Genomic DNA, 72,089 nt, shown 5'->3' with positions numbered 1-72,089 from the left:
GTTTCCACCCAAAGTCCAAAGACAATTCCAGCTTAATTGGTCATAGTAAATTTTCCCGTGATTAGGTTAGGGTTAAGTTAGGGTGGTGAGGTTCCAAGGGCCGGAAACGTCTATTCCCCCATGGATAAAATAAATAAATAAACTTATTGAACACCATGATCAATGGGGAGACGGAGACTGAGAGGCCACGGATTATACCTTGCCTTAAAAGCTAGAACCATGTGGTCACATTTGGCCCATATCGTTCTAAACCTTTTGTATCGAAGTTTCTGTCCAAGTACCTTTTAAACATTGTTAATCTATCTGCGTCAACAAGCTCATTCCAGAAACTGACCACCCTCTGGGGGAAATCCTTGCCCACCAAGTTCTTATCACATCCCTGCCCTCTCACCTTAAACCTATGTCCTCTAGTTCTTGATTCCCCAACCCTGGGAAAAATTCTGTGCATATTGGCCCTATCTATGACCTTCATGATTTTATTGTGTGATCGATCACCCATCATTCTCCTAGGTTCCGATGAAAAATGTCTCAACATGTTCAACCTCAGTCCGTAATGCAGTCCCTCGAGTTCTGGCAACATTCTCTTAAATCTCCTCTGCAATTTTCCTAGCTTAATGGCATCTTTCATACAGCAGGGTGAGCAAAGCTGAACACAATATTGCTAATGCATCCTCTCCAAAACAGTGTAACTGCGTCATGACAACCCAGCATCTGTACTCAATGTACCCAGCATCTGCATCATGACAACCCAGCATGCCTGACTGATGAAGGTCAAAGGCCTTCTTTCCAACACTGCCTATCTGTGATGCCATACACTTACATGCTTAGGTCTCTCCATCCTACACTGTTCACTGTGTAATTCCTATCCATATTTTTCTTCCCAAAATGCAACACCTTGTACGTATCTGAATTAAACTCCATTTTCCATCCCTCGGCCCACTTACGCAGCAAATCAGAATCCCTCTGTGAATCTGCATAGTCACCTTCACTGTCTTTAACCACTTATTTTGCTTTAGCCCTGCACTGCCTTAGGGTTAAGTTCACTTGTTTAATTAACCAAATGGAAATTTCCCAATTGTAGCATTCAAATCTGGAACATCTGAACCATGAATATCCATGCATCAGGATGATCTTCATTGACTACAGTTCAGCATTCCACACATTCAACCCTTGTGAAACCAATCAATAAGCTCCAAAGCCTAGGCCTCGATATCTCCTTGTGCAACTGGATCCTTGACATGCAAACCCCAGTTGGCAGCAACACCTGCACAATCACCTTCGGCACAGTGCACCACAAGGCTGTGTGTTTAGCCCCCCTGCTCCGCTCACTTTACACTTACGGCTGTGAGGCTAAGTACAGTTCCAGCACCATATTTTGCTTTGCTAACGACAGCACTGTTGTAGGCCGAATCAAAAGTGGTGATGAATTGTCCTATAGGATGGTTAATCTATAACCTATAATCTGGTTTAATGGTGCCACAACAACAACCTCTCACTCACTTTTGAGGACTCTAAAACTAATGTTCTAATTATTTATTAATTATTATTATTTCCACAATTTGTTTTCTTTTGCACATTGGTCGGTTGTCAGTCTTTGTGTGTAGTTTTTCATTGTATTTCTTGTTCTACTGTGAATGCCTGCAAGAAAACAATCTCAGGGTGGTATGTGGTGACATTCACGTGCTCTGATGATCAAGCTGTTTTGAACTTTTGAACTTGACATCTTTCAAGGGACCCTGGATTTCTGGTTCAGCATAATAGCCAAAATGCCAGTGTGATTCCTCCTCAGAATACAGCAAACCAGATCAGCAAGCAGAAGGGACATGTTGGTACTGGTAATTGGTTCATTGTTGATACGTGGATCAAAGTACAGTAAACAGTCCATACGGTTATTTCATCACACTAGTACATTGGGGTAATGCCAAGAGAAAACTAGAACAGAATTCAGAATAAAGTGTTACAGTTACAGAGAAAGTGCAGTGCAGGTAACCAATAGGGTGCAAGGCCACAAAAAGATAGTGAGCTGAACAGTCATTCACTCCAGGAGGATGTAAGATTGTTGGACCTGTATGTAGATTGTAAGGACATTAGCAGTTCTTGAAGTTTTAGAGTTTATATTTAAAAGAGTAAATTGGTTATACTAGTAGTTCTGCAGAGAGCAACTCGCAGCAAATGGCCTCTGTTGAATCAATATCTGTGCTTGCAGGGTCAGTGCTTTCTCTGTGATGCATAAAACTCAACTCGAGCTACAGCAGGGAGATTTCATTGGAACCCAGTGTTTCCCAGAGTGCTTCAAGTTCAAGGAATGCCATACTAGATCTAGTATTAGGTAACGAACCAGGTCAGGTCACAGATCTGTCAGTGGGTGAGCATCTGAGGGACAGTGACCACCGCTCCCTGGCCTTTAGCATTATCATGGAAAAGGATAGAATCAGAGAGGACAGGAAAATTTTTAATTGGGGAAGGGCAATTATGAGGCTATAAGGCTAGAATGGGGTGAATTGGGATGATGTTTTTGCAGGGCAATGTACTATGGACATGGGGTCGATGTTTAGGGATCTCTTGCAGGATGTTAGGGATAAATTTGTCCCGGTGAGGAAGATGAAGAATGGTAGGGTGAAGGAACCATGGGTGACAAGTGAGGCAGAGAATCTAGTCAGAAGGAAGAAGGCAGCATACGTAAGGTTTAGGAAGCAAGGATCAGGTGGGTCTATTGAGGAATATAGGGTAGCAAGAAAGGAGCTTAAGAAGGGGCTGAGAAGAGCAAGAAGGGGGTATGAGAAGGCCTTGGCAAGTAGGGTAAAGGAAAACCCAAAGGCATTCTTCAATTATGAGAAGAACAAAAGGTTGACAGGAGTGAAGATAGGACCAATTAGAGATAAGGGTGGGAAGATGTGCCTGGAGGCTGTGGAAGTGAGTGAGGTCCTCAATGAATATTTCTCTTCGGTATTCACTGAAGAGAGGGAACGATGATGGTGAGGACAATATGAGTGAGGTTGATGTTCTGGAGCATGTTGATATTATGGGAGAAGAGGTGTTCGAGTTGTTAAAATACATTAGGACAGTTAAATCCCCGGGGCCTGATGGAATATTCCCCAGGCTGCTCCACAAGGTGAGGGAAAAGATTGCTGAGCCTCTGGCTAGGATCTTTATGTCCTCGTTGCCCACAGGAATGGTACTGGAGGATTGGAGGGAGGCGAATGTTGTCCCCTTGTTCAAAAAAGGTAGTAGGGATAGTCCGGGTAATTATAGACCAGTGAGCCTTACATCTGTGGTGGGAAAGCTGTTGGAAAAGATTCTTAGAGATAAAATCTATGGGCATTTAGAGAATCATGGTCTGATCAGGGACAGTCCGCATGGCTTTGTGAAGGGCAGATCGTGTCTAACAAGCTTGATAGAGTTCTTTGAGGTGGTGACCAGGCATATAGATGAGGGTAGTGCAGTGGGTGTGATCTACATGGATTTTAGTAAAGCATTTGACAAGGTACCATACAGTAGGCTTATTCAGAAAGTCAGAAGGCATGAGATCCAGGGAAGTTTGGCCAGGTGGATTCAGAATTGGCTTGCCTGCAAAAAGCAGAGGGTTGTGGTAGAGGGAGTACATTCAGATTGGAGGGCTGTGACTAGTGGTGTCCCACAAGGGTCGGTTCTGGGACCTCTACTTTTCGTGATTTTTATTAACGACCTGGATGTGGGGTAGAAGGGTGGGTTGGCAAGTTTGCAGATGACACAAAGGTTGGTGGTGTTGTGGATAGTGTAGAAGATTGTCGAAGATTGCAGAGAGACATTGATAGGATGCAGAAGTGGGCTGAGAAGTGGCAGATGGAATTCAACCCGGAGAAGTGTGAAGTGGTACACTTTGGAAGGACAAACTCCAAGACAGAGTACAAAGTAAATGGCAGGATACTTGGTAGTGTGGAGGAGCAGAGGGATCTGGGGGTACATGTCCACAGGTCCCTGAAAGTTACCTCACAGGTAGATAGGGTAGATAAGAAAGCTTATGGAGTGTTAACTTTCATAAGTCGAAGGATGGAGTTTAAGAGTCGCGGGGTAATGATGCAGCTCTATTAAACTCTGGTTAGGGCACACTTGGAGTTCTGTGTCCAGTTCTGGTTGCCTCAGTATAGGAAGTATGTGGAAGCATTGGAAAGGGTACAGAGGAGATTTACCAGGATGCTGCCTGGTTTAGAGAGTATGCATTATGATCAGAGATTAAGGGAGCTAGGGCTTTACTCTCTGGAGAGAAGGAGGATGAGAGGAGACATGATAGAGGTGTACAAGATATTAAGAGGAATAGACAGAGTGGACAGCCAGCGCCTCTTCCCCAGGGCACCACTGCTCAATACAAGAGGACATGGCTTTAAGGTAAGGGGAGGGAAGTTCAAGGGGGATATTAGTGGAAGGTTTTTCACTCAGAGAGTGGTTGGTGCGTGGAATGCACTGCCTGAGTCAGTGGTGGAGACAGATATACCAGTGAAGTTTAAGAGACTACTAGACAGGTATATTGAGGAAATTAAGTTGGGGGGTTATATGGGGGCAGGGTTTAAGGGTCAGCACAACATTGTGGACCGAATGGCCTGTACTGTGCTGTATTGTTCTTTGTGTTTTGTTCTTTGAATTGACAGCCAGTCATTCTCAGCTAGAGAACATTATCAATCACATCTAATATCGCCTCATAACGTGCCCTTCTTCACAGGTGTAAGAAAATGTTGTTGCTGAATGGAGCTTTTTTATCTAATTTATGTACATATCTGACATTTTTCTATGTTTCTGTTCTGACAAATAACTAATGTTAAGGCCTAATGCAGCAAAAGTTTCTCAATTATATTGTGTGCCTACTGCAAAGAGTAAAATCAATATCAGGGAAGAAGCAATTGCTCTTTGTCTTTAAGTTTACTACTTTATGGGATCTGGAAATCACAGACAAAGCAAATGTTTAACATTCATCAGCAATTCTCCACTAGAAGGTGGGAGTGAGCGGCCTTCTTGAACTGCTGTCTCTTCTGGTGAAGAGTCAAGTTGTCAGTTTGGGAACTTTATTCGATTTAGTCTCACTGGAAATTTCCATTTTGTTTTGGCCCAAGTCTTCATTAACCTCATCCAGTTCCACCTGCCTGTATTGGGATCCAGGTTTCAGTAATGACTTTATTTTTATTGTGGGTGGACAGTTGGTGTGTAGCTCTGTTGAAGTACATTTCCACATCAGGATGATATGTAATGTGGTCGTCTTCCTTTGTGCCTGCTGCCTTTGTCCTTGGTGACAGAGGTCACGAGCTTGGTGTTACAGTCAGGTCAGCATAGGAGAATAAATAATTCAAGCATCTTGTAGCCTTAGCAGCTACTGTGTGCCTGAATATTTAAGATGCCCGTCAAGTCTGGCAACTTTATCCAGGCAAATGGACAGCATTCCATCACACACCTGACTTGGGCCACCTGCAAGATACATGGTATTTGAACAGGCAAGTACCAAATGACAAATTACCCAGCTTTTGAACTTGTGTTGTCAATCCAATTAAGATATCCAGTAACTGGATATTGACAGTGGGCAATTTCATGTAAGGTGGACAACTCTCATCACAGATGGTCATTAGGTGGCATGTCAGCTAAATGCCATCTATCAGCCCATGTCTGAATGCTGCCTCAGTCTTGCCACATGCACTTAAAGGCTGTTTTTTTGTGGTGAGGTCTTGGATAAAACTGAACCGAAATTTCACCCTGATGATTATACATTGCAAATTTAAGGTGAGAGGATGAAACCTGAAAGATCTGCAGCATGAATTCCCACAAAGTCTGAGACCTGAGACCTCGGGGAAGCTCCTAGGAAAACACAGAGAAACACCAGGGGTACCCATCACCGACAAAAGTTTGGCTCCAGGGATGACTTTCAGTAGATCGCAGCGAGGTAGCTGCTCTGCTACTTACGAAACCCTGAGCCCGAATTAGGTCGTCTGCGAATATTTTAGTACCATGTCCCCCACAAACATTCGGTGTGCTAAACAGGTTTAGAGGCGGCGCCCATCTGTCTGCACTCCAGGCCAGTAGCAACGGCACTTCTCGCCGGCTGCGCGAGGCGGCCGGTTACCCGAGGCCAACCAGTGATCCCTGACACGAGGGTATCACTGCGTTTAGGCGACTGATGACCTTGCATGCGTTCAAGTTCAACAGCGGCCGTGACAGGGAATGAGGAAAGGTGCAGCTGACTCATATCGTTTCCTCGTGGCCCGGTGGTTGGGGACCACTGAAGTTCACTGTGTAGTGCGTGGCGGGGGAGCTACACGCATGTGCATTGGGCAGAAAGAACGGAACTAAAACCCCACAACCCAGAAACAATCTCTCAACAGTATTTGTGTATTTATTTTTCATTTTTTTCGGGATCTACTGGAAAAGTCTCAAAGATCGACCAGTCGATCGTGATCGACGGGTTGGCGACCACTACTAGATGATGGGGTTCCTTAATAATGGACATCTCCTTTCTGAGGTAGGGCTCCTTTAAGATGTCTTGAATACTACAGAGGCTAATACCCTAGATGGAGTTGATCGATTTTACAACTTTCTGTAGCCTCTTTCGATCCTGTGCAGTTGCCACCACTCCGCCCCCACCCCCAAATCAGACAGTGATGCAGCTGGTGAGAGCACTCCTTTCATTTCAAACAGGCTCATCAAATTGACTTCTGCCTAACTCCCCCAAAACTCCCCCCAGTCTTAATCATTTTCCATCACTATCCTAAAACAAATAGAATGATTGCCACTAGAATTAAAATGCTCCATGACTACCAATTACTTAGTATTGCAATTTAAAAGTCTTCCAATTGGTCATTGTTCAGCCTTTACGAGGGGTGATTGATAAGTTTGTGGCCTACGGTACATAAAGGAGTCAGTTTTAGAAAACCTAGCACATTTATTTTTCACTGTCTCCTAGTGTTGCCACCATGTCTTGGTGGACCTACTTGGGTGAGAAGCCCTTGAGAACGAGGTAGCGGTTGACTGCACGAAGGCCGATGTTGCCCATATTCTCAGACAATGCTTACTTGCAGTTTTCAATTATCTGAAACAGAAATGCCACAAAAGTTATTAACTTCAAACTTTCTGCATAATCACTCTAAGAGTTGAACTGCATGTGCATGTAACGAGAGCTGTATAACTCATCTCCTTCTACCTTAGGCCACAAACTTATCAATCACCCCTGTTGTGGACTACTTTCTGGAAGTCCAAGACACTGACTTCTACAAAAAAGGGATCCGTATGCTCCATGACCGCGGGACTAAGTGTGTAAATGTAGGAGGGGACTATGTTGAAAAATAAATGTGCTAGGTTTTCTAAAATTGACTCCTTCTACCTTAGGCCTTGAACTTACCAATTACCCCTCATATTTCCAAGTCAGGATGGTGTGAGCCTTGAAGAGGAACCTGCTGGCAGTAGTGTTCCCAGCCATGTTCTGCCCTTGTCTTTCTTGGTGCAGGAGATGTCTAGGGTTGAAAAGCATAATGGTTCATCCTTAACTCTCTCCCTAAACCTCTAGATCAGAACCTTCCAAAACCAGAATTCCTGGCTTATTGGAACAATGGTGCTGGGTTTCTACACATGTCAGAAAAAATTGATTAAAGGAATCTCTAATCTTCATCAGAAGGAGCCTTTCAACCAGAGAATATTGCTCATTTCTCAACATGACTTTGATTTCACAAGCCCTGTTGACTAAGTGTGGAATTGAGTCTTTGAGATCATGAAAACTCAAAATCTGGTGTATCAGCTAAGCAAAGTTAATGAAGCTGAGCTGTGAGGATAATCAGAAGGATAGGCAGAGGTCATGAAAAGCAGTGAGTCTCCCACTTCAGGTTTGGTCATGGTGCACTGACTTCACTGCTTTTTAGATCCAATAATATCCAAGATAAAATCTATTCCTGATAATTCAATGATTAAATGAGCTAAAAGATACAAAGTTCACAGAGGGTGATTGATGCACCCCATTGATGAGTCAATGCCTTTTTTGAAAAAAAGGGAAGGAGAGAACAGGATGTGTATAGAAAGGGTGGAGAGGAGATTTATAAGGATGTTGCCTGGATTGGGGAGCATGCCTTATGAGAATAGGTTGAGTGAACTTGGCCTTTTCTCCTTGGAGCGACGGAGGATGAGAGGTGATCTGATAGAGATGTATAAGATGATGAGGGGCATTGATTGTGTGGATAGTCAGAGGCTGAAATGGCTAGCATGAGAGGGCACAGTTTTAAGGTGCTTGGAAGTAGGTACAGAGGAGATGTCGCAGCTAAGTTTTTTTATGCAGAGAGTGGTGAGTGCGTGGAATGGGCTGCCGGCGATGGTGGTGGAGAAGGATATGATAGGGTCTTTTAAGAGGTTCCTGGTACATGGAGCTTGGAAAAATAGAGGGCTATGGGTAAGCCTAAGTAATTTCTAAAGTAAGCGCAGGTTCAGCACAGCTTTGTGGGCCAAAGGGCCTCTATTGCGCTGTAGGCTTTCTATGTTTCTAAGAATGCAGGTGATGTAAATCCGGTGACTTACCCTGGAACATAATGTTATTAAGGTCATGTTCCAGTGTAAGTCACTGGCTTTAAATGCTGGACATTGCAACCCCAACAACAATACAAGCAACGTAGTGACAGACTAATTGTATTTTTCCAAACAAGTCAATAAGTATCTGTGCATTAGATGCACTAACTCTGTCAATTTGTAATTTGTTTAATTTCACTTGTAATATTCTGCCAATTGTAAGTTCATTCTTTTTCTAAGATTCAATTTAACTTAACTCAAGAGATCTATTTGCGACCACAACAAACCATATTGTGTACGGGTTATGCTTATAACCAATTCATTGAGCTGCATTCATTACGAAGAATTACTAGAGATAAAGACAGAGTCACAGTGTGATCCTTAGACTCCCAACAGTTTCTTTCTCTCTTCCCCTCCTGCTGTTCTGTTTCTTCATCCTGGTGCCTCCCCCTCTCACTTTTATATGTATTTCTCTTTAATTTAGTATGGTGACTAATAAGCTCCTGTGCTGTCTCAGCCCTAGTCATTTGTTATCCTACGTTGTATGACCTCCCACATATTAGCATATGTGATTTCACATGGCCAGTCCTACATCCTGGAACCAAGGTGTTTTTTCACTCCACTCCATACCACTTTCTTGCAGATTTTTCAACTCTGCTGCTCACGTCCTCAACGGCCATCCCTCACTTTTATTGATTTAATTAATGTTATGTTTTGAGAATCATGGCTCATTAGTGCATCCCTTGCAGCTTTAGTTATGGCTTGTTTCTGGTTATTAGTCTGTTTGCGTCATCCTGCAGTTTGTTTCCTGACCTTTAACGTTCATGATCCTACTCCAACTAATGCTATGCTGTTAGCATACATTTGAGCTAAATGATCCCATGATTTGTTTCCTTGCCTCATGCCATGTTAACAGTGAATGCTTTTGACACAGTGTGTATAACAGTAATAGAACAACATGGGCCCTTCAGCCTAATGAGTCTTGCTGACAACCATGACCATCTAGCTAGTCTCCATTTCCATCTAAGCCACACCCCTTCATGTAGCAATGCAAGTGCTTCTTAAGTGGTACCATTGTATCTAGCTCAATAACTTCTTCTGGCAGTTTATTCAATACGCTCATCATCCAGTTGATAAAACGTTACCCCTCAGGACCCTTTCAAATCTTTCCCTCTCACCCAAAATCTATAGCCTCTAGTTTTGGACGCCATAATAAGACGGTGATCTTTCATCCAATCTATGCCCCTTATGAGATTATACACCTCTTTAAGGGCATCCCTCATTCGCCTATGTTCCAAGGAATAAAGACATAAACCAGCCTACCATCACCTATAACTCTGGCCCTCTAAAAGACCTTCCAGTAAGATGGCGGTGTGCTTGGACGCAGCAACCATTCTGGGCCCAATCAAAGGTGCTTTTTTTTTCATTTTGTATGTCTTTTTTCTGATTGCAAGTCACTGCTGGGTACTAAGGAGATCAAGTACTGCAGGCTTGGGTGAGGTATGTAACTGGCAAGTTTCTTCATCTTTATTACTCACCTGTAACTGTACGGTTACAGCAGTGAGGATGACTCCAGGAGCTGTGCTGTGTTCTATGCATGAGATGTGGGAATTCTGGGAGACCTCCAGCCTCCCGGATAGCCACATCTGCAGTAGGTGCAGCTCCTCAGATAAGGTATTAAGGAACTGGAGTTCCAGCTCGATGATCTTTGGCTAATACAGGATACTGAGGAGATGATAGATAAGAAACAAGAGAAAATCTGCAGATGCTGGAAATCCAAGCAACACACACAAAATGCTGGAGGAACTCAGCAGGCTGGGCAGCATCTATAGAAAGAAGCACTATTGACATTTTGGGCCAAGACCCTTCAACAGGACTGGAGATAAAAAGATGAGGACATTTAAAAGGTAGGGAAGGGAGAGAGAAACACAAGGTGATGGGTGAAACCATGAGGGGGAGGGATGAAGTAAAGAGTTACAAAGTTGATTGGTGAAAGAGTTACAGGGTTAGAGAAGGGGCAATCCAATAGGAGAGAACAGAAAGTAATGGAAGAAAGAAAAGGGGGAAGGAGCTCCAGAGAAAAGCAATGGGTGGGCAAGGAGATTAGGTGAGAAAGGAGAAAAACAAATAGGGAATGGTGAAGGAAGAGGGGGGACCATTACCAGAAGTTTGCGAAATCAATAGTCATGCCATCAGGTCGGAGGCTACCCAGTTGGAATATAATGTGTTGCTCCTCCAACCTGAGTGTGGCCTCATCACGACAGTAGAGGAGGCCATGGATTGACATATCAGAATGGGAATGGGAAGTGGAATTAAAATGGGTGGACACAGGGAGATCCCGCTTCTTCTAGCAGACAGAGCATAAATGCTCAGTTAAGCAGTCTGGCTGCTATACAGGAGGCCACACCGGGAGCACCAGGCACAGTATATGACCACATGAGACTCAGAGGAGTCTGCAGCTGATGGAAGGTAGTCATTTCTAAGTTGCAGGAGGCAGGCATCTGAGGGACTGTCAGGAAAGGAAAGGGAAATGGGCAGCCAGCTCAGAATACCCCTGTGGCCATCCCCCTCAATAGTAAGTATACCATTTTGGATTTTGTTGAGAGGGACAACCAACCTGGGGAGCAGCAGTAATGGGATCATTCTAAAGGGGGAGGAGCAACCAGAGGACCTGGTATGTGTTGGCACCAAAGACATAAGTAGGAAATCTGAGGATTTCCTTTCAGGGAGCTAGGAAAGCAGGACCTCAAGGGTAGTAATCTCTGGATTACTGTCCTTGCCATATGTCAGTGTGGGTAAAAATAGGATGTTTTGACAGGTGAATGCATGGCTGAGAAACTGGTGCAGGGAGCAGAGGTTCAGATTTCTGGATCATTGGGATCTCTTCTAGAGCAGGTATAACCTGTACAAAAGGGGTGGATTACATCTGAAACTGAGGGGACCAATATCCTTGCAGGTTGGTTTGCTAGAGCTGTTGCAGAGGGTTTAAATTAACTTGATAGTGGGGGTGGGAACCAAAATAATAGGGCTGCAGATAGGGCTATTGGTTTACAAGGAGAGGCAGACAGGGCAAGGTTACAGTCAGTAGGATGAGTTGCAATGTAAAAGGGAGACAGCATCAAAAGGGGTACAGATACAGGATTGAAGGTGTTATATTTGAATGTGTGCAGTATACAGAATAAGGTGGATAATCTTGTAGCACAGTTAGAGAATGGCAGGTATGACTTTGTGGCCATCACTGAGTTGTGGCTGAATGAAGATTATAGTTGGAAACTGAACATCCAAATATATGGAGTGTATTGCAAGGACAAAGGAGGTGGCATGGTAAAAGTAAAATCAAAACGTAGGATTGGAAGATGTGGAACCCTTGTGGGTAGAATTAAGAAACTGAAAATATAAAAAGTCCTGATGAGAGTTATATAGAGGCCTCCAAAGAATATCCAGATGTGGGCTAAAAATTACAATGAGAGATAGGAAAGGCATGTCAAAATGGCAATGCTACAATTATCACAGCGGATTTCAACATGCAGATAAATTGGGAAAACTAGGTTGGCATTGAATCCCAAGAGAGAGAATATGTAGGATGCCTACAGGATTAGTTTTTAGAGGAGCTTCTGGTTGAGTCCACTCTGTAGTAATCAGCTATTCTGGAGTGGGTGCAATGTAATGATTAGGGAGCTTAAGGTAAAGAAACCTTTAGGAGGCAGTGATCATAATATGAAAGAATTCACCTTGCATTTTGAGAGGGAGAAGATACAGTCAGTTGTATCGGTATTACAGTGGAGTAAAGGGAATTATGTAGGTATGAGAGAGGAGTTTGGCCAAAGTTAATTGGACTAGCAGAGATGATAACAGAGTTTATGATGGAGTTTATGGGAGCAATTCAAAAGACACAGTAAAGCTACATCATTAAGAAGTATTCTAAAGGCTGGATGGCACAAGTGTGTCTGACAAGGGAAGTCAAGGCCAACATAAAATCAACAGAGAGGGCATATAATAGAGCAAAAATTATTGGGAAGTTAGAGAATTGAGAAATGTTTTAAAAACCAATAGAAGGCAACTAAAAGCCATAAGGAGGGAAAAGATAAAAATATAAAGGTAAGCTGGACAATAGCATCAAAGAGGATACGAAAAGTTTCTTCAGATATATAAAGAGTAAAAGACAGGCAAGAGTAGATATTGGACCACTGGAAAACGGCACTGGAGAGGTAGTTATGGGAGACAAGGAAATGGTGGATGAACTGAATAAGTATTTTGCCTCAGTCTTCACTGTGGAAGACACGAGCAATGCGCCAGAAGTTTGAGAATGTCAGTGGGGGGGGGGGGGGGGGAAGTAAGTGTGGTGGTTCAGTCCGAAGTCCGTGGTCTGGCCCGCGGACTCCGGACTCCAGGTTTTCCGGCGGTCCCTTGCTGCAGTTGGACTTAACTAGAAACACCTGAGGCTCATATTGGAACTGGGAATATAAGTGGCCCTGGTATTGAGTGTGGTTGGGGTGTGGGTGTCTTGTCAAGATACTCATGGCTAGAACAGATTCTTGCTGACCTTGGGGCTGTCTTGGAGAACCATGGCTTCTGGGAGCCTTGCTGGTAGTAGTCAGGGTGGTTATTGTGGTATGGATTCAGCTGTTTCCTGGGCCAGCTGGGTGGCTGTCAGCCACTCTGAGCTAGGTAGGGATCTGGTTGCTTCTGTAGCCAGCCAAGGCTGCTGGCTATAATGGCTACTTGGAGCTACCCTGATGCAGAGGTGGAACTGTCTGTCATTCCTTGGTGTTTGTCTCTTCCTGTCCTTGCCCCTGTGGGGTAAGTCAGGCTGTTCTGCTGTTGCCCTGTGGGGGGATCTGTCTTGTCTTTGCCTCTGTGGGGTAGGTCAGGCTGTTCTGCCATTACCTGATGGATGGTCCTGCCCCACCTTATAGATGGGGTTATAGATGAGTCCTGGCTTGTCGGTGGATAAGTCCTGGCTCTATGTTTGTGTACTGTCCTGTCTCATGTCAGTGTCCTGTAAAAGATGAGTCCTGGCTTGTTGGTGGATAAGTCCTGGCTCTATGTCGATGTACAGTTTCTAGTCTGCCCCTAGCTCCAGCCTCGGAGTTCCCCAAGCTCCAAGCCTGAAGACCCCGAGCCTCGACCCAAGCCTGAAGACCCCGAGCCTCGACCCAAGCCTGAAGACCCCCCAGTCCCTAGCCAAGCCTCGTCATGTCTTCGCCTGGGTTTGGGGGTCCAAGCCCAAGGCAAGACCCAGGTTTTGGGTCCTTGTCCAGTCTCGGGCTCAGAGTCCACCCCAGGCTCCTTGTTCCCAGTCCCTCGACCTGGTTCTACTTCCCCTGCCTGGACTGCATCCCGTCCCATCCTTGGGTTCTGTCTCATCCTGTTTCCGGGACTCCAGTGTCTGTGTCCTGCAGTTGGGTCCTGATTCAACACCTGACTTATGACAGTAATGGCAGTTGCTATTATTAGAGAGAAGGTGCCTGGGAAAATTGAAAGGTCTGAAGATAGGTAGGTCACCTGGACCAGATGGACTACATCCCAGGATTCTGAAAGAAGTAGCTGAAGAGGTTGTGGGGGCATTAGTAATGATCTTTCAAGAATCTCTAGATTCTGGAAGACTGGAAGACTGAAAATGTCACTCCACTCTTCAAGAAGGGAGCAAGGCAGAAGACAGGAAATTATAGTCCAGATAGCCTGACCTCAGTGGTTGGGAAGATGTTGAAATTGATTGTTAAGGGTGTGGCTTTGGGGTACCTGGAAGTACATGATAAAATAGGCCAAAGTCAGCATAGTTTCCTTCAGGGAAACTCGAGCTTGACAAATCTATTGGAATTCTTTGAGGAAATAACATGCAGGATAGACAAAAGAAAATTGGTGGACATTGTATACTTGGATTTCAGCAGGCCCCTGATGAAGTCATTTTTTTAACAGTCCTGATGAAGGGTCTCAGCCTGAAATGTAGACTGTTTACTCTTTCATTGATGCTGCCTGGCCTGCTGAGTTCCTCCAGCATTTTGTGTGTGTTCCTTGGATATCCAGCATCTGCTGGTTTTCTTGTGAAAGGCATCATTTCGATATGACTAGAATATAAAAGCATAGCTGTAATGCTAAGGTTTTATAAAGCACTAGTTAGCCTCACAGAGTACTGTGAGCAGTTTGGGCCACCTTATTTAAGAAAGAATATGCTGACATTGGAAAGGGTTCAGAGGAGGTTTATAAGCATGATTTTGGGAATGAAAGGGTTCTCATTTGAGGAGTGATTGATAGCACTGGGTCTTTACTCATAGTAATTTAGAAAAATGATGGGGGGATTTCATTGAAACCTATTGAATGTTGAAAAGCCTTGATAAATTGGATGTTGAGAGTATCTTTCCTATAGTGGGGGAGTCTAGGACCAGAGGAGAGATAAAGGGAATAGAGGGACATCCATTTGGAATGGAGATAAGGAGGAAGTTCTGCAGCTAATGGTGAACCTCTGGAATTTGTTGCCTCACATGGCTATGGAGGACAGGCCATTGGGTGTATTTAAGGTGGCGGATGATATTTTCTTCATTAGTCAGGACATGAAGTGATATGGGGTGAAGGCAGGAGAAAGGGATTTGGAGGGAATTGGAGCAGGCAGGATAAAGTAAGGGTGCAGACATAAATGGCCTAATTCTGCTCTTATGAACTATGAGTTGCTCAGTGGTGAAGCTGGATTTATTGTACTGCTACCTGGACTTGCTGTGTACTGTTGCACTGAGAAGGTGCCAGTGTGTGTGATTGTCTTGGATATTTTTATTGTCATCGCAAATCTTGTTAGATATTGGTAAAATGTAAAATACTGCAAGTTTGATTCACTGGTTCATTGGCAGGATCAAGGGCTGGAGAGTTGTGTTGCCTAGGTTCTGGCGTAGACTAGGCCTAGGCCGAGGCTGAAGGGTCGCCTGTGGCAGTTGTCAAGGGGAGGAAACACTGAGGCAGTGCTGTACACTCAGTGGACCAGGCCAGTTTACTACCAATCTCGTCATACAACACAGGGACTTGTCCTAGACACACAAAATGCTGGAGGAAAACAGCAGGTCAGGTAGCATCTATGGAAGAGTACACTCACATTTCATGTCAAAACCTTTCATCACAGTCTCAGCCCAAAATGTCAACTGAGTCCTGATAAAGAGTCTCGGCCCAAAATGTCAGCTATACTCTTCCATAGATGCTACTTGGCCTGCTGGTTATTCCAGTATATTGTGTGTGTTGCTTAGATTCCCAGCATCCGCAGATATTCTTTGTTGTAATTGGACAACCTCACTGCAAACTCTCTTCAATGGGCTTCACTGTTATATTTTTCTCCCTTTGACTTTTCTCTGAAATCATCAACATATGTGGTAGTTGTATGATATGTAATGTACTGTGTGTTGACATTGAGTTTTGCACTAGAGGAATGCTGTCTCTGGCTATATTCATGTCTGATTGATAAATATACTTGAACATGAACATGCAATAGTCCTACCAACATCCTGGTAAATCATTTTCAGATCTTTCCAGTTTAACTTCATCGTTCTTTTAACAAGAAGATGAAAACTGTGCTCAGTACACTAACTGTAGTCTCACCAATGACTTCAACACATGTAACATAATGCCTGACCGGTCCTACACGCGATGCCTGACCGATGACAATTATGATTGAAAGGTTTAGATAAGTCAAAATACTGGATCTTTATTTTCACTACATTTTCAAATGAGATTAGGCAATACGTTAAAAGTATTCAATATAACTATTATGTGATTGTTACTCAGAATTTACTTTGATATGATTGAATTTCATTCAAAATGAATAATTATATTTTGTCTACCCTCATCTTGTTCATCTTTGAATAATTTCACGTGTCGTTTTTAAGCTCTAAATCCTTCACATACACCATCTGTTCTTTGTAAAAGTCTTCTGAAATGATTATTGTAGATCCTGTCAGTACAAAGCACAACATAATTAAGATAATTATTGATTGCATGCTCTTTTTCCATGCAGAGTTAAGAACTAATTGATACCTTAGAGCATGCAGCATACGTTATTTTGAAGAAACTTAAAGAAACACCATCCATAATTAATGATATAATGAGATATAAAAGTGATTTCCTCATCTAAAAGAATTCCAAGATTTGTAGATTTACAAATGAGGGAAGGGTCTTGTTCTGCTGTTGATATTTTGTTGCTTGTTGTGTTTGGTGTTCCGCTGGGCATTGTGGTATTGGTATGTTCATGTTAGAACGTGTGGCAACACTTGCAGGCTGCCCCCAGCACCACCTTCAGTGTGCTGGTTTTTAATGTAACCAAGGCATTTCACCGTATGTTTTAATGCATGTGTGATAAGCAACTGAGAGTCTGATCTTTGCATCTAAGTTAACCTTTCACTTCCATTATCACACTTACAGCAGTTTTCTTTATCAAAAAATCATGCCAGATTAGATTCAGATGAAAGTTAATCACTCACAACCTAGGATCCTATGTCTTGGGGGACGTGACTATAAAGTCAGGCCCACAATATTGACATTAAACCATCAGATTTACTTTGCACAGTATTAAATCACCAGTGTTAAGTTTCATCCTAAACCACCTCATCACTAACAGAAAGATATTCCCTGATAAAATGCCTGGTAATCTGATGCAGTCACCAGTGAACAATTATTAAGCCTTTACATTCAATGACCCAACATACCAATTCCAGCCAAATGGTCATATTCTCTAGCATCAAGGTCAAGATTATCCTGTTACTGGACACAATGTCCCTCAAATCTCCATCCATAATGAAGCTCCAGACAAAATGGACAACTGTTTTTTATTCATATCAGATCACTTATCTTTGGGGTGGAAACAGACAAATGTAACTCCAAACTGGAACTCGAGCATTTATCAAGTGTCCTCAGTAACATTCCTTAAGGCTGTGAAAGATGGGTCACACACACCAGGCAGAAATGGAAACTGATCTGCTCAGAAAAATCCTTGGAATCACATGGGACTAATAGGTCACTTACAACAAGATCCTTTTTGAAGCTGCCCAGGTTGGACCATGCACAAAATCAGCTGGCTGGAGCAGTGCTGTGTGATTGGCTCCAGGAGCTACAGATCAGACGGAGGAAGGCTAGAACGTTGAATGAGTGGTTAGGGTCAAACTCAACAAATTCCCACTGGGAGAATTGAGGCTGGTGCAAGCAATGCAAGTATCCAGGGGAAAGAAATTCCCACTGGGAGAATTAAGGCTGGGGAAAGCAATGCAAGTATCCAGGGGAAAGAAATTCCCACTGGGAGAATTGAGGCTGGGGAAAGAAATTCCCACTGGGAGAATTGAGGCTGGGGAAAGCAATGCAAGTATCCAGGGGAAAGAAATTCCCACTGGGAGAATTGAGGCTAGGGAAAGAAATTCCCATTGGGAGAATTAAGGCTGGGGAAAGCAATGCAAATACCCAGGGGAAAGCAGTTACGTTCTCCAGCCAATATCTTGCAAGTGGACCTATAATAATTGTAGGAGGTTGCTATTTGTTCTTCATGTGCATTTCCCCATTACTACCAAGGAACAAAGCTTGATTTACCTTGCTGGATTTCCATTTTTATTTCAAGGTAAAGGATAACCTTCAAACTTCCAGAGAAGCTTCTTGCGAAACTGAAAGGGCTGCAGGTAGATAAGTCACCTGGACCAGATGGTCTGCAACCCAGAGTTCTGAACGAGGTGGGTGAAGAGATTGTGGAGACATTAGTAATGATCTTTCAAGAATCACTAGATTCTGGAATGGTTCTAAATGACTGGAAAATTGCAAATGTCACTCCACTCTTAAAGAAGGGAGAGAGACAGAAGAAAGGAAACTATAGTCTGACCTCAGTGGTTGGAAAGATGTTGGATTTAATTAGTAAGGATGAGGTGTCAGGGTACTTGGAGGCACATGATAAAATAGGCTATAGTCAGCATGGTTGCCTCAAGGGAAAACCTTGCCTGACAAATCTTTTGGAATTATTTGAAGAAATAAGAAGCAGGATAGACAACGGAGAATTGGATGATGCTGTGTGCTTGGATTTTCAGAAGGATTGACAGCCTAGTCAAGTGACAGGAGCAGGCCAAAGCAATGAGGTTTTCACAGGTCACCAACGTTTGTTGAAAAAGGAGACTTTTGCGGGTACTCAGGCTCATTTTGACGGCCCAATCAGCAGCAGGAACAGGTGATAGCAATGAAGTTTCTCACAGGTCGGTGATATTTGTTTATGAGTACAGAAGAGACAAGTGGGGTGACCATCGGTGGGAGTGGGCCAGTGGTGAGAGTGGGAGTGTCAGGCTTTGGCTCAAAGGAGGCTTCAGCTCGAAAGAAGTGTTGGCTTTGGGGAAGCTTCTGTTAAGGTTCCCTCTTTTCCTCACTCTTACTGTACTGAGTGTAGTAAATGGCTGTTGTGTGTTCTTCATGCCAGGTATTGGAGTCCTGGGAGACCCATATTCTCCCAGGGAACTACTTCTGCGTGAAGTGCATCTGGCTGTAGCTCTATGAAGATTGTGTTAGGGATCTGGAGAAACAGCTGGATGACCTTCAGCAGAAAGTAAATGGTAGACCAGGTAGCCAGACCTCAGTGGCTGGGAAGATGTTGGAATCAATTGTTCAGGATGAGATTATGGAGTATATGGTGACGCAGCATGGTTTCCTTAAGGGAAAATCTTGCCTGACAAACCTGTTGGAATTATTTGAGGATGTTACACATAGGATAGATAAAGGGGGTGCAACATATTTGTATGTTTGGACTTTCAGAAGGCCTTTAACAAGATGCCACATATGAGGTGACTTACCAGGTTAAGAGCCCATGGTATTACAGGAAAGTTACTAACATGGTTAGAGCATTGGCTGCTTGGTAGGAGGCAGTGAGTGGGAATAAAAGGATCCTTTTCTGGTTGGCTGCCGGTGACTAGGGGTGTTCTGCAGAGGGCAGTGTTGGGACCGCCGCTTGTTATGCTGTATACTAATGATATAGATGATGGAACAGATCGCTTTGTTGTCAGGTTTGCAGATGATATGAAGATTGGTGGAGGGGCAGGTAGTGTTGGGGAAACAGTAAGGCTGCAGAAGGACTCAGACAGATTAGGAGAATGGGCAAGAGAGTGGTAAATGAAATACAATGTTGGAAAATGCACGGCCATGCACTTTGGTAGCAGAAATCAAGGAAGACAAATGCGATGTCAGCATTCATTTCCAGAGGACGAGAATATAAAGCAAGGATGTAATACTGAGACTTTATAAAGCACTCATGGGGCCTCACTGACAGTGGTGTGAGCAGTTTTGGGCCCCTCATCTTAGAAAGGATGTGCTGACACTGGAGAAGGTGCAAAGGGTTTCATAAAAATGATCCAGGATTGAATGGCTTGTCATATAAAGAGCATTTGATGGCTTTGGGCCTGTATTCACTAGAATTCAGAAGAATGAGGGGTGGCCTCATAGAAAATTATAGAATGATGTAAGGTCCTAATAGAATGGATGTGGAGAGGATGTTTGCTGTGGTGGGAGAGTCTAAGACCAGAGGACACAGCCTCAGAATAGAGGAGCATCCTTTTAGGGCAGAGAGTAGCCTGAGAATGGTAAATCTGTGCAATTCTTTGCCACAGGTAGTTGTGGAGGCCAAGCCGTTGTGTATATTTAAGGCAGAGGTTGACCAATTCTTGATTGGGCTGGACATGATTGGATAAGGGGAGAAGGTAGGAGATTGGAACTGAGAGCTAAATTGCATCGGCCATGGCAAAGAAGACTCAATGGCAAACGACCCAATTCTGCTGCTGTATCTTATGGTCTTTTGGTGTTAACACTGTTCAGTATTGTGATTAAAGGAACTTAGAAAACATGAACACATGGAATAATGATAGAGCTTTGGAGAAAAAAGACAAATGGGATTGGGTTTGTTTTTACAAGATCAGAGAAGGAAAGTTAACATTAGAATACACAAGGATACCCAGCCAGATGATAAAGGATTGAAATTATATATAAGAATAAAAACTAAATCTTTAAAAATGACTGTGGCAATGGTAAGATGACTGTACTAAGGGAAGCATTTTGGTCTTCTCTTACTATGCAATATTTGTTTCTTTCTCCCACCACAGGGTTTGGATTGAATTTCAGAAGCTGAAAACATTTCAGCTCTAAATCTTTTTTGCCACAAATTTGAACAAAACCCTAAGTAGAGCATGTTTTTCCACATTTCACTGTATCATATCATGCTGTCAAATCTGCAGTGCTTGAAAGCAGAATTAAAAACAGAAGTGTTTATCAGATTCATCACAAAAACTAAAAGCGATGTTCAGCTGTTGAAAGACAGGGTTAATTGTCTGTTAAGGAAAATATCTCCTGTTAGTGTAGTTGGAAGGATTCAGACACGGAACCTGCAGCAGAATTGAACAAGTCTGGGTCATTGTTTCAATCACTGCAGACAAACATAAACTGACACTTGTTCTGTTCACCAGCTTTCTCACTCACTGATAGTATGACTACTATTGCTTTATTACTCTAACACATGGAAAATATATAACCTATCACTGCTAGTATAATTTTATGTCATTTATTGTGATCATTGTAAACAAGATGTTGACAAAGGTATGTTAGGAGTCAGAGAGTCACAGAAACGTACAATACACAAACAGGCCCTTCGGCCCATTTACTCCATGCTGAATCATTTAAACTACTCGCATCGACCAGCACTGGGACCATAGCCCTCCATGCCCCTACCATCCATGTACTTATCCAAATTTCTCTATCTAATCCTCTGTCTAATCTCCCCTCAATCTTCTACATACCAAGGAATAAAGTCCTAATCTACTCAATCTTTCCTTATAACTCAGGTGCTCCAGTCTCAGCAATATCCTTGTGAATTTTCTCTGCACTCTATCAACCTTGTCTACATCTCTCCTGTAGATAGGTGACCAAAACTGCACACAGTACTCCAAATTAGGCCTCACAAACATTTTTATATAACTTCAACATAACATCCCATCTCCTGTACTCAGTACTTTGATATATGAAAGACAATATGCCAAAAGCTTTCTTTACGACCCTATCTACCCTTGTCACCACTTTTTAAGAAACATGGACCCATGTTCCCAGATCCTTTTGATCTACAGCACTCCACAGTGCCCTACCGTTCACTGTGTAAGATCTATTCTGGTTGGCCCTACCAAAGTGCAGTACCTCTCACTTAACTGCATTAAATTCCACTTGCTATTTTTCAGCAGGTCCAGATCCCACTGCAAGCTCTGATAGTCTTCCTCATTGTGCAGTACATCTCCAATCCTGATGTTGTCCACAAACTTGTTGATCCAGTTAACCACATTATCATCCAGATCATTGATATAGATGACAAACAGCGGAGCCAGCACCGATACTTGCAGCATTCCACTCCTCACAGAATGCCAGTCAGAGGCAACCATCCACTACCACTCTCTGTCTAATCCAACTTACTACCTCATCTTCAATACTGAGCAACTGATACTTCTTGACTCATCTCCCATGCGAGTCCTTGTCAAGTGCCTTGCTGCAGTCCATGTAGACAACATCCACTGCCAAAATCAACTTTCCTGGTAACTCTATGATTGGTAAGACAAGATCGAGCACACACAAAACCACGCTGACTTTAACTGATCAACCAGCATCTATCCAAATGTATATATATCCAGTCTCTTAGAATACCTTCCAATAACTTTCCCACTACTGACATCAGGCTCACTGGCCTATCATTTCCTGGCTATTTTTTTAGAGCCTTTCTTAAATGGCGTAATGACTTCAGCTGTCCCCCAATTGTCTGGTATATCACCTGTCGCTAAGAATGATATAATTATCTCTGCAAGTGCCCCTGTAATTTCTGCACTTGCTTTCCACAGAGTAGAGGGAACACCTTGTCAGGCCCTTCGGATTTATCCACCCTAATTTGCCTCAAGACTACAAACACCTCCTCCTCTGTAATCTGTATAGTGTTGATGAAGTTGATGCAGCTTTGCCTCACTTCCTTAGACTCTGTGTCCATCTCCTGAGCAAATACAGATGCAAACATTCTGTTGAAGTTCTTCCATCATCTCTTTTGGCTTCACACATGGATTACCATTCTATCTTCTACAGGACCAATTCTCTCCTTTGCAATCATTTTGTCCTTAACATATCTGTAGGATCCCTTAAGATTCTCCTTCACCTTGGCTGCTCAGGCAAATTCATGTCTTCTTTTAGCCCCCTGATTTCTTTCTTAAGTGTTCTCTTGCATTTCTTACACTCCATAAGCACCTCATTTGCTCCTACCTGCCTGTACCTGCTATGCACCTCCTTTTTTCTTAACCAGAGCCTCAATATCTCTTGAAAAACAAAGTTCCCTGCACCTGTTATCTTTACCCTTTACTCTGACAGACACATACAAACTTTGTACTCTAAATATTTCACTTTTGCAGGCCTCCCACGTACCAAGTACATCCTTGCCAGTAAACAGCCTGTCTCAATTCACACTTGCTGGATCCCTTCTGAAGCCATCAAAATTGGTCTTTTTCCCATTTAGAAACTCTACCTGCAGACCAGACCTATCTACTTCCATAATTACTTTAAAACTAATGGGCATTATGATTGCTTGATGCAAAATGTTCACCTACCACAAACTTCCGTCATTAACCCTGTCTCATTCCTCAATAGCAGATTAAGTATCGCACACTCTCTCATTGGGACCTCTACATACTGATTAAGGAAACTTTCCTGCACACATTTCACAAACTATCCCATCTAGTCCTTTTACAGCCTAGGAGTCCCAGTCAATACATGGAAAGGTAAAATCACCTATAGCAACCTTATGTTTTTTGCAACAGTCTGCGATCTCTCTACAAGTTCGTTCCTCTAAATCCTGCAGACTGTTGGCTGGTCTGTAATATAGCCCCATTAACATGGTCATATCTTTCTTATTCCTCAGTTACACCCATTAACGCATCACTAGGCAAGATCTGCAGTCTCTCCTGACTGAGTACTGACATGACATTTTCTATGCTTAGTAACACCCTGATTAATCCCTCGCCTCGCTGTCATGTCTAAAATAATGGAACCCCTGAATAGAAACATGGGAAAATAGAAAATAGGTGCAGGAGTAGGCCATTCGGCCCTTTGAGCCTGCAGCACCATTCAGTATGATCATGGCTGATCATCCAACTCAGAACCTTGTACCTGCTTTCTCTCCATACCCCCTGATCCCTTTAGCCACAAGGGCCATATCTAACTTCCTCTTAAATATAGCCAATGAACCGGCCTCAACTGTTTCCTGTGATAGAGAATTCCACAGATTCACCACTCTCTGTGTGAAGAAGTTTTTCCTCATCTCGGTCCTAAAAGGCTTCCCCTTTATCCTTAAACTGTGAACCCCAGTTCTGGACTTCCCCAACATCGGAAACAATCTTCCTGCATCTAGCCTGTCCAATCCCTTTAGAATTTTATACATTTCAATAAGATCCCCCCTCAATCTTCTAAATTCCAGTGAGTATAAGCCTAGTCAATCCAGTCTTTCTTCATATGAAAGTCCTGCCATCCCAGGAATCAATCTGGTGAACCTTCTCTGTACTCCCTCTATGGCAAGAATGTCTTTCCTCAGATTAGGGGACCAAAATTGCACACAATATTCTAGGTGCAGTCTCACCAAGGCCTTGTACAACTGCAGTAGAACCTCCCTACTCCTGTACTCAAATCCTTTTGCTATGAATGCCAACATACCATTTGCCTTTTTCACTGCCTGCTGTACCTGCATGCACACCTTCAATGATTGGTGTACAATGACACCCAGGTCTCGTTGCATCTCCCGTTTTCCTAATCGGCCACCGTTCAGATAATAATCTGTTTTCCTGTTCTTGCAACCAAAGTGGATAACCTCACATTTATCCACATTAAATTGCATCTGCCATGAATTTGCCCACTCACCTAACCTATCCAAGTCACCCTGCATCCTCTTAGCATCCTCCTCACAGCTAACACCGCTGCCCAGCTTCATGTCATCCGCAAACTTGGAGATGCTGCATTTAATTCCCTCGTCTAAATCATTAATATATATTGTAAACAACTGGGGTCCCAGCACTGAGCCTTGTGGTACCCCACTAGTCACTGCCTGCCATTCTGAAAAGGTCCTGTTTACTCCCACTCTTTGCTTCCTGTCTGCCAACCAATTCTCTATCCACATCAATACCATACCCCCAATACCGTGTGCTTTGAGTTTGCACACTAATCTCCTGTGTGGGACCTTGTCAAAATCCTTTTGAAAATCTAAATATACCACATCCACTGGCTCTCCCCTATCCACGCTACTAGTTACAGCTTCAAAAAATTCTATAAGATTCGTCAGATATGATTTTCCTTTCACAAATCCATGCTGACTTTGTCCGATGATTTCACCTCTTTCCAAATGTGCTGTTATCACATCTTTGATAACCGACTCTAGCATTTTCCCCACCACCAACGTCAGACTAAACGGTCTATAATTCCCCGGTTTTTCTCTCCCTCCTTTTTTAAAAAGTGGGGTTACATTAGCCACCCTCCAATCCTCAGGAACTAATCCAGAATCTAAGGAGTTTTGAAAAATTATCACTAATGCATCCACTATTTCTTGGGCTACTTCCTTAAGCACTCTGGAATGCAGACCATCTGGCCCTGGGGATTTATCTGCCTTTAATCCCTTCAATTTACCTAACACCACTTCCCTACTAACATGAACTTCCCTCAGTTCCTCCATCTCACTAGACCCTCGGTCCCTTACTATTTCTGGAAGATTATTTATGTCCTCCTTAATGAAGACAGAACCAAAGTAGTTATTCAATTGGTCTGCCATGCCTTTGTTCCCTATGATCAATTCACCTGTTTCTGACTGTAAAGGACCTACATTTATCTTGACCAATCTTATTCTTTTCACGTATCTATAAAAGCTTTTACAGTCAGTTTTTATGTTCCCTGCCAGCTTTCTCTCATAATCTTTTTTTCCCTTTCCTAATTAAGCCCTTTGTCCTCCTCTGCTGGTCTCTGAATTTCTCCCAGTCCTCAGGTGTGCTGCTTTTTTTTTGCTAATTTATATGTTTCTTCTTTGGACTTGATACTATCCCTAATTTCCCTTGTCAGCCACGGGTGCACTACCTTCCCTGGTTTATTCTTTTGCCAAACTGGGATGAACAATTGTTGTAGTTCATCCATGCAGTCTTTAAATGCTTGCCATTGCATATCCACTGTCAACCCTTTAAGTATCATTTGCCAGTCTATCTTAGCTAATTCACGTCTCATACCTTCAAAGTTACCCTTCTTTAAGTTCAGAACCTTTGTTTCTGAATTAACTATGTCTCTCTCCATCTAAATGAAGAATTCCACCATATTATGGTCACTCTTACCCAAGGGGCCTCGCACAACAAGATTGCTAACTAACCCTTCCTCGTTGCTCAATACCCAATCTAGAATGGCCTGCTCTCTAGTTGGTTCCTCGACATGTTGGTTCAGAAAACCATCCCGCATACATTCCAAGAAATCCTCTTCCTCAGCACCCTTACCAATTTGGTTCACCCAATCTATATGTAGATTGAAGTCACCCATTATAACTACTGTTCCTTTATTGCAGGCATTTCTAATTTCCTGTTTAATGCCATCCCCAACCTCACTACTACTGTTAGGTGGCCTGTACACAACTCCCACCAGCGTTTTCTGCCCCTTACTGTTATGCAGCTCTACCCATATTGATTCCACATCCTCCAGGCTAATGTCCTTCCTTTCTATTGCGTTAATCTCCTCTCTAACCAGCAATGCTACCCCACCTCCTTTTCTTTCCTGTCTATCCCTCCTGAATATTGAATATCCCTGGATGTTGAGCTCCCATAATATTGAGCTTAATAATACTGTATTAAGCTGCTCGTCCTGTCCCTTCGTCTCACTAATGACTACAACATCATACTTTCAGGTGTTGATCCATGTCCTGAGCTCAAGAGGCTTTCCTACAATACTACTTCCATTGAAATATATGTAGCTCAGGTTATTAGTTGCACCGTGTTCAATCTTTTGATGCCTTTAGATTTAAAGGTATCAAATTAACTGTTCAGATGCAATGCAAAATTTATTTTTTGAATTTGTTAGTTTAATTTCAACTTTCTAGAATCTACACTTCGCTTTAATGTCAAAATAAATTCTTCATGATTTGGATGAAGCAATTGATGATTTTGTGGCCAAGTTTGCAGATGATAAGAAAATAGGTGGAGGGGCAGGTAGTGTTGAGGAAGCAAGGTGTTTGCAGAAGGACTTAGATTAGGAGAATGGGCAGATGGAATACAATGTCAGGAAGTGTATGGTCAGGCACCCTGGTAGAAGGGATAAAGGTGTAGACTATTTTCTAAATGAGGAGAAACTTCAAAAATCCATGGTGCAAAGGGACTTGGGAGACCTTTTGCAGGATTCCCTAACGTGAACTTGCAGGTTGAGTTGGTAGTAAGAAAGGGAAATGCAATGTTAGCATTCATTTTGAGAGGACTAGGATACAAGAGCAAGGATGTGATGCTGAGGCTTTGAAAAGCATTGGTCAGAATGCACGTGGAGCATTGTAAACAGTTTTGGCATTTACTTTTTTAAAAGATGTGCTGGCATTGGAGGAGGTTCACAAGAATTATTCTGGGAATAAAAGAGTCAACGTATGAGAAAGTGTTTGATAGCTCTGGGCCTGTACTCACTGAAGTTTGAAACCCATTGAGCGTTGAAAGGCCAAGGCAGAGTGTTCCCTATAGTGGATGAGTCTAGTCCAGAGGGCACAGCCTCAGAATACAATGGTGTCCTTTTGGGACAGAAATGAAGTGGAATTTCTTTAACCAGGGGGTGGGGAATCTGTGGAATTTATTGCCATGGATGGCTGTGAAGGCCAAGTCATTGGCTATATTCAAAGCAGAGGCTGATAGGTTCTTGGTTAGACAGGGTGTCAAAGGTTACCGGGGAGAAGGGTAGAAGAATGGTGTTGTTGGAGCCATGATGGAGTGGCGGAGCAGACACGATAGGTCAAATGTTCTAATTCTGCTCCTCCATTCCATCTTTTATATTTTAAAAAGTTTTATTTATTAATTTTGGAATGTATGTAACACTGACAAGTTTGTCATTTATTGTTATTCCCTTACACTGCATTCTACTGTTTGACAAGGGTGCACAATTTTGCACCATTTCTGCTGCTTGTCATTTTTATTGTATTTATCATCTACCCTCTTTATTTTGTGATCTTGTGCATGCAAGGTTTGTAATTGCACCAATTTCTGCATGGAGGTTGGTGACCAGTGGTGTGCCTCAGGGATCTGTTCTGGGACCTATTCTCCTCATGATTTTTATAAATGACCTGGATGAGGAAGTGGAGGGATGGATTAGTAAGTTTGCTGATGACACAAAGGTTGGAGGTGTTGTGGATAGTGTGGAGGGCTGTCAGAGGTTACAGCGGGACATTGATAGGATGCAAAACTGGACTGAGAAGTGGCAGATGCAGTTCAACCCAGCTAAATGTGAGTTGGTTCATTTTGGTAGGTCAAATATGAGAGGATCAGAGGGATCTTGGGGTCCGAGTCCATAGGACGCTCAAAGCAGCTGTGCAGGTTGACTCTGTGGTTAAGAAGAATACAGTGCATTGGCCTTCATCAACCATGGGATTGAGTTCAAGAGCTGAGAGGTAATGTTACAACTATGTAGAACCCTGGTCAGACCCCACTTGGAGTACTGTACTCAGTTCCGGTCGCCTCACTACAGGAAGGATGTAGAAACCATAGAAAGGGTGCAGAGGATATTTACAAGGATGTTGCCTGGATTGGGGAGCATGTCTGATGAGAATAGGTTGAGTGTACTTGGCCTTTTCTCCTTGGAATGATGGAGGATGAGCAGCGACTTGATAGAGGTGTATAAGATCATGAGAGGCATTGATCGTGTGGATAGTCAGAGGCTTTTTCCCAGGGCTGAAATAGCTAACACAATAGGGCACCATTTTAAGGTGCTTAGAAGTAGGTACAGAGGGGATGTCAGGGTTCAGTTTTTTATGCAGAGAGTGATGAGTGTGTGAAATGGGCACCAGCAACTGTGGTGGAGGCAGATACAATACAGTCTTTTAAGAGGCTTCTAGATAGGTACATGGAACTTAGAAAAATAGTGGGCTATGGATAAGCCTAGGTAATTTCTAAAGTAAGTACATGTTCAGCACAGCAATGTGGGCCGAAGGGCCTGTATTGTGCTGTAGGTTTTCTATGTTTCGGTGTGTTTCTATTTACTTTCAAGCCTCTGACACATCACTCCCCATGAATATATGTGGATATATGATCCTTATTCACCTCCACATCAGAATTAAATTATTCTCCATTATCCAATTAACCCTCTCATTAGGTTCAATTCAGTAAAGCTGAAGTTGTCTGTTCCCTATCTCACACTGTCCCCTACACTTGCCACAGTTTGAAAACTTCCATTGGTTCTGGCTGGAACAGAATTTAAAACTCTCCCATCCATCTTTGCAATCTCCTGAAGCCCTGAATCCCATGAGATCAGACCACACCACCAGTTCTGACTTCTTAACAATCTCCAAATATAACTGCTTCAACACTGGTAGCCTACCTTCTTCTGCACTACCCTGAAAGCCTCACCACCTCTCTTTTCATTGAGTTGACATTCTTTGCCCAAGCTCCTGATTACCAACCCTGATCCGTAGCTTTGTAACAGTGGGCTGAATCTTCCTCGTGCTTGCTGAAGATGCTGTCAAGGTCAATGGCTCTCTGAGTTAGGGCCTGCGTGTTCCACATACCCACTACCCCATGTGTGAAAAGATACCCTCTCAGACCTTCTTTAAATCTTTCCCCTCTTACCCATGTCCTCTACTGTTAGTCTACTCTACCATTGGAAAAAGACTCTGACTATCTCTGATCATTTTATAAAACATTGTAATTTCACTCCTCAGCCTCCTGCACACCAGTGACAATAATCCCAGTTTATCCAATACCTTCTTGCAACTAAAGTACTCCATTCCAGGCCACAACTTGGTGAATCTCTTCTGTTATCTCTGCATTGCTACCATATCCTTCTTCTAGTGTGGTGACCAGAACAACACACAAAATTCCAAGTGTTTGATATTGCTACAATATGATGTCCCACTTGGCCAAGCACATGGCCAAGTGGTTAAGGCGTTGGTCTAGTGATCTGTAAGTCACTAGTTCGAGCCTCAGCTAAGGCAGCGTGTTGTGTCCTTAAGCAAGGCACTTAACCACACATTGCTCTGTGACGACACTGGTGCCAAGCTGTATCAGCCCTTGCCCTTCCCTTGGACAATATCGGTAGCATGGAGAGGGGAGCATGGGCATATGGTCTCCCATACAACCCTGCCCAGACCTGCGCCCTGGAAACTTCCCAAGGTACAAGGTTCTTGAGACCAACGGATGGCTATATATGATGTCCCATGTCTTGTACTCAGTGCCTCTGCCTATGAAAGCAAGCAAGCTAGACGTCTTCTTCACTACTCTGTCTGTGTTATTTGCACCACAAGGTGACATAAGTTCACTGCTGAATATATATCAGATGACCCAAATAATTAAAATGGGGCTGAGATAAACCAATTGACCAGCGGCACCATCCTATCCTGAAGAGTCTCACTTCCACCACATGGGTGATAACAGGATTTGCATGGGGTGCTGATGTAGCCGCTGAAATGTCAGAAACACTGAAAACACTCAGGTTATGAGCACGTTCACTTTGAGCGATTGCCCTGCATGTTTTTCCTCAGTTGACTAGGATGAGGAAAATGGCCCCACTCACTAGGTTAGGGGTTACATAGCGAGAGCAATTATCCAGGGTAGGGTGCACATGGAGGGATCCATTTCCCTGGGAGACACATTCTCCAGGATAGGAGGTACTTTGGGTACCTACTCGACCTGAGGAGGGAAGAGTTCTCTGGCATAGGGTTGGGGGTGATGTGAGGTAGCATGGACCAGATTGGTCAGATCTGAATCGATTGGAGTTGCAGGTTCTATGTGCAGGGACTGCAGAGGGAGGCTTATTGAAGAAGTGTCTTCGCTTTGAATATCATACAGTCACAGAGCACTTCGCAGCCAGTTGAGTATCTACAATAATGTGCGAAAGTCTTAGCCATATATATATTAGGGTCCTAAGACTTTTGCACAGTATTATATAATTTAATGTATTGCACTGTACTGCTGCTGCAAAAATAAACAAGTTTCATGACATGTATGAGTGTTGATAAAGCTGATTCTGATATGGGTCTCTTGTGGACTGAGAGCAGGAAGGGGCCAGAGAGAGGAGAAGCATGTTTGGAAAAAGGGAAAAGGTGAGTGGATGGACCTGGAATCACCAGAGAGATATTTCATAAAGATCAATAAACCAATTGCTTGAAATCAAATTACCTTGCCTGGTATCTCCGGTTGCTGTGCCTACACCTGCAACTCCAACTGCCCCGGCATCTCTTCTCTGCCCCCTGAGCCATACCCCTCCCGTGGTGCTCTATCCTCACCTTTCCCAACATCTTTTGTTCCTGCCAGATTTACAAACTCACGTGGGCAAATACAGAACTGTGCAAAAGTCTTAGGCACCCCAGCGATATATATGTGACTAAAACTTTTGCACGGTACTGTATATTCAGGATACTGTATAGGAGACTGTATATGCAAGGATATACACGGTAAGATCCCTAGACGTGTGTGCGGCCATGGCATATAATCTTGCTTGGTGCTGTTAGGGGGTGAGGAGGTTCCTGGAGAGAATTCTCCTGGCCTGCTTCATCAAAGTGCCTGGAATTTCATATTGCATCCACCCGGGACGGCACTGCTGGAGAGTTGCTCCTTGAGTATAAACCACTGCGGTAGGATTCGATCCTTCGACCTTCGGTGACAGTGCCCACTGACGGCTTCTGCGGCCTCTAATCTCCTCTAAGTCAGCGTAGTCTCCACGTGCAGCCCTGATCTGGGTGTTGGTACTAATTTATTAACGACATCCAGATAGATCATGCCATAGGTAAGTACATCAGGACAGTAAATGGAAAAACAGCGGGCGAACTGCGTACAATGAATGTGTATTCTCACCAATCCTTCTCCCAACCGCTTAGCTGGTTACAAGTTGACTGGCCTCTATGGGAACAGCGACCCCTCCTAGTCCGAAGGACCGGACAGTGCTCGGAGACGGTCACACGATAAAGGAAACATCTGACATCGCGGAGACTGGTCGGCTGCCTGCACCTCCCTCTGCTATCAGCTCTCGCCACCGCCCCACCTCGCCCAACTCCACCACGTCAGTGCCAGCCATCGTCGCCTCCCTTATAAATAGTGCTCCGGCAACCCACTGCGCGTCTGCGGGCTCACCGACAACTCGCTGACTGTGCAAGGTCTGGACTCCCGACACCAGCGGGTAAGGACTGTTTACTCTTTCTGGCATTTTTATATCTTTTCAGAGAATCGACCTCCGGAGCGGAGCTTAAAAGTATCGCCTATCTTTTTGCAAGAGAGGTGAAATCCAGTACGGGGGAGGTGGCTCGGTGTTCCTGTACCCCAGCAAGGGGTTGCACCCCCCGATGCAACGCAGTCAGCATTTAAACTGGCTCGGGGCGAGAACTTCCACCCGGCCGATCACAATACTGGACATCTCCACTAAAACTATTCACTGGATTCTTTCCGTGAGTATTAGCATGTGGATTTAAGGACAGTTTATTTAGCATGGGGCCAATTCACATTTTTTGATAATTTTGCCACAGAAAAATATTTCAAAGTGGAATGGTTACGTGAGTCCGGAGGTTATTTGGGGGATTTGAGGGTTCGAACCCGTGGCCGCCCCTGCTTGGCTGCACCAGTTCTGGTGTATCTTGAATGCCCTTTCACTGGCGATGGGGAAAAGCGTAGCGAAAGGTGGGGAATCGGGGTCAAACGTACAGAAACTGGACGTGCTGGAATTAAGCAGCAAGTCCGGCAAAGCCGATTGATCGAGACCCGGAGTGAGCAGCGATCTTTACCGGGACGGATGAGGCTGCTTCACGTGTGGCTCAGCCACTCAGCCCTGCGGAAACCTTTCTACCGACAGGAGGAGGGGTAAAGGCGGGTTACTGGCACCTTAAAACCAGTCGCTTCGGGCAGACTGGGCTAGTCAGCCGTGGTTGGCAGCCCACCTGATCGCGGAGATCCTCCGCTGCCTTGTGGCTGCACCACCCACCACTTCGAGAGTAAACCCGAGGAAAATTTCCGGAGCTGCAGTCGCTACGACAGTCCCGCGTTGAGTTCAACTCCCGCGACTCCGCTGGTGCCAAACTGTATCGGTCTGTGCCGTTCCTTCAGCTGCGCGGTGAGGCGAGGCAATAGCCCGCTCTCCATAGCGGCGTGTATATCATACAGACGGGAACAATCCGAACAGTCAGAGGCTGGGTGGGTGTGGAGATAGACCCTATCTCGTAGGGACCGTGTCACTGAAGCGGTCTTAGCAAGCCTGGTCAGGAGAACTCCACTGGCTAGGAGATGGATGGTCCTGCTGGTCAAGAAGTTAACCGTACTGGTCGAGAGGTGGATTAATTGGTCAAGACGTCGGCGCTGCTGGTTAAGGTATGGGCTGCTCTGGTTCCTTCTCCTGAGCAGGGTTTTGGCATTGCTTGTGCATTTCCCCAGCGGTCGCGACACGTTTCTACAGGTGATATTACACTCATGAACCAAACGGCCCCTAAAGAGCCCATTCGGGCCACCAAATCTGTTGATCCCAGAGTTTTATGTCAGTGATCGAATTTAAAATGCCAGCAACTCCTGTCTCAGAATGAGCAGTGCCTGGCAATCGCTCCCTATTCCAATATACTGCAGGTTGCTGAGGTGTAGTGAACAGTTATTTCAGAACACGCTCAATCAATGCATACAACAACCCGATGTGAAGGCTGAGGGACGGTTACCCAAGAAAATATCCCCGGTAAGCTCGCAGGCAGCATACCCAATGCTGATCTACCTGGGCTGATGTTGAGTCCGGGTGATCTATGCACACTAATCGGAGTCGCTGTGAGTTTGGGCCGGGTGCAAACCGTAATGATCATACTTGTCTGCGGGTTTTGTTCGCACTCCTCGGCTTAAATCCATCCTTTGTGCGCATTTGTCAAATAAAGTTTTTAAAGTCCGTGTCCTCCCGAGCGGACAGTATTTCAATAAACCGGTAAGGAGTTGAGTCCGCTTTACAAAGGGTTGCATAGTAGAAAATGTTTGCTTTTTCATTCACCGTGCGTTATTGTAATTATGTGGAGATCTTGCTGACATTTAAGAACAGCTTGACCCTCTGAGTCAGAGTGCACCTGGTCAATCCTACAGCGATTCAGCCTTTTCCATCTTTACTGTAAAATTACATATTAAAACGTGCAATGCGTGGAAAGAAAATGTTGATCGTGGACAGTACGGAACAGGCAATTCAGACAGAAAACTCCAGGCAATTCTGGATTACAAATCTGTAAAGGAAAACTTATAAATTTAGGAATAACCCTCATATCATATTTCTTCACCAGGGTCTGATAATGAATATATTACATTACTAGAGTACCTCAGCTCCATAGCGACCGTACCTCTGCACCGATACTACCGCACCTCCGCACCTGTACCACTGCACCTCCGCACCAGTACCTCCGCACCTGTACCACTGCACCTCCGCACCAGTACCTCCGCACCTGTACCACTGCACCTCCGCACCAGTACCTCCGCACCTGTACCACTGCACCTCCGCACCTGTACCACTGCACCTCCGCACCAGTACCTCCGCACCTGTACCACTGCACCTCCGCACCAGTACCTCCGCACCGGTACCACTGCACCGCACCGGTACCACTGCATCTCCGCACCAGTACCTCCGCACCTGTACCACTGCACCTCCGCACCGGTACCACTGCATCTCCGCACCAGTACCTCCGCACCACTACCTCCACACCTGTGCCACTGCACCTCCGCACCTGTACCACTGCATCTCCGCACCAGTACCTCCGCACCTGTACCACTGCACCTCCGCACCAGTACCTCCGCACCTGTACCACTGCACCTCTGCACCAGTACCTCCGCACCTGTACCACTGCACCGGTACCTCGGCACCTCATCGCTGGTATCACTTCATGCCTACTCCCAAATATAACTACTGCACTAATTAAATTCAGGAGCAAGAGATGGTCAATCACTTTCTCGTGGTTATAGTAACAGCACCCTAACAGTCTGCAGAAATTGGAGGAACAGATATATAAATATATCACAGAAAGCTGTAAGAAGGTTTTTCCGGTGACGTCGTTGTCGAGAATGGCAGCTTAAGTCACTATCTCCTCCGGAAAAATGCGTATTAAGCCCCATTAACCCGTCAAATATAATATTTTTCGAAAAATATTTGAACTGAAAAGAGGGGCAAGAATGGGGAAAAAGAACGGAAATAAAAAAAGAGACTCTGGAGGAGTGCAGCGAGCGGCTCTCCGACCCAACCGCGTGTGAGCGAGGGGGATGCCGGGCCTTGTTCAATCGAAGTGGCGAATGTCTTTGAAATCCTGAAAGAAATAATGGAGGTCCAGAAAGATATAAAGCAGCAGCTCCATGATATTAAGGCAGAGCTCGCCAGCGTTAATCAAAAAATAGCGGTGGCAGAGACTCGCATTGAGAAGGTGGAAGATTGGGTTCAAAATGTGGAATGGATACTGAGTAAGACAATAAAAATATTACATCACCAAGAAGGTAAACTGCTTGACCTGGAGGGAAGATCACAGCAAAAAATATCAGAACCTACAACGTTCCCGAAGGCGTGGAGGGCTCGTCTATGACGGAGTTTGTCGGAAAGTTACTGCGGGACGCACTGGATCTTCCCTCGGCTAAGAAGCTGGAAGTCGAAAGAGCCCACTGTGCGTTAGTCCCAAAACCTACCCAGGATAGAAAACCACGCTCAATAATAATTAAATTCCTTCGGTACAGCACCAAGGCGGAGATTCTACGAAGGGCCTGGGGTAAGAAGAGAGTGTTTTTCGATGATAAATTAATATACTTCGACCAAGATTACCCCCCCCCCGCGGTCCTCCAGAAACGTAAAGAATACTCCGAAGTAAAGCGAGTACTAAAGCAAAATAAGATTAGATTTCAAACTCCGTACCCTGCTAAACTTCGAGTGTTTTATGACAACGGGACGTAGTTGTACCAGACAGTGGAAGAGGCGACTACAGACATGAAGGCCAGAGGGTTGCCCGTCAGCATGACCAAAACGAGGGAAAGCCTGGCTGAGATATTATCCCTCTCCGCTTGGGAAGTAGTGCGAGAATCGAGAAGGCAGGAGACGGGAGGAGGCCGAGAGAAATATATCAGGAAGGGACCGGGAGTTTCCCAAAGACAGTCCTCACCCCCTTCAGAAGAACCATAAGGTTTGGCTAACTTTAAAAATGTTGAGAAGCTAAACAGAAGCAAAAGTACATGGTGATATACCTATCTCAAGAAACACTGATTATAATGTGGATTTTATATTAATTAGTTGTTATTCTTTATTCACTCACTTACTCCTTTTTCCCCACCAAAATGAGAATATATATGTGTATGTATGTAATGTGTGTGTGTGTATGTGTGTGTATATATATATATATGTGTGTGTGTGTGTGTGTGTGTGTGTATACACACACACACACACACACACACACACATATATATATAGGAGGAGTACACAGGGAAACCTTTTCTGTGTAATGGATTTGTTCACTGACTTTTATGAATACTACAATGGGGGCCCTCAACTCACAAGTAGGAGGGGTTATCCCCCACAGCTAGACATTTCCTCTAGCTCAATGCAGGGTCATCTACTAGAGACCTCAATCTTGGAATCACATGTTTGTTGCCATTTTTGTTGTTATTTGAGTTTCTTGGTTCTTATTTGTTCAAGGAGTAGATCAATTAAGTTTTATTCTAATTTCAATGATACATTGACAGATAAATACAGATGGCTAAGGACAAGGTAAAATTCATTTCTTTTAATGTCAATGGGCAATTAAATCCAATCAAACTTAAGATAATTTTATCCAAAATGAAAAAAAGAACAAGCCCATGTAGTATATTTACAGGAAACTCATTTAAGTGATAATAAGCATAAAAAACTAAAGAGTATGGGCTTCACTAATCTGTTTTTCTCCTCATATGAATCAGGACATAGGAGAGGAGTTGCTATTCTTATCTCAAGTAAGGTAAATTTTGAAAAAGTATTCGAAATGGGAGATAAAGAGGGCAGATATATTCTGGGAAGGGGAATATAGACGGCAATTTAGTTACTCTATTGAATATATACGCACCCCCGGGAAGTGATATTGGTTTCTTTCAAAAAATTACTGATTTTATGGTAACGGAAACAGAAGGTCTCCTGATATGTGGGGGAGACTTAAATTTATAATTACAACCAAACTTAGACTCTTCCAATAGAAAAACCTATGAAACAAAATCTTTACACAAGAAAGTTAATACACTTTTTGAGGATGTTGGTTTAATTGACATATGGAGGGACCTTTTCCCTGACAGAAGGGATTACACTCATTATTCTGCTCCCCATTCTGTATATACAAGAATAGACTATTTCATAACATTTGGAAAAGACAAAGACAAAATAAACACCTGTGGAATTGGGACAACAGATGTAAGTGACCATGCCCCTATATATTTATCTGTTGATTTTGACCTACAACCAAAGAATACTGTATGGAAACTAAATTCAAGTCTACTCAATGATCCGTACTTTAAGGAACAAATTAAAAAAGAAATTGGTCTCTACTTAGAATTTAATGATAATGGAGAGGTTTCACCTCCCATTTTATGGGATACTCTGAAGGCGGTCTTAAGAGGGAAAATTATAGCGATATCTTCATATAAGAAAAAATAAGGAATAAAACATTAGAGGAATTACAAAATAGGCTGAAGGAACTAGAGAAAAAACACAAATTGAATTTGGCACAGGATACATTAGGGGAAATTAAAAAAACTAGGGATGAAATAAATAATATGGCTACGCAAGAAATCAGGAAAAACTTAATGTTTCTGAAACAGAGACATTATGAAAGTGGATTGAAATCTATGAAAATACTGGCATGGAAACTGAAAAAAAAGATAGCAGAAAATATAATTCCACCCAGTTGGAAGGAAGCAATAATCTCAGCTATACCGAAAGAAGGCAAGGATAAAATGGAATGCGGGTCATTTAGACCAATATCTGTTCTTAACGTAGATTATAGGTTATTTAACTCCATCATGGCCAAACGATTAGAGGAGTTTCTACCCATACTGATACATAACAATCAGACAGGTTTTATACGACAACGCCAGACACAAGACAATATACGAAGGACACTCCACATTATGGATCATATACAAAAAAATAAAATCGAAGCAATAGTGATAAGCGTGGACGCTGAAACAGCATTTGATTTGGTTAATTGGAATTTCCTTTACAGAGTTTTACATAGATTTGGTTTCCAAGACACAATTATTAAAACTATACAGACACTATATGACAATCCTACTGCTAAGATTAAAATTAATGGATATGTATCAAATAGTCTTACCCTAGAAAGGGGCACGAGACAGGGTTGTGCATGGTCACCACTACTCTTCGCGTTATATCTGGAACCATTAGCTCAATACATCAGACAAAATGAAGATATCAGGGGAATTACTATTAAAGGGACAGAGCATAAATTGGCTTGTTATGCGGATGATATCTTGATCTATCTAGGGCAACTAACATACTCTTTGCCTAAATTGATGCAATCCTTTGAATAATATGGTCAATTATCAGGATACAAGATCAACATAGATAAAACCCAATTACTTTCATATTACTATAGCCCTCCAAGAGAAATTGAAAGTCGATACCCCTGGGCATGGCACACAGAGTCTTTCAAATATTTGGGCATCATTATACCAAAAGATTTGGCAAAATTATCAGAATGTAATTATCAGCCTCTATATAAAAAAATTAAGGAAGATGTGGCAAGATGGAACCTGATTCCTTTTCTCAGTCTCAGTTCAAGGATTGAGTCTATTAAAATGAATATACTGCCCAGACTGTTATATCTCTTTCAGACCCTACCAATAGAGATTCATCAAAATCAATTCAATGAATGGAACAAGATGCTATCAAGGTACATTTGGCAGGGTAAAAGGCCTAGAGTTCATCTCACAACTTCGCAATTAGCAAAGGAAAAAGGGGGATGGGGCCTACCTTAGAGATTATTATTTTGCAGCACAGTTGAGAGCTGTGATATGTTGGTGCAACCCATCATATGACGCTCAATGGAAAAACATTGAGGAGCGGGTACTTCCCCATGCAAGCAATTTTGGCTGATAACAACCTGCAAAGGTACATAAATACTATTGATAACCCATGGGTGAAATTGACTCTTAAAATATGGAAAACTACTATAAAAGAATATAATCTAGAGGGAGATATTGCAATTTTTAAATGGTGTGCATATGACTCGGATTTTACACCAAATAAATTGGATGCTAGATTTAAGGACTGGACAGCTAAAGGAATAACAGTTCTTTGCAACATAATGAAAGAAGGAACACTGTTCAGCTTTGAAATGCTTAAAGAGAAATACTTACTAGAAAAACAAGATTTTTATCGGTATTTACAGATGAGACAATATATTAATAAGATGCTTAAAAATGTAACCAAGGCAAATACATGCTTGATAGAGCTATTTAGAAAAGCATATAATTCAGATAATGGTAGTAGAATCATTTCAAGCATGTATAAGGGGTTGTCAAATCTTAAAACACATTCGACTTCATACATTAAAACAAAATGGGAGAAGGAAGGAGGGATAATTATATCTGAGGAAGAATGGACAACAATATGGAGGTATCAATGGAAGTGTACCAGTTCATAGAAATGGAGGGAGTTTGGATGGAAAAACTTGATAAGATATTTTATTACACCCTCTCAGAAATCCCATTATGATAGTAACCTCCCTGTTTGCTGGAGAAATTGTGGAAATCAAAATGCAAATCATTATCATATTTTTTGGGACTGCCCTGTTATCAAAAACTATTGGATGGGGATACACAATGCCCTACAAGACATCTTTAAATGTGAAATACCCTTAGAGAGTAAGACCATATATTTTGGATATATACCTCAAGAGTGGTTAAAAAGAGATAAATATTTAATGAATATATTGTTGGTGGCTGGTAAAAAGACTCTTACTAGGAAATGGTTATCACAGGAGAGCCCAACTTTAAATACATGGATGGAAATTACAATGGAGATTTACAAAATGGAGAAGATAACAGCATCTGTTAATCATAAGCTGGAACAATTTGATTCATACTGGGAAAAATGGTTTAACTACATAATGCCTCATAGGTCTGATTTTATTCTCACAAATCAATGAATCTGTTGTTTAAAAAAAAGATCACTCCCTACTTGTACATAGTTCTTTCCTTTTGCTTGTTTTTTCTTTCCTCTCTTTTCTATAAGTGTATACCTCAGATAAATACTTTGTGGAAATTTGTGATATATATGATTATATGATATATATGTACAATGTCTGAAATACATCTTATGGAAATGTTTGTTTGATGAACTTCAATAAAAAAATAAATTACAAAAAAAGAAAGCTGTAAGAATAGTAGGGTTATAGTCATGGGGAAATTTAACTTTTCCCAGCATTGACTGGAATTACCATAGTGGAAGGGACAAAACATATTTCATATGTCCAAGAAAGTTTTTTGAGACAATATGTAGAGTCCTACCAGAGACAGGACATTTCTCAACCTTATCTTAGGAAATAGAACTGGGAAGCTGGTGGAAATGCTGTTGGGAGAACACTTTGAGAGCAGCAATTATAATTTTGTAAGTTTCAAGATAGTTATTGATAGGATAAAGTTGGCCTTCAAGTCATCTGAAATTGGGAGAAGGTTGAGTATTAGAGAGAACCTAGCAAAAGTAGACTGGGGACAGATGTAAAATAAATCTGACAATTAAAAGAGAGTTAGTAAGAGTTCAGGAACTAGATGTTCTGATAATGATGAAAGTAAAAGATGGCAAGACTAAGGAACCTTAGATAACAAAGAATATTGAAGGCTTAAAAACACAAAATGCTGGCAGAAACCCGAAACGTCGTCACTACCTCCTCCCATAGATGCTGTCTGGCCTGCTGAGTTCTGCCAGCATTTTGTGTTTTTATTTATTTCCAGTATCTGCAGATTCACTCGTGTTGCCTTAATATTGAAGGCTTGATCTGTAACAAAAGGGGGATTAGGGCAGGGAGAGATGGAACAGGAAGGAAGTACATCACAGGAACACAGAACAGTACATCACAGGAACATAGAACATAGAACAGTACATCATGGGAACACAGAACAGTACATCACAGGAACATAGAACAGTACATCACAGGAACATAGAACATAGAACAGTACATCATGGAAACACAGAACAGTACATCACAGGAGCACAGAACACAGAACAGTACATCACGGGAACATAGAACAGTACATCACAGGAGCACAGAACATAGAACAATACATCATGGGAACACAGATCAGTACATCACAGGAGCACAGAACACAGAACAGTACATCACGGGAACACAAAACACAGAACAGTACATCATGGGAACATAGAACAGTACATCACAGGAACATAGAACACAGAACAGTACATCACGGGAACATAGAACAGTACATCACGGGAACACAGAACACAGAACAGTACATCACGGGAACACAGAACAGTAGAGCACAGGAAGAGGCCTGTTGGCCATGATGTCTGTGCCAAGCACCATGCCTAACTAAACTAATCCTTTCTGCATTATCTATATCTATCACTCCATTCCCTATACATTTACGTGTCTGTCTAAACACTCCTTCAATTTCACTATCCTATCTGCTTCAACGACAACTCCTGGGCAATCTAAAGGGTGGAAGAAAGAACTTAGGATAAAAATTAGGAGGGTAACAAGAGTCATGAAATATCCTTGGTGAGTGTAACTAAAGACTTTATTTGCCCAAAGATATCCTACAGGAAAATCAGGAGAGAAGAGGTGACTGTGAAAAAAGTGCGTCAACTCAGGGTCCAAAGGGGCAGAATGAGGGAATGTAGGCAAATCCCAAATCGATTCTGCTCGTCTGTATCCACCAAGAAGAAAGATGTGGGGGATAGTGATTTGGGGAGGGATACATCAATAGATGGGTGCATGTCACTATAAAGATGAAGGTGATGTTAGATGGGATAGAACAAAGAACCCCGAGGGCTAAGATGTGGATCTATAACAGGGAATTTTCAAGTAGTGATTCCAGTTTTAACAATGGATCCACATTTTAATTTATAGAAAATGGAACTCTGATCCATAGTCAGCTGATGTGAATTATATCGAGTGCAATAGGTACTCAAATAGGGCGGTTAATAGTTCTAACTGCATATATACGGTTAGTCTGGTACTCTCATTGCCAACAGTGTTCCACATTAGTTTGGTTGTAAGATATAAAACTACTGAAGACTCATGACTGCTTAATTTGGGTAACCAGTGTGTTATAGTCCTGTGTGTTTCCTTTAATTACAGCTATGATCAGCAGGATCTATTTGTGTGTGTTTCTGGCGGTTCTGTCCTCGGGCTGCTTTGGTCGGCTCAGCAGTGGAACCGACGTTGGCCCCCCAGATGGTGAGCTGCAGCACAGTGCACCCATGCACCAGGGGAAGATTCAACAAGCCCTCTTCACTGGCCAGGTGAAACCAGTTCTGAATAGTGAGCAAAAAGCCAGCTTGGGATCCTTGCTCACTAGGTACCTCCAGAGAGTCAGGACTGGTGAGTACAACCATGGACAATGATGTACTTCATGATTCAACCATTTCTGACATTTGTTACTGGACTTAGTAGGTGAATTATTGAAATTTTTGACGATTTGATTTTGTAGGTCAGTAGATAAAGAAAGCAGGCCTAAGAGACTGGAATCTGAAACACAAAATGATCTACTGGAGACACCGAGGGGGTCAGACAGGAAGTGTGTGGGGGGGCAGGATTGGACAGTCAGTGTTTTGGGTTGAGATGCTTTGTCTGCACTGAAAGATAGAGGGAAAGTACCTATTATAAAAGAGTGGAGGGAGGAGCGGAGCAAGAGCTGGCAAGTGATAGATGGATCCACGTGAGGAGGGCTGATAGGCAAGTGGAGGAGAGGACTTCAGATAATCAGGATGCACAACTGCTCCTCCCTTCTCAGGCCTGAGAATAACCTTTTCCTCAATGTCAACAAGATGAAGGAGATAGTTATGGACTTCAGGAGAACTGGCACCACTCAAGTCCCCTTTACATCGGCAGCACAGCAGTGCAACTGTGATCAGTTTCAAACTGCTGGGAATGCACATCTCGCATGGTCTCAGTGCACACGCTACACAATCAGGAAAGCTCACCAACACCTCTACTTTAAAAGGAGGCTGAAGAGAGCTGGACTATGCACATTATATTCACGTCCTTCTACAGCTGTGCAGTAGAGAGCATCCTATATCACTGCATGGTGCAGAAACTGCACTACAGCAGGCGGGAAGGCTCTACAACAGGTAGTAAAACTGCCCCAAATACATCACTGGCACCAGCCTACCCACCATCAAGGACATAAATGCAGAAAGGAACTGGAAATGGGCCAGTAACATCATGAAGATCCTACCCACCCTGCTCATGGACTGTTTCTCTCTCATTCCCATCAGGGAGGAGGCTACATAGATCCACACCAAGACCACCAGACTCACAAGCAGTTACTCTCCCCAAGCAGTAAGGCTAATCAGTGCCTCTAACCACCAGCCCACCCTTTCACACCCCCAAATGCCACTACTTTACCACTTCCAGTCAGTCACACATTATGTAGAGACACTTCTGTGCCTAGCATAACTTTATGTGCACACAATCAATCTATATAAACTACCTAATGTATTTATGTTTATTGTTGTGTTACTTACCTTATTGTGTTTTACTTTGTGTGCAGCATTGGATCCAGAGTAACAATTATTTCATTCTCCTTTATACTTGTGTACTGGAAATGACATTAAACAATCTTGAATCTTGAGAATGGGAATGATGATGATTGAATGTGATAGGAAAGGAATCAAGTTAGAGAGTTGGGGAACGCAGGTGTGAACAGTGAAAGAGGGTGTCCTCTGGGAGGAGGGTGGGGATGATGTGCTGATGGAGTGGGTGGAGGATGGGAAAGGAACAGGGCAATAGGGAAACAGGGTAAGGAAGGCAGGTGGATAGAATAGCATAGTTCCACTCTTCCCAATCACAGAGTGCTGGGCTGAGCAACCCTCGCACTTCTGCTCATCCATGGAAAGAATATTAAATAGCTTGGACATCATCTCCTACTTTACAGGAGAGGAATCAGAGGGCAAACATCGAGGCTGTAACTTAATTGACTGTTGTTGTTAGCCCCTTCAGATCTAGATTTGTAAGCTTTATGTTCACAAAACACGACATCCAACTGTGAATGTAGGAGGTACACAAATCACATGAAAATCTAATTTTGCAGACGATGTGAAAAATCACTGGTGTTATTGATAAAGAGGAAGATAATCTTAGGCTACAACATGATATTTGTCAACCGGTAAGTTACACAGGCAGATGGAATTTAATTCTGATAAGCGTGAGGTGATCCACTTTGGGAGGTCAATAAGGATAGAAAATACAGTGTGTATAGTTGTCCCTTGGGAGCAGTGAGGAACAATTGAACTTTGGCATACGTATCCAAAGATCTGTGAATATATCAGCAAAGGTGGTGAAGAAAGGATATGTAAAGCTTTCCTTCATTAACATGGAATATAATAGCAGGGACACTTTTTTAAAATATTGGCTAGAGCACATCTGTAATATTGCCACTCTGATTGCCACACTATGGGAAGAATGTGTTACTCTAGAAAGAGGCAGAGGAGATTCACCAGGATGCTGCCTGAGACAGAATGCTTCGTTTCATGGGAGACAGTTGGATCAGCTGGCTTCGTTTTCCATGCAGCAGATGAGGCTGAGGAGTGAACCAACAACATTCAGAAATGATAAACAGGATGGTTGGTCAGAATCTCTTTTTTCCATGGTGAAGGCAATTAAGACAGAAGGCCCTTGGATTTAAGTTTAATAGTAAGAGCTTGAAGAGGTTTTGTAAAATAATTTTTTATACACAGTCCGAGAAGATGATGGAGTCTCTCACAGACCATGGGCTTAGTATAGATGGGTTTCTGATGGTTGGCACGGTCATGGTGAGCCAACAGACATGTTTCTGTCTTGACTATCACTCTATAACATAACAAGCCAGAAAGGGTGTACATGCTCCAACATTCAATAAAACTATGGCTGATCATAACCCTGTACTAACCCAAATTTCATCATTCAGCTTTGCTGTCTCAAACACATTCGGTGACCGAGCCTCCACAACTCTCCTAGAGAGAGAATTCTAAAGATACACCAGCCACTGGTGATAGGATTTCCTAATGGTCAACTGTGACCCTGATTCCATCTCGTTGAAAAGACTTCACACCCACTCTGTTAAGTCCAATAGGATTTTGTACACTGATGAGAGATTGTGGACTTGTTCTGCACATTGTACACGCACCTCTGGTGCAACTGTACTTACTTTGCCTCTTTCCTTATCCTCAATCATTTTTTGTTCATCCTTGGAATCTCCCGAGTGTTATCCATGTTATCTGTAGTTTTATTCTCACTCCTCAAAGTCAACTTTAATCTATTAACGGTGTGAGCTTATAATGCCCATGACCACGCCTGCACAGCAATTCATCTGTTCTGCTTTCTCTCCCTTCAGGGACTGCTGGACATGATTAAACTAGGATATTTTTCTGACTGGACCAGAGGGGAGACAAAGGTTTCTAAAATTATGAGAGGCATAGATAGAGAAGACATCTAATATCCTTTCCCCAGGGTCAGAATGTCTAATATATGCATTATGGCTGAGAGGGGATAAGTTCAAAGAAGAGGTGCAGGACAGTTTTTTACATGGAGTACAGTGGGTGCCTGCAATGTACTGCCATAGGAGCGATGGAGGCAAGTATGATAGACAGGCACGTGAATAGATTATGGAGGGATCTGAACGTTGTGTAGGCAGTAGGGACTAACTCAGTTAGGTGTTTAATTAGTTCAGCACAATACCATGGGCCAAAGCGCCTGTTGCTAGGTTGTACTCTATGTTCTCTGTTCTATGCTCAGTCCAGTTATAGGTGGACTCAGGTAGTCTAAGCAACCACTGGGATTTTGTTGCTTGTGAAATTTTAGTCTGGCACATTATTCTGGCTCCTACTAAATGTTATCTCCAAATTGTGTAATGAATTCTTCAGTTTCCTGCTCCTGTATGATACTGGCTCAGGAAGTATCCAGTATTCTTCTTTTGATCGTGAATTTTCCATTCCAAAGTGAAACGTTAGAGGTCTCAAAAGGATCAGCTGTCAATGAGACGATGCAGGCAGGAGCTGTAACTGCAGGTGCTGGCTGGCGTGTTAGGCGTCTCTCATGTGGTAAGGCTGGGAATTTCAAAGGCAAATTGATTCTTCAGTGAATTTTTCTGGTTAGGAGACTTTGAGATGCCCTTGTGGGAGGGGTTTTAAACATCTTGGAGTGTCGATGAGTTCTTGACCAAAGTGGAAGAGCCATGATCCAAGGGTTGACAATATCCTGGAGTTAGAGATGCTTACAGGTAAGAAGGTGGCTGCTTGCTTCTTGCAGCCAGGCATCACCCAGACAATGGACTTCAGTAGAGAATGATGAATTTTAAAATGATGTGAGGGAGTAGAATCTTTCTCTAGGCATAGATATTGAAACCCAAAGCCAAATTTGATTAAGTATGATTGGGTAAACATTTTATGTTGCCACTTTAACTATGATTATAATAGACTCGAAAAATAGGATGCAGTTGGTGCAATGTAAGAGGAAAATGGACTAATTGTTATGTGCTAGTATTATTGGTCTGGTACAATGGGTCAGTTCTGTGATCATAACCTTGCAAGTAATACCAAAATGAACTTTCTCTTTGACCTTGGTGTTCCATTGCCAATTTCAAACTTTCCCCCACAGCCATGCCCTCCAAAGCATTCTAAAAAGCAGGATCTCAACGGGGTGGTCAAACCGACTAGGATCATACTCTCTGGAACTCATAGGTGATCTGATAAAGGTTTCCAAGATATGAAGGACAGCTGGTAGAGTGGAAACAGTTCAGAAAGCTGAACCAAGAGGATAGAATGTAAAACTGAGTGGTGTACCATTCAGGAACAAGGTTTGGAAACATAACTAAATATTGAGTTGAGGGGGGTGGGACAGTGAACAGAAATTTGAAATTGTTCCCTGGCCAGTTGTTAACTCCATATTTGTTGAATTTTGTTCATTGAGGGTATGAAGGGATTTAGTTTAAAGGACACAGACTGAAGTAATCTCATTGAATGGAAGTATAGGCTTGAATGGGTGAAGTACCTGTTCCTGTTCCTCTTCTGCTCGATGCATCAGAGTAATTTGATTCATTCTCACCGAATGGTTTGTGTCTTGGGCATCAGACAACATATTTTGCTGTCATTTAGGGACAGGTTCGCTGAGGGAGCACTGGCAGTGTTATGCTGAGGCTGGAAAAACTGTAAGTCTCATACACCTTGCTCCTTCCCTGTGCATGTATCACACTTTAAGGGATATGTTTTACAGCCCCCACCTGCCCACCCATTCATTTTCCCTCCAGTGAGCGTTGGCTCCCAAAGTTTACAGAGTATGAGACATCTTAAAGCAGAAGACCTCAGTCCCAAATGTGGCACAGGGCACAGCTTCTCCAGCCTAAGCAGTCTAACCAGGCATTCTTTAAGAGACTGCTGAGGAGCAGGAGCTGAGTGAAGTAGCAAGTGCCCTCCTGAGGTACAAACAGTCGAATGAGCTCAGGTTTGCAGCACCCTCTCACTCACTAACCTTCCACCCTCTGTTCCCCATTACCACCTTCACTTAGCAAACTGAACACAGGCATTAAGTGAACTGCACCTGTGGAGAAACATCACCATGTCAGCAAATGTTCCTGTCTTCTGCCACCTTGTAAGAAAGGGTCTCTGCTTTCAACCTCTGCAACATGATGGCCAAGAAACCCAATTTACAAGAGTATGTTTCTAAAGCAAATTAAAATGTCAATCATGTTTGTATGGAATGTTACACCATCTTCAAGGTTAATTTGCCATCATTTATCTCTCCCATTGGAAGGACAAAAGAGGTGCTTTGTGCCTGGGGGATGTTAATTCATAAGATAATTGCAGTTGTACCATTTGGTTAGAAGAATGTAATTTTTGTTTAATACCTCAGTAAATCATGAATATGTTTAGCTAAGATGACAACACATTACTAATCCACCTAGGAATTGTGGTAGCATTCCGGCTGGAAACATTATATAGAGTAAAAAGATTCCCTCTGCCTAAACTGTGAATATACGAGATGGAAGCAAAAGGATCTGATAGAACATCAAATCTACATGCCCCCACCCCAGTAACCTTTCACTCCTGGTTTAACCTTAAAAATATTCAAAGGCTCTGCTTCCATCATCCCTTCAGGAAGAGAGTTACAAAGGCTCACCATTATCTTGGCCTCATCAGACTGAAATGAACAGACCCTTAGAATTTTTGTTCCCTCAGTCATAGACTCAGTTGGTAGAGCTGTGCCTCACAATGCCAAGGATTAGGGTTTGATTCTGATCTTGGGTGTCATCTGTGTGGAGTGTGCAACTTCTCCCAGTGACTGTGTGGGTTCTTCTGGGTTCTGAAGTTTTCACCCATATCCTAACGGCATGTGGGTTGGTCAGTTGGAGACACAAAAGAGACCAGATACTGGAATCTGGAGGGACACAAAAAATGCTGGAGGAATTCAGTGGGAGGCATCTATGGAAGAAAATGACAGTCAACGTTTTGGGTGGACACAAGATGAAAGGTCTCAACCTGAAACATTGATTCTTCAGTTTGCTCCATTGATTGAGTTCCACCAGCAGTTTTTGTATTCCTCTAGGTTTGTAGGTGCATTGGCCACTGTATATTATCCCCATTGTATTGATGATTGCTAGGAGAATCAAATAGGCCTTTGATACAAAAAAATTGGGGTAATGGGAATGACGGTAATACTCAGATCTGGCACCTACTTAATGGGCTAAGTGGCCTCTTTTCCTGCTGTAAGGGAATGCATGCTTCAAAATCCACAAAAATATCAAATTTAAAGAAAACCCTTCAACTAAAAAAATTAACATGTTTAAAAACTAATTTGTTCTTGGGATGTCAGCCAGCCTGTTTTGGCAAACTTTGACTGTTTTCATTCAAATCTGCATAAGGATTGCAGACAAAATCCATAGCGTTAAGCTCAAGGCAGTTAATTCTAAAAACACTTCTGTTTTATAGGCTCTGGATTAATACTGAATACAGAAGTGGGATCAGACTTAGAGAGTGAGGATGCTGAAAAAAAATGGATTAGTTACTTGAGCATTGAAGAACTGAGGAGAATGTCATTGCTCCCATCCCCTTTCTTTCTCCCGACACCTCCCGTCCCATGATCCTTTCCCTTCTCCAGCTCTGTATCCCTTTTGCCAATCAACTTTCCAGCTCTTGGCTTCATCCCTCCCCCTCCTGTCTTCTCCTATCATTTCGGATCTCCCCCTCCCACTTTCAAATCTCTTACTATCTCTTCCTTCAGTTAGTCCTGATGAAGGGTCTTGGCCCGAAACATCAACTGTACTTCTTCCTATAGAAGCTGCCTGGCCTGCTGCGTTCCACCAGCATTTTGTGTGTGTTGCTTGAATTTCCAGAATCTGCAGATTTCCTCGTGTTTGAGAATGTCATTTCTAATATTTCTTAAAATAAACTTTGGCTCATGATTGAAAAGGAAAATTCTACAGAAGTTATAAATCTGCAAATATAAAGAGAAAGTGCTGGAAATAATCAACAAGTCTTTGCAGAAAGCAGCAGTGTTAACATTTGAGGTCTATGTCTATTCTGATCAAAGATCTGCTGAAAGGTCATGAACTATGAACTCTGTTCTGTCCACAGATGTTGCCTGACTCACTGAGTATTTCCTAGGACCTTCTGCTTTTACTGCTCATCATTAATTTATCAACAGAGAATAAACTAGAAATTCATTGCCCAATCCTTGGTATATTTCACTGGAAACAAATGTTCTGAAAACTTGTGGACTTTAATTTGCACAGACATTTACAAAGGCCTAGTTTCTCATATAATACATCATTGCAAACAGCTGGTCTATCTTCCATTGTCAGCCTTCAGGAAAGTGGGCACCTACATGCTTAAAACTTTGGAGTCTAGTAAAAGCATACAAAATGGGCCTTACAGCATGCAACCCTATTCAATATGATCATGGCTGATCTTCACCCTTCTATCACGTTCCTGCACTGACCCCTTATCTTTTGATTCGCTGCAGTTCTGATTTAACCCTACCCTAATCATGGGATAATATAGGATGACCAATTAACCTATTTAGTGAGGAAACTGGAGCACCTGGGTAAAATCCATGCATTCCATAGGGAGGACATATAGAGATTCCCTACAGAGGATGCTGGGTTTGAACTCTAAATTGAATTGAATTGACTTTATCACTTACATCCTTCACATACATGAGGAATACAAATCCTTGAATCCTTAATGTTGTTATAATCAGGGGGTGGTAATGGGGACTAGCTCCCACTACTTATAAATGCTCCCAATGGTGTGCGCCTCGAATAGCCTTTAACAACCAAGTCCAGCTCTTCGCCTTCATGTGTGGCTTAGCTACTAAGCCCGGTGGAACCGTTTCTACTGACGGATGAAGGGGCAAAGACGAGTTACTGGCATCTTAAAACCAGTCGCTTCAAGCAGATGAGGCTCATCAGAATCAGAATCAGGTTTATTATCACCGGCGCGTGACGTGAAATTTGTTAACTTACCAGCAGCAGTTCAATGCGATACATAATCTAGAAGAAGAAGAAAAATGTAATTTATTTATTGTTATTTTTTTGTATACTGAATAGATTAAAAATCATGCAAAAACAGAAATAATGTATATTTTTAAAATGAGGTAATGTTCACGGGTTCAATGTTCATTCAGGAATCAGATAGCAGAAAGGAAGAAACTGTTCCTGAATCGCTGAGTGTGTGCCTTCAGGCTTCTGTATCTCCTACCTGATGGTAACAGTGAGAAAAGGGCATGTCCTGAGTGCTGGAGGTCATTAATAATGGACACTGCCTTTCTGAGACACCGCTCCTTGAAGATGTCCTAGGTACTTTGTTGGCTAGTGCCCAAGATGGAGTTGACCCTCTGCAGCTTATTTCGGTCCTGTTCAGTAAACCCCATCCCCCCCCCCCCCCCCCACCCCAGCATACCAGACAGCGATGCAGCCTGTCAGAATGCTCTCCACAGTACACCTATAGAAGCTTTTCAGTGTTTTTGTTACATACCAAATCCGTTCAAACTCCTAATGAAGTACAGCTGCTGTCTTGCCTTCTTTATAACTACATCGATATGTTGGAACCAGGTTAGATCCTCAGAGATCTTGACACCCAGAAACTTGAAGCTGCTCACTCTCTCCACTTCTGATCCCTCTATGAGGATTGGTATGTGTTCCTTCATCTTACCCTTCTGGAAGTCCACAATCAGCTCTTTCGTTTTACTGATATTAAGTGCAAGGTTGTTGCTGCGGCACCACTCCACTAGTTGGCACATCTCACTCCTGTACGCCCTCTCATCACCACCTGAGATTCTACCAACAATGGTTGTATCATCAGCAAATTTATAGATGGTATTTGAGCTCTGCCTAGCCACACAGTCATGGGTATAGAGAGAGTAGAGCAGTGGGCTGAGCACACACCCCTGAGGTCAGCAAGATGGAGATATTATCATCGATCTGCACAGATTGTGGTCTTCCAGTTAGGAAGTGGAGGATCCAATTGTCAGTGCAAAACTCTGATCTCAAACCTCCACTGCCACTCATGGGGAAGGCATTGGGAATAAACCCTGAAGGAAAACTCTGGAATTGGAGTCACTAAGGCAGTCCTACACTGAGTTCAGTGCTGACTGGCAACTCCTGCGAAACTGCTGGTGCCAAACTGTATCAGTTCACCAGTTGTGTGGAGATGGAGAGTTTGCTACATGGACAACAGCTTGCCCTCCATATCGTACTGCCCAGGCTTGGGCAATGTGCATGGTTGCCCCTGACTGATGCAGCAGAGAAAAATTATTATGTTATGTCTCTGTCTAAATGTGCAATATGCGATTTATAATAGATAGTATATATAACAGGACAGTCAATATAACATAGAAATACAATTGTATCAGCATGAATTAATCAGTCTGATGGCCTGGTGGAAGAAACTGTCTCGGAACCTGTTGGTCCTGGCTTTTATGCTGCGGGACCATTTCCCAGATGGTAGCTGCTGGAATAGATTGCACCTGGGGTGACTTGGGTACCTAATGATCCTTCGGGCCCTTTTTGCACACCTGTCTCTGTAAATGTCCTGAATAGTGGGAAGTTCACATCTACAGATGTACTGGGCTGTCCACACCACTCTCTGCAGAATCCTGCGACTAAGGGAGGTACAGTCACCATACCAGGCAGTGATGCAGCCAATCAGGATGCTCTCAGTTGTGCCCCTGTAGAAAGTCCTTGGGGTTTTGGGGCCCAGACCAAACTTCCTCAACCATCTGATGTGAAAGAGGTGCTGTTGTGCTTTTATCACCACACAGCCGGTATGCACAGACCAGGTGAGATCCTCGGTGATGTGGATGCTGAGGAACTTAAAGCTGTTCACCCTCTCAACCCCAGATCCATTGATGTCAATAGGGTTAGCCTGTCTCCATTCCTCCTGTAATCCATAACCAGCTCCTTTGTTTTTGTGACATTGAAGGAGAGGTTGTTTTCTTGACACCACTGTGTCAGAGAGATGACTTCTTCCCTGTAGGCTGCCTCATTATTATTTGAGATTAGGCCAATCAATGTAGTGTTGTCAGCAAACTTAATTAGCAGATTGGTGCTGTGAGTGACAACACAGTCATAGATATATAGAAAGCAAAGGAGGGGACTTAGTACACAGTTCTGAGGGGCACCTGTGTTGAAGGTCAGAGGGGAAGAGGTGAGGGATCCCACTCTTACCACCTGCCAGTGATCTGACAGGAAGTCCGGGATCCAGCTACACCAGGCAGGGTGAAGGCTGAGGTCTCTGAGCTTCCTGTTGAGCCTGCCAACCCACACACCTTTTGGATGTGGATGGAAACCGGGCATTCTGGGAAAGCCCTGTAGTCACAGGGAGAACATGAACGGTCCACACAGAAAAACCTAGCAATGATTTTGAACATTTCATGAGGATAACATCTCATTCTTCTAACCTCAGGAGAGTGCTTAATCTGACTGCTTAATCTCTCCTCACAGGTTAAGTCTCACATCCTAGGAATCAACCTTAGCGGCACTCTATCCATCACAATGTTACCTTTCCTTGCATTAGGAGAACACATCTCTGCACAATATTCCAGATACACACTCATACCAGGGACCTATATAGTGCAGTAAGACCCTGGGGGCTTATAAAATGTAGTAAGATCTCACTATATTGAAGGTCACCATACGATTTGTCTGGCCAATTGTCTGCTGCATCTGCATGTTAACTTTGCATGATTTAATACAAAACCACATAGGCTGATCTGAACACATACATTTTCAATCCTTTACAAATTAAAATATATGACCAGCTCTCCGTATTTTCTTCCAGACTCAATGATCTCAAATTAACGCCTTTTATTCTTCTTCAGAATTAGTTGGAACTCTCCATTTCCTTCCTCTTATGACTTCTAACTACACTTTGTAAGATCACCATTTTGAGACAAGATACATGAAGCTAAATTCACCAGTAACTCGGAACACCGATTAGTTTAGACTCCCAAAATTCCTTCAGACTACAGTTTCCCCAGCATCATGGGAATGTGTTAGCCTCCAGTCCTTCACTGTTTGATTCTGATAATAAATGAAGCAAATTTAGAATAAGTACAATATCCTGTATATGTAACGTTGTCTTTGTCTTTGTCAGGTTCTCTGGGAGCCCTGCAGAAACTGGACCTGCCCCACAGGATATCTGATAGGGATTACATGGGATGGATGGATTTTGGTCGACGCAGTGCTGAAGAATATGAATATTCAGCATAAAATATAACTATAACCCAAAAGTATCAGATTCTGTACAGAAGATTTAATTTGTGTCACTGTTTAGAATTCTATTTATTATGGTAAATAATGCAAATTGGTTTCTAAGATTGTATAATGCAATATACACACAGGACTTTGCAGAATTGCCTTTAATTCTGGCCAATTTCTTATCAACACTAATGTTACAAGGCTGAAGTAATTTAAGTGTTCATCTGTCAACATTTAGTACATCTCAATAAAAGAAGCAAAACAGAAGCAATCTACAAAGCTTTGGTAATCTATCATGAACATTGACCTCTGTTCCTCAGCTGCAGAGACCAGGTTTGAGCCTGATCTCTGATTCAGTCCGTGCAGAGTTTGCACACTCCCTTGTGACCGCAGGAACTAGCCTTGGGCACAGGTTTCATCACAAATCACACAGCTGTTCCAGTTGATGCACACCTCTGTAAACTGCCTGCAGTGGAGGCGTAGGGGGGATTAGGGCTGGTGCCAATAGAAACAAAGAGGAGATGATAGACAATTCACTACACGGAGGCAAAAGAAAGGGACTGATTGAGTTTCTCTGCTGGACTCTGTATGGGCTACAGCCCTTCAGCCTACCATAAACACACTAACCATTGTACCTATCTATATTAAATTTGCTTACCTACATTTGGTCTGCAACCACGTATGTCTTGGTGACCCAAGTGCTTATCTAACTTCTTAAAGTTTATAAGAGCTTCTGTCTCCACTCACCCTCAGGCAGTGGTTTCCAAAGTCCAATCACGACTCCACCCCCCACCACCTCATATCCCCTCTAATCCTTTAGCTGCCCCTGTGACCAAGCCAATTTGCAGCCTGTCCCAGATCCTATAGGCTATAATCTTCTGGAGTGGACTACCTGTGGAGCTGGTCAAAGATCCAGGTAGACAGTATCCACTGCATCCCACTCATCAATGCTGTTAGTTATCACTTCAAAAGCTTTGATCCAAGCAGTGAGACAGAGACAAGCTGACTATCCCTAAATACATCAATCTCCGGCTAAACAAATTCTCCTCATCTTTGTTCTAAAGGGACATCCATCTATTCTGAGACTGTGCCCTCACTGTAGAAAATATCCTTTAAACGTCTATTTTATCTAGGCATTTCAATATGCAATATTCAATGTTTCAATCAGATAAGCCCTCATTCTTTCAAACTCCAGTGAGTACAGACCCAGAGCCATCAAACATATGTTAAACCTTCCTTTCCTGTTATTATTCCTGTGAACCTCCTCTGGACCTCCTCCAAAGCTAGCACATCCTTTCTTAGATAAGGAGTCAAAACTGCTCACAGTACTCCAAATGCAGTCTGACCAATGAATTGCATCCTTGCTTTTAAACTTTAATCCTTTTGAAATGAACGTTGACATTGTATTTGTTTTCCTTACTACCAATTCCACCTGCAAGCCATCAAACCTGCAGCAGGAAACATTGAAAAAGAAGACTGCCATATCCAGCGGGCAGCGGAGTGAGTGACAGGGCTTTGGCTTAACGGGCCTAGGTGGTAATGAGGTGAGGCAAGGTAGTTTTACTGGTGTTATTTGCGGAAAGGAGGAAGTATGTGTGTGAGGCCGGTGTTCTGTGCTCGGTGTCGGATGTGGAAGGTCCTGGAGTCTCCCAGCCTCATGGACGGCCATATCTGCACCCGGTGTGTCGAGCTGCAGCTCCTGAGGGACCGAGTTAGGGAATTGGAGATGCAGCTCGATGACCTTTGCCTGGTCAGGGAAAGCGAGGAGGTGATAGAGAGGAGTTATAGGCAGGTGGTGGTCAGGAGAGGGAAGGGGAAGAGTCAGGTACTAGGAAGTACCCCGGTGGCTGTACCCCTTGACAATAAGTACTCCTGGTTGAGTACTGTTGGGTGGGGGGGAACAGCCTACCTGGGGGAAGCAACAGTGGCTGTGCCTCTGGTACAGAGTCTGGCCCTGTGGCTCAGAAGGGTAGAGAAAGGAAGAGGATGGCAGCAGTGATGGGGGACTCTATAGTTAGGGGGTCAGACAGGCGATTCTGTGGATACAGGAAAGAAACACGAATGGTAGTTTGCCTCCCAGGTGCCAGGGTCCAGGATATTTCTGATCATGTCCAAGATATCCTGAAGTGGGAAGGAGAACAGCCAGAGGTCGTGGTACATATTGGTACCAATGACAGAGGCAGAAAAAGGGAAGAGGTCCTGAAAACAGACTACAGAAAGTTAGGAAGGAAGTTGAGAAGCAGGTACTAATCTCAGGATTACTGCCTGTGCCACATGACAGTGAGTATAGGAATAGAATGAGGTGGAGGATAAATGAGTGGGATTGGAGCAGGGGGCAGGGATTCAGATTTCTGAATCATTGGGACCTCTTTTGGGGCAGGTGTGACCTGTACAAAAAGGACGGATTGCACTTGAATCCTAGGGGGACCAATATCTTGTTGGGGAGGTTTGCAAAGGCTACTGGGGAGAGTTTAAACTAGAATTGTTGGGGGTGGGAACGGAACTGAAGAGACTGGGGAAGAGGAGGTTGGCTCACAAATAGAGAAAGCTTGTAGACAGTGTGAGAGGGAGGATAGGCAGGTGATAGAGAAGGGACGTGCTCAGACCGAAGGTTTGAGATGTGTCTATTTTAACACAAAGAGTATTGTGAACAAAGTGGATGAGCTTCGAGCGTGGATCAGTACTTGGAGATGTGATGTAGTGGCCATTACAGAGACTTGGATGGCTCAGGGACAGGAATGGTTACTTCGAGTGCCAGGTTTTAGATGTTTCAGAAAGGACAGGGAGGGAGGCAAAAGAGGTGGGGGCATGGCGCTGTTGATCAGAGATAGTGTCACAGCTGCAGAAAAGGTGGACGTCATGGACGGATTGTCTACAGAGTCTCTGTGGGTGGAGGTTAAAAACAGGAAGGAGTCAATAACTTTACTGGGTGTTTTTTATAGGCCGCCCAATAGTAACAGGGATATTGAGAAGCAGAAAGGGAAACAGATCCTGGAAAAGTGTAATAATAACAGAGTTGTCGTGGTGGGAGACTTTAATTTCCCTAATACTGATTGGCATCTCCCTTGAGTGAGAAGTTTAAATGGAGCGGAGTTTGTTAGGTGTGTTCAGGAAAGTTTCTTGACACAATATATAGATAAGCCTACAACAGGAGAGGCTGTACTTGATTTGGTATTGGGAAATGGACCTGGTCAGGTGTCAGATCTCTAAGTGGGAGAGCATTTTGGAGATAGTGATCTTAATTCTATCTCCTTTACAATAACATTGAGGAGAGATAAGAACAGACAAGTTAGAAACGCGTTTAATTGGAGCAAGGAGAATTATGAGGCTATCAGGCAGGAAATTGGAGGCTTAAATTGGGAACAGATGTTCTCAGGGAAAGGTACAGAAAAAATGTGACAAATGTTCAGGGGATATTTGTGTGGAGTTCTGCACAGGTACGTTCCAATGAGACAGGGAAGTTACGGTAGGGGACAGGAACTGTGGTGTACAAAGGCTGTAATAAATCTAGTCAAGAAGAAAAGAAAAGCTTACAAAAGTTCAGAGAGCTAGGTAATGTTAGAGATCTAGAAGATTATAAGGCTAACAGAAAGGAGCTTAAGAAGGAAATTAGGAGAGCCAGAAGGGGCCATGAGAAGGTCTTGGCAGGCAGGATTAAGGAAAACCCCAAAGCATTCTACAAGTATGTGAAGAACAAGAGGATAAGACGTGAAAGAATTTGACCTATCAATTATGACAGTGGGAAAGTGTGTATGGAACCAGAGGAAAATAGCAGAGGTACTTAATGAATACTTTACTTCAGTATTCACTATGGAAAAGGATCTTGGCGATTGTAGGGATGACTTGCAGTGGACTGAAAAGCTTGAGCATGTAGATATTAAGAAACGGAATTTGCTGGAGCTTTTGGAAAGCATCAAGTTGGATAAGTTACCGGGACCAGACAAAATGTACCCCACGCTACTGTGGGAGGCAAGAGAGGAGATTGCTGAGCCTCTGGCGATGATCTTTGCATCATCAATGGGGATGGGAGAGGTTCCAGAGGATTGGAGGGTTGTGGATGTTGTTCCTTTATTCAAGAAAGGGAGTAGAGATAGCCCAGGACATTATAGACCAGTGAGTCTTACCTCAGTGGTTGGTAAGTTGATGGAGAAGATCCTGAGAAGCAGGATTTATGAACATTTGGAGAGGCATAATATGATTAGGAATAGTCAGCATGGCTTTGTCAAAGGCAGGTTGTGCCTTACGAGCCTGATTGAATTTTTTGAGGATGTGGCTAAACACATTAATGAAGGAAGAGCAGTAGATGTAGTGTATATGGATTTCAGCAAGGCATTTGATAAGGTACCCCATGCAAGGCTTATTGAGAAAGTAAAGAGGCATGGGATCCAAGGGGACATTGCTTTGTGGATCCAGAACTGGCTTGCTCACAGAAGGCAAAGAGTGGTTGTAGACGGGTCATATTCTGCATAGAGGTCGGTGACCAGTAGAGTGCCTCAGGGATCTGTTCTGGGACCCCTACTCTTCATGATTTTTATAAATGACTTGGATGAGGAAGTGGAGGGATGGATTTGTAAGTTTGTCTAATATAAAAGTCACTCAGTTCCTGCAGGCTTCAGCCTTTGGGGACCGCTGCGTTTTCACTTGTTGGAGAGAGAGAGATTTGTGAGAAAAGAAACTTGCCCGGGTCTTTTGATGAGGCCAATCCGTTGAGTCGGGGGAGTTGGTTCCCCGGTGTTAGTTCAAGAAAATCGTTTCTGTGGTACCCGCCACCAGCTCCCAGGCACAGGAACCGAACACACGTGGCTTCCTTCAAATGGCTTCCCGCTATTACGGGATCGCTAGCGTGTCTTCTGGTACGTCTGAGGGGCCGTCACTACAGCCCCTCTTTTATCTTGACTCGCAGGGTAGTAGATGTCAATCAGGTTGGGGGTGATGCAATCTCTCTCTCAACCAGCCCACTTTGCCCGAGGGCTTGCACGTAGCCTAGTCCCCAATCCACAAATGTGTCTCCAAGAGACAATGGCCAATGTCGCGTTATTTTGCATCGCCGGGGAACGAGGCATCCGGCACGTCTCTCTCCCATTTCCTGGGTCCACTGACCCACCCCCCCCCCCCCCGTGCTCTTGCGATTCTCACAAAGGAGGGGGCTGCGGGCATAACACCTGCGATTCTCACAAAGGAGGGGACTGCGGTCATAACAGCGCGCGCACACACACACACACACACACACACTCCACTCTCTTTGCAATTTTTGCTCATTTCTTTCTTAATTCTTGCTAGAACATTGTTTATATTGTTTACATTTACATTATTGATTATTATATTGTAACTTGCCCTTTACTGTGCCTATTCAGATTCAGATTCGGTTTATTGTCATTTAGAAACCACAAATGCAATGCAGTTAAAAAATGAGACAACGTTCCTCCAGAATGATATCACAAAAGCATATGACAAAACAGACTACACCAGAAAACCACATAATGTTTGGCAATCCCCAATCCAGAGTCCGGAGAGGCTGCTGTGTATTAATATCCCCAGAAAGGAGCTCCAAACCCACCAGACAAACAAGACCAAAAAGCTACAAGACCTGCACAAAACCACATAGTTACAACATATAGTTACAACAGTGCAAGCAATACCATAATTTGATTAAAAAAAACAGACCATGGGCGCTGTAAAAATAGTCCAAAGATGTTAAAAGACTATAAGTTCGAAAGAACCCACCACACAGTTTCCACAAGTCCCCAGGGTCCCGATAGACTCACCATCCCACGCCGGCGGCAGAAGGGAATACCCCCGCTATGGACTTCCACCGTGCCGCCCGACTCAGCCTCGCAGACACAGCACACAATGAAAGCTCCATCGAACCCAGCCTCGCAGACGCAGCACACAATGAAAGCTCCATCGAACCCAGCCTCGCAGACACAGCACACAATGAAAGCTCCATCGAACCCAGCCTCGCAGACACAGCACACAACGAAAGCTCCGTCGAACCCAGACTCACAGACGCAGCACACAGTGAAAGCTCTGTTGAACCCAGACTCACAGACGCAGCACACAGTGAAAGCTCTGTCGAACCCAGCTTCGCAGACACAGCACACAGTGAAAGCGACCTGACCGCAGCCGACTCCAAGTCCATTGAACCTCCGAGCCGATGACCATCCTCTCCGGCACAGCTTCTCCCAGCACCATCCTCTGCCGAGCGTATTAACACGGCCCCGCCAATGGCCACAGGCAACGCGACCCCGAGGACTGGGGGCCTGTTCTTTCCAGCAGAGACCCAGACCTCACAGCAGCAGCAGCAACGAAGAAGGCCTTCCTGGAGATTTCCCGATGTTCCTCCGTGCTCCGTGCGCACGGCACCCTGCTTAACAAATAACATATCAGCTCTGGAGTGGCCACTGCAAGCTGCGTCGCACCACCATCTTGAAAAGAAGATGTCTTTTTTGTCTTGTTTATTAATTATTTTACTGTCTTGCACTGTTTTGTGCACTTTATGTAGTCCCATGTAGGTCTGAAGTTTAATGTAGTTTTGTGTCGTTTCATGTAGCACCATGGTCCTGGAGGAACGTTGTTTCGTTTTTACTGCGTACTCTACCAGCAGTTATAGTTGAAATGACAATAAAAGTGACTTGACTTGGCTTGATAAGATGATGAAAGGCATTGATCATGTGGGTAGTCAGAGGCTTTTTCCTAGGGCTGAAATGATTGCCACAAGAGGACATAGGTTTAAGGTGCTTGGGAGTAGGTACAGAGGAGATGTCAGGGGTAAGTTTTTTATGCAGAGAGTGGTGAGTGTGTGAAATGGGCACCAGCAACTGTGGTGGATGCGGATACAATAGGGACTTTTAAGAGACTTCTGGATAGGTACATTGAGCTTAGAAAAATAGAGGGCTATGGGTAAGCCTAGTAATTTCAAAGATAGGGACATGTTCGGCACAAATTTGTGGGCCCAAGGGCCTGTATTGTGCTGTAAGGTTTTCCATGTTTCTATGTTTCTAATTCCATCATCCAGATCATTGACATGTAACGTGAAAAGAAATGGTCCCAAAACCAACTACTGTACTGCAGATCATCAATAGTAACTGGCAGCCAACTCATAAAGGCCTCCTTTATTCCCGCTCTTTGCCTCCTGCCAGTCAGCTGGTCTTCTGTCCATGCTAATAACTTCCCTTAATACCATGGGCTCTTACCTTATATAGCAGCCTCAGGTACAGCACCTTGTCAAAAGTCTTCTGAAGATCCATGTAAACAAATCCACTGATTTCCTTGGTCTATCCTGCCCACTATTTCCTCAAAGAATCCCGACAGTTTTACCATGCAAGATTTCCTCTTAAGGAAGCCACCCTGATGTCAGCCTACTTTATCATGTACCAAAGTACCCTAAACCCTCATCCTTAATAATGGACTCCTTCCATACACTGGTCAGGTTCAGTGGCCTATAAAAACCTTTCTTTTGCCTCCCTGTCATCTTAAAACTTCAGAATAGAGGGGTGTCCCTTTAGAACAAAGATGAAGATGAGGTTCTCTAGCCAGAGTGATAATCTGTAGAATTCATTGCCACAGAAGGCTATGGAGACCATAAGAACTAGGAGCAGAATTTGGCCCATTGAGTCTGTTCCGCCATTCAGTCATGGGCTGATCCAATTCATCCAGTCATCCCCACTCCTTTGCCTTTTCCCCATTCCCTTTGATGTCCTGGATAATCAAGAACCTATCTATCTCTGCTTGAAATACACACAATGACTTGGCTTCCACAGCCACTCATGGCAATAAATTCCAGAGTTACTACCCTCTGACTAAAGTAATTTCTCTGCATCTCAGTTCTAAATGGACGTCCTTCAATCCTGAAGTTGTGCCCTCATGTCTTAGAATCCCCTACCATGGGAAATAACTTTGCCATATCTAATCTGTTCAGGCCTTTTAACATTCAGAATGTTTCTATGGGATCCCCCTCATTCTCCTGAACTCCAGGGAACACAGTCCAAAATCTGCCAGACGTTCCTCATACGGTAACCCTTTCATTCCTGGAATCATTCTCATGAATCTTCTCTGAACCCTTTCCAGTGTCAGTATATCCTTTCCAAAATGAGCCCAAAACTGCACACAATACTCTGTGGTCTCACGAGTGCCTTATAGAGCCTCAACATCACATCCCTGCTCTTATATTCTATACCTCTAGAAATGAATGCCAACATTGCATTCGCCTTCTTCACACGGACTCAACCTGGAGGTTAACCTTTAGGGTATCTTGCACAAGGACTCCCAAGTCCCTTTGCATCTCTGCATTTTGAATTCTCTCCCCATCTAAATAATAGTCTGCCCATTTATTTCTTCCATCAAAGTGCATGATCATACACTTTCCAACATTGTATTTTATTTGCCACTTCTTTGCCCATTCCCCTAAACTATCTAAGTCTCTCTGCAGGCTCTCTGTTTCCTCAACACTACCCACTCCTCCACCTATCTTTGTATCATCGGCAAACTTAGCCACAAATCCATTAATACTGTAGTCCAAACCATTGGCATACATCATAAAAAGCAGCGGACCCAACACTGACCCCTGTGGAACTCCACTGGTAACCGACAGCCAGCCAGAATAGGATCCCTTTATTCCCACTCTCTGTTTTCTGCCGACCAGCCAATGCTCCACCCACACTAGTAACTTCCCTGTAATTCCATGGGTTCTTATATTGCTAAGCAGCCTTGTGTGCAGCACCTTGTCGAAGGCCTTCTGAAAATCCAAGTACACCACATCTACTGCATCTCCTTTGTCTACCCTGCTTGTAATTTCCTCAAAGAATTGCAGTAGGTTTGTCAGGCAGGATTTTCCCTTCAGGAAACCATGCTGGCTTTGGCCTATCTTGTCATACGCCTCCAGGTACTCCGTAATCTCATCCCTAACAATCGATTCCAACAACTTCCCAACTACTGATGTCAGGCTAACAGGTCTATAGTTTCCTTTCTGCTGCCTCCCACCCTTCTTAAATAGCGGAGTAACATTTGCAATTTTCCAGTCATCCGGGACAATGCCAGAATCTATCAATTCTTTGGGTGTATTTAAAGTGGAGGTTTATAGGTCCTTGATTAGAAAGGACGTCAAAGGTTATGGGAAGAAAGCAGGAGAATAGAATTGAAAGGGATAATAAATCAGCCATGATGGAATGGCAGAGCAGACTTGATGGGCCAAATGGCCTAAATCTGCTTCTATGTCTTAAAGAGTGGAGTGATATTTGCAATTTTCGAGTCCTCCAGAATCTAGTGATTTTTTAAAGATTACTGCTGAAGCCTCCACAATCACATTAACTAACTCTTTCAGGATCCTGGGTCTGGGTGACTTATTCACTTTCAGACTGTTCAGCTTCCCAAGCACCTCCTCCTTAGTAATAGTAATTGAACTCAGTTCTGCCCCTGACAGTCTTGAATTTCTGGCATACTGTTGGTGTCTTCCACAGTGTTTTCTCTTTTATCCCTGATCGGTCCCACCCTCACATTAGTCATCCTCCTTCTAGATCTCCAAAGTCCATACTTAAAATCCTTACTGCCTACATTGCAACTCTCAAGAGCCCTGTCTGATCCTTGCATCCTACATTTTAAGCAAGCTTCTTTCTTCTTCTTGGAATGTTTCATACTTCATGGCTCCTTCACCCGAACATCCTTGGGGGCCATTCTCTCCAAAATGCTCACCACTGGGAAATCTGTCACCTGACCACATTCATTGCCTAATGTTACATCCAGCATGGCCTGTCCACGTATTGTGTCAGGAATCTTTTCTGAACAAATTCTGCACTATCTAAAGCTTTAACACTAAGGAAGTGCCAATCAATGTTTAGGGAAGTTGAAATCTCCCTTGACAATAACCTTTCCAAAATCTGCCTCCTGATCTGCTCCTCACTATCTCTGCTGCTATTGGGGTTCTGTAGAACACTCCCAATCGAGTGATTGTTCCCTTCCTGTTTCTGACTTTCATCAACACTGACTCAGAGATGTTCCCTCCATGATGTCCTCCCTTTCTGCAACTGTGCTACTATTCCTGATTAGCAATACCACTCCCTCCACCTCTTTTACCAGCCCTGCTGTCCCTCTTCAAGTATCAGAGCATCCATCACAATGTTGCTCCATGCATGTATTGATCCATGCTCTAAATTCATCAGCCTGATATTTCTCACATTAATGTAGACATTTTTCAACCCATTTCACCCAGAAGGTGGCATTAAGCTGTGTTAATTGAACCACTATGAATATTGAGGTGTGGAATACTTACAATGCTTTCAGGGAGAGGCATTTAGGACTTTGAATGCTGGTGAAGGAATGTGATCTATTTCAGTCAGTATGGTATCTGACTTGGAGGGCAACTTCCAAATTCTCCTCAATCTGTCTACCAGAGATATTTCAAAGCTTTTCTTTGCTTTACTAATTTCCTTTTTTAAGCGACTCCTATACTCTCTCTAATCAAGGGCTTTTCCTCTTTTCAGCCACCCATGTCTGACATGTTTCCTTTATCTCCTTCATCAACGATGATAACTCCTGAATGTACTTTAATTTTCCACCCCATTTAAACCCCTTGCTGTAAGGCATTTGCAGTCAGCTTAGGGGAAGTTAAAATCCCCCCAGAACTATAACCCTATTGTTCTTGCAGTTCTCTGTGAGCTGTCTACATATCTGCTTCTTTAACTTCCACTTACTGCTGGATGGTCTCCAGAAAAGTCATGCTCCATTTCTTATTCCCGAATTTTATCATTTGGCTTCATTGGAAGAGCCTTCCAAGACATCAAGGGAAGTTGAGCCGATTGTCATAGGCACAAGTACCTCATGCACAGGTGCAGTGAAAAATTTATTTGCAGCAGCATCACAGGAAAGAGCAACACATAAAGAACGTTGGCAAGAAACACAAAAATTAAACAGAAATTACATACAACTTCACAAGAAGGAATATAATTAGAAAAATAATGAAGTCTATTTTAGTGCAAAGTGATCAAAATGGATGTGTTGTTCTGTTTGGTTCAAGAACTGAATAAGTAAAATTTGTGGTGTGGGTCTTCTGGCTTCTGTACCTCCTGCCCGTGGTAGATGCCCCACATCATCCCTGAATACTGCAGTAATGTTGTCCCTGATCAATACTGTGATTACCTCTCCTCTCTTGCTTCCTGATGCTTCTTCACACCTGAAACTTCATTGCCATGGACCCCAGAGGCTGCATTCAGCCACGTTGATAAGATTGTAGCTGCTGAAATTACTGTATTTCCTTGTGCTGATTGATGCTCTAAGATCAGCAGTCTTGCCATCAGTGCCTTTGCACTTGAGAACAATGCATTTCAATCTGTCCACCTTATCATGCTCCCATCTACTCGTATATTGGTTTGGTTCGTACTCTATATTTGACAACAACTCCCCAACTGCTCTACTGCTGTTCTGTGTCACATTCCCCTGCCAAATTAGTTTAAGCTTCCCCACAATATTGAGCAAACCTCCCTGTAATGATATTGGTCCCCTTCCACTTCAGGTGCACTATTCTTGTTTCTACAAGTCCCACCTTCATCTGAAGTGGTCCCAATGAAACGAGTATCCAAAGCTCTCTCTTCATCCTCGACCCTTCAACTACACATTCCTCTGACCTCACGAGCATGTGACACTGGAGGCAACCCAAATAATTACTAGCTTGAAGGTCCTGATCTTCAACAGTCTATTCCATTAAATTCACTTGCAGGGTCTCATCCTTCTTGTTGTTTGTACCAACATGGAGCATAACTGCTACCTGGGCATCTCCTCTTTCATAGTGGCCTGCAGCTCCAAGGAGGCAACAGACCTTTTGGGGCTCTTGTTCATGGCCATAGAAATGCCGGCCTGCTCCTCTCACCGTTGAGATGCCAACACTATACTCACCGGTCTTTCCTCCCACTTGCCATCCAGCAGAGACAACTGTGGTATCACAGGCTTGGTCCTCGATGCATCCAAAGTTTTAGAGAGGAAAAACCACAGGAAACCCTTTGACTATAGAGTCAAAGTGTCATACAGCATAAACCAGGCCCTCCCGTCCAACTGCCATCCAACTTGAATCACTGTCTATTTGCCCACATGTGGCCGTAACCTTCCAAATCTTTCCATTCCATCTTCCTGTCCAGCTGCCTTTTGAAGGTTATTATTGTACCTGCCTCAACCATTTCCTCTGGCAGAGTGCATGGAAATATTCCCCAAACACTAGGTGGCCACTTTATTAGGCACACCAGTATGTCAATGCAACTATCATGTGGCAGCAGTTCAAAGCATAAAAGCATACAGACATAGTCAAGAGGTTCAGCTGTTGTTCAGGCAATTATCAGAATTGGGAAGAAATGTCATCTAAGTGACTTTGACTGTGGAATAATTGTTGGTACCAGACGGAGTGATTTGAGTATCTCAGAAACTGTTGATCTCCTGGGATTTTCAAGCACAACAGTCTCTCAACTTTATAGAGAATGGTGCAATTTTTAAAAAAATCCAGTAAGAGGCAGTTCTGTAGGTGGAGACACCTTGTTAATGAAAGAGGAGAATGGCCAGACCAGTTCAAGCTGACAGGAGTAAATCCAATAACCCCGCAATGGCGTGTAGAAAAGCATCTCAGAATGCACAACATGTTGAAAGGTGAAGTGGATGGGTTACAGCAGAAGAGGAGCATGGACCTGCCCTCACTGGCCACTTCACTAGGTACAGAAGGTACCTGTGCCCAACTAAATGGCCATTAGTGTATATTACTTCAACTCATTCTTCCTACCAAACTGAATTATCTCATATTTCTCTACCCTAAACTTCATTTGTTGTGTGTCTGTTCATCCCACCAGCCTGTTCATATCCTGTTATAATCTATCACTGTCATCTTCACAGGTCACAATAGATTTGGAATATTTGCAAATTTAGAATTATCATTTGCTCCTGCAGGTCTAGGTAATTATAATTTACATAGATTGTTAAAAATAACCCTTGGAGAAAGCCTCTATTCATCTTGCTCTAATCTGAAAAAAACAATTAATCAAAATCATGAATCAACCAACACACCTGACAAAGGGTTTCAGCCAAAAACGTTGACTGTTTATTTATTTCCATTCTTATTGAGTTCCTCCAGCATCACGTTTATAATTCACCACTATCCTCTGTAGACTGTTACTTAGCCAACTTTGTATCATTCGCAGCACATTTTTAACTGTGTTGAATACCTGTAATGCATCATTTTTCAAAAACCTTATGGATATCCATGTAAACCATATCTACTCAAGTATTCTAATCACTGCCTCAAATTTAATCACCATCTGCACTCAACAAATCCACATTGGCTTGCCTTAACTCATCTGTTTTCCTCCTGTTAACTATTAATCCTATTCCAGATCAATGATTCAGAAACGCTTCTTACAAAGTCCCCTGATTGGCATTGCAATTCAAATATGCAGAATCGAGAAGCTGCAGAGCACAGTGGACTCAGCCCAGTACGTCACAGGCTCATCCCTCCCCACCTTCAGTGGTATCTACAGCAGGCACTGCCTCAAGACAGCAAAGATCCCCTCCATTCAGACCATGCTATTTCCACAAAGCTACATCAGGCAGAAGGTACAGAAGCCTGGCGTCCCACACCACTGCCTTCAAGAACAGCTACTTCCCTTCAACCAGTCACTTTTTGAACCTACTGGCATAACCCTAATCACTACAGTTTATCTACACTCACATCACCTTGATCGCTTGGCACTAAAATAGATTGGGTATTTTTTCAGTTCTATTTGTGTTGTTTGTGTGAGATGAGGGATTCTGGGATACCTCCCTGATGACTATATCTTCACTGAGTACATTTGGCTGTAACTCCTTGCAAACCTCGCTAGGGAAATTGGGACTGCAGCAGGATTGCCTTCGGCTCATGCAGGAGGATGAGGAGGTGATAGATAGGAACTACAGGGAGGTAGTCACCATTAAGCTGCAGGACACCAGTAGCTGGGTCACTGTCCAGAGAGGGAAAGGTAATCGGCAGGTAGTGCAGAGTGCCCTGAAATAATGGGTACACTGCTTTAGATACTGTTGGGAGAGGGGGAACCTACGGGGGAAAGCCACAGTGACCAGGTCTCTGGCACTGAGTCAGGCTCTGGAGCTTAGAAAAGAAGGGAGGAGAAGAAGAACCAGTTGTGATAAGGAAATCAAATTCTTAGAAAGGGATGGCATATTACCAGATGATGTAGAATACTTGTGGGTAGAGTTAAAGAAACTGCAAGGGTAAAAAGATCCTGATGGGTCTTTTGAACAATATTCAAAATGTGGGTACAACTTACAACGGCAGATAGAGAAGGCATGTATAAAAGACAATATTACTATAGTCATGGGGATGTCAATATGCAGGTAGATTGGGAAAATCAGCTTGGTGCTGGAACCCAAGAGAAAGAATTTGTAGATGGCTTTTTAGAGCAGCTTGTGGTTGACCCCACTAGGGAAACGATAGTTCTGGACTGGGTGTTGTGCCATGAACCAGATTAAGGGAAATTAACCAGAAAAATTGAGGTAAAAGAACCCTTAGGGAGCAATGATCATAATTAACCTGTAGTTTGAGAGGGGTGGGGAAGCTATAATCAGATGTATCAGTATTATAGTGGAGTAAAAATAACAGTGACATGAGAGAAGAGCTTACCTAAATTGATTGAAAGGGACAGTAGCAGGGATGACAGCGGAACAGCAATGGCTGGAGTTTTTGGAAGCAATTCAGAAAGTGCAGGATAGATACATCCCAAAGAAGCAGAAGTATTCTAAACGGATGTTGAGACAACTGTGACTGACAAAGAAAGTCCAGGGCAGCATAAAAGCAAAAGAGTGGACATACAATATAGCAAAAAGTTGTGGGAAGATTTCAAAAGCCAGCCAAAGGCAACTAAAAAGGAGAGAAAAGATGAAATAGGAAGGTAAGCTAACCAATAATATAAAAGAGTAAAAGAGAGGTGAGAATAGATATTAGACCACTGGAAAATGATGCTGGAGAGGTAGCATTAGGGGAAAAAGACTTGGTGGTTGACCTTAATATTACTTTACATCAATCTTCACTGTGCAAGACACCAGCAATATGCCAGAAATTCGAGAAATGCCAAAACGAAGATGTCCTATTAACTAAGGAGGTGTCATTTGAATCTGCAAAGCGGGATGAAATCAGTAGTTGGAGTGTTTGAGGGAGTCAGAGACATTGACAAAAACACGGTGTCTACCAGGTGGCGTGCACCCTGACAGGAATTACTCACGCATGAGGAACTGAGCATAAAAGAACTCCAAAAAGACACATCAGCGTGTACATCAGAGTCCCTCGACAACCTCTCTCAGTGATATATCAAAAGCTTTGGCAACCCCATCCACGTTCTTACAACAAATGGAGCTGTCCCGTGACATTTACGTTCAACCCCCATCTGAAGCCGGAAATGAGGGAACACAGGGGAAACTGGAAAAGTGTCTGTATGGTCTAGCAGATGCATCACCCTACTGTTGAAAATAGAATAATGTTGAAAGCAGGTGGCAAGATGTCACAAATGGGTCCTACTGATTTTTACTGGCAAGGTTCAGAATATCATGCGATTGGAATACTTGCCTGTCATGTAGATAACTTCGTATGGGGAGGCTCACAAAACTTTGTCACAACAGTTATCCCTCAGCTAGAGTGAGCTCGTCAGGTTGGACCGGGGGAACACGACAGATTCTGTTGTTTAGGGTAAGACATCCCTGCTGTTGACGAAACAGTACAACTGCACCAAGAAAGCTACACAAGGAATCTTCGGACAATCCATCTAGAATCCTCAATAGTCTGTGAGCCAGGGCCACCGGTACCATCTGGGGGAGTCATTCTTATAGTGATTTTTGGCAAGGTGTACACCCCTAGTACTAGAAAATATGTGATAGCATTGCAGCGATGGTAGCTTTCTGTGTGTAATCACTCGATTTATAACCCCATGCCAAAACACACTTTTCAAAACTATACATAGCACAGATCAAAGCATTCTACTTCAAACTGATAGTTCTCTCTTATTATTGATGCCTTGTCTTTGAAAATTGGTGGGAATATAGCTCAGACAAGATGTTATTCAAAAAAGTTATTAAAATTAGCATCTCTACAAATGTCATCTATTGCTGGCAGTGACAACACAGTGACTATACTCTACATAAGATGTACTTCTGTTTTCATGTTCTGTTCACATTTATATCTCGTATATCACCATTTATACATATCACCTTCTCAGCAGGTGCTTTTTTCACCAGCAATGTTAATGTGATTTTTTTCTGTTCCAGGTACTGTGGTGGTGGGATAGTCCTGCACAATCGAGGAGAGAGAAGAGTAGAGTAGATTTAGATCTGGAGTAGCTGAATCACTTTGCTTCAGAATGGAGAGCCATAAACACAAAGAGTCTATTAAGAAGCAGTGTATCATACACCACAAAACATCAAAAGGAGATGATGACCATTTAATTAGTCCTCAAGACTATGAATCCTGGAAAACATTACTTGAAGCGGCCAAAGTGAGAAACTATGCCCCTATTTTAGACGTTGCTGAAAAACTTGGAGAAAAAGAAGTCCCAAGAATCTACTATCACTGAAAATGCCGAAGCCTCTTCACCGTGAAGAGAGACTTAGAGACTCTGAAAAGGAAAGCCAAGGAAACTATTACTGAAGAAGCCGGTGAGAATACTTGGACATCAAAAAGGCCAAGTAGGAGATCTTCATCAGAAGCAAGGGTGTACGATCAATTTGCATTTCTTGTAATAAGGTGAAATTTCTGAAGGGCTCCAAGTCATGTGAAAAGCTTACACAAGCTGTACAACTCAGAGCTGACCAAACACTACAGGAATGTACATGGAGCTTAGTAAAATAGAGGGCTGTAGGTAAGCCTAGTAATTTCTAACGTAGGGACATGTTCGGCACAACCTTGTGGGCCGAAGGGCCTGTATTGTGCTGTAGGTTTTCTATGTTATGAATGTGCAACCCAAAAGGAAGATGAAAAGATTCTAGCAGTAACAAGCAGAGACATAGTTGCTGCAGAGGCCCACTATCAAGTTTCATGCTATAAGGATTATACCAGAATCAAGAAAAAGGAACCGGAGTACAAAGAGAATGATGATGAAACAGATGGTGATGAACTGTATAAAAGGATTGAAAGGGAAGACCTTTTCAAGTACTGTTTATCAGAACTGATATCATACCCAACAAGATGATTGTACAAGTCACTTCTTTGGTCACAAAACTTGAATCTTCCATGTTATCTGGTGAAGTTACACTCCTGCAAGATTCTACAAGGAAGCACACTCGTAGGAAACTGGAATCTGAGCTGGGCAATTCAGTAGATATATTTCCAGATGACAAAGGAAAATTGTTAATAGTTCCTGAAAGTGTATCATTAAGGGACATTGTCTTGGAAAATTAAACTCTACAGAGGGAACTCAAAGTTTGGAGGGCCAAGGTAACCAATTTCGGCAAGATCATAGATCAGACTTCATCACATATCAGATCAGACAGGAGGTGACTGTGACTCCCTGGCCATTCCATCCATCTGATGTGAACGATTGTGCTCATACCTCCATACTAGATAAACTAGAGTGGCTTCTTGTTGGACTGCTCACTGGAAATCCTGACACCAAGACTCAAACACAGTGGGTGACTGCTCTGGTTCAGTCAGTTAGTCAGGACATGATCTATGCTGTGACATGTGGTCAACATAAACCACCACAGCACCGTCTACTTCCTTACGCAGTAACAGGTGACACTGAGCTCATCCAAACACTGAACAGGCTTGGGCATGGGGTGTCTCACTCCCAACCTGAAGAGAACAACACTGCTCTGTGTCTTCAAAAGCTAGCAACAGACTCCAACCAGAGAGTTGTACTTCCATCCTCCATCAAGCCTCATGTCTTCACCAACCTTGCATGGGACAATATCGATAGACTTGAGGAAACTCTCACTGGAAAGGGTACATCACATAGAGTCAATGGCATAGTGATACAGGCCAATGTCTATGGACCACATCTGCCAAGAGCTGAGCTTCGACACATTGAGAAACTGAAGCAGAGATCAGTCACCATTGAGGACCAAGAACTGGAAATATATGTAGCAGGTGAACGTGTGGGCCCACAGCCTCTCCCAACCAGGGAACACAGTGTCCAGGAAACCAAGGAAGCTGTTCTTCTTTCCTGTAAGAAGAACCTGGTGTGGACACCTGCAAGGTAAACAGATCCAGAGAATCAGACAAGCTGGACTGGTTTTAATATCAGCACCAGGGACCAGGAACCAATCTCACAAGATATTGTTGGGTATCTGCCAACCATCAATTCATCAGCCATAGTATTTGAAATCCTGAACCAATCAGAGCCAATCAGGAAGGAACTTCATCTAGAAACAGTTGTGGTAGTCATGGATCAAGCACTCTATGCAAAAGCCACTGAAATTGCCTGGAAGCACAAAGCACTTCTCCAACATTCTTCTCAGGATGAGGAC

At 43.2% G+C, this 72,089-nt stretch overlaps 1 protein-coding gene across 2 annotated transcripts; it reads left to right on the top strand.

Moving 5' to 3' along the window:
* Window positions 1-31,718: 31,718 nt before the first annotated feature.
* Window positions 31,719-53,888, top strand: ccka (cholecystokinin a). 2 transcript variants are annotated; one of them, XM_073024640.1, is made up of 3 exons: window positions 31,719-31,869; window positions 42,029-42,271; window positions 53,518-53,888. In XM_073024640.1, exons 2-3 carry the CDS (start codon window positions 42,031-42,033, stop codon window positions 53,631-53,633), a joined length of 357 nt encoding a protein of 118 aa, XP_072880741.1. In that variant the 5' UTR covers window positions 31,719-31,869; window positions 42,029-42,030; the 3' UTR covers window positions 53,634-53,888. The 2 variants fall into 2 exon arrangements, with proteins under 2 accessions (XP_072880741.1, XP_072880742.1); XM_073024641.1 differs by lacking the exon at window positions 31,719-31,869 and adding an exon at window positions 32,635-33,047.
* Window positions 53,889-72,089: the final 18,201 nt, after the last annotated feature.

Source organism: Hemitrygon akajei, chromosome 20 (assembly GCF_048418815.1).
Source record: "Hemitrygon akajei chromosome 20, sHemAka1.3, whole genome shotgun sequence".
Classification (NCBI taxonomy): domain Eukaryota; kingdom Metazoa; phylum Chordata; class Chondrichthyes; order Myliobatiformes; family Dasyatidae; genus Hemitrygon; species Hemitrygon akajei.
Note: the sequence above shows the minus strand (reverse complement) of the source record. Positions and strands in the feature narration are given on the sequence as shown.

What these genes read in the sequence shown, in the direction of transcription:
- ccka (XM_073024640.1), top strand. Translation starts at nt 42,031, where the DNA reads ATGATCAGCAGGATCTATTTGTGTGTGTTTCTGGCGGTTCTGTCCTCG. An exon ending in CCTCCAGAGAGTCAGGACTG is followed by an intron (nt 42,272 to 53,517) that starts GTGAGTACAACC and finishes TGTCTTTGTCAG; the next exon opens with GTTCTCTGGGAGCCCTGCAG.